The sequence below is a fragment of the Bombina bombina genome, chromosome 11, assembly GCF_027579735.1.
Source record: "Bombina bombina isolate aBomBom1 chromosome 11, aBomBom1.pri, whole genome shotgun sequence".
NCBI lineage: Eukaryota > Metazoa > Chordata > Amphibia > Anura > Bombinatoridae > Bombina > Bombina bombina.
Genome location: NC_069509.1, coordinates 134,482,376 through 134,554,464, shown reverse-complemented (window position 1 = coordinate 134,554,464; position 72,089 = coordinate 134,482,376). Strand labels below are relative to the sequence as shown.

The 72,089-nt window shown below is 35.7% G+C and overlaps 1 protein-coding gene across 2 annotated transcripts; it reads right to left on the bottom strand.

Annotated features, from left to right (window-relative positions):
* Positions 1-30,286: 30,286 nt before the first annotated feature.
* Positions 30,287-51,033, bottom strand: SCNN1G (sodium channel epithelial 1 subunit gamma). 2 transcript variants are annotated; one of them, XM_053694824.1, is made up of 13 exons: positions 50,817-51,033; positions 48,889-49,218; positions 44,919-45,213; positions 42,868-43,061; positions 39,818-39,921; positions 39,542-39,705; positions 37,685-37,783; positions 37,444-37,561; positions 36,210-36,288; positions 35,056-35,113; positions 34,835-34,896; positions 32,563-32,638; positions 30,287-31,160 (listed from the first exon to the last, which is right to left on the bottom strand). In XM_053694824.1, the coding sequence occupies exons 2-13, from the start codon at positions 49,209-49,211 to the stop codon at positions 30,768-30,770; spliced, it is 1,965 nt and encodes a 654-aa protein (XP_053550799.1). In that variant the 5' UTR covers positions 49,212-49,218; positions 50,817-51,033; the 3' UTR covers positions 30,287-30,767. The 2 variants fall into 2 exon arrangements, with proteins under 2 accessions (XP_053550799.1, XP_053550800.1); XM_053694825.1 differs by lacking the exon at positions 50,817-51,033 and adding an exon at positions 50,061-50,124.
* Positions 51,034-72,089: the final 21,056 nt, after the last annotated feature.

The window sequence follows — 72,089 nt, the reverse complement described above, 5'->3', positions numbered from 1 at the left end:
TAAATTCATAAGAATATGGTTGATACAATAAGAAACTCTGCTCCATTTTATACACAGTTAAAAAGTATTGTTTGGAGTTTAAGCTGGGAAGATAGTAATGTGAAGATGCACCTTGTTCAGGTCACGCAACAACATTTTCTCCTAAAGAAACCACAGAGAAAAGTCAACAGTGGTTTCACATGGCACAGTACAGTCAATTTTAATGGCTGTTTTAGACATGAGAAAAATTGTCACCATGATTTGGTATCTCCAATGTTGACTACATATCAGAAGAGACAATGATTCACAAGAACTGACAACAATTCAAAGGAGTCCTTATGATTTATATAGGGAATTTGTCACTATGAATGAGTCATGGATTTACTACTTCCATCCTGAGCACAATCCAAAAAGTGGAATCACTACTGATCTCCACCCTTTTGGATATTTTGTATCAAAGTAAATACTTCCAAGATTATGGCACCCATGTGTTGGGATGCAGAGAGAATTGGGATGACTTATGTCCTGCAGTGTGGAAAAACCATAACAGGTGATTACTCCACCAACTTGATTAGAAAAATGTGCAAAGCAATTAAAGGAAAGATACATGGCTAACTGAGTCAGGCATTCTTAAAGTCCCCCACAGTGTTTGTCATTTCTACCTCTTATGGAAGTTGATTGATTCAGGGAATAAACTTGCACAAGAGGTAGTAATGACAAACACTGTGGGGGACTTTAAGAATGCCTGGGACAACCATAAGGCTATCCTACAAACTAGATAAGTTTATACTTTTAGGAAATATTGGGCAGACTTGTTGGGCCTATGGCTCTTCTCTGCCGTCAATAATCTATGTTTCTATAGAAATAGAAAGTGATGTTCCACAAAGACAATGATCCAAGGAGTCCTCTGTTGTCACGGCTGCCATTACTGAAGTTGAAATAGAATTGCTGGGTCACCACGCATTTTCAGCAGACCTTGCCCTTGTTCCCTGTTCCCAGATTTAATGGATTGTTTTTTTGCAAGTGATGATGAAGTGATGGTGGCTGTTCATGAGTTTAATGAACAGTCAAGAACAAGCTGTTTTGGAGACATAAAACATTGCAAAAGTGTGTTTTGGGATGAAGGAGATTATGTTGAGAAAAAAATATTTTGTAGGTCTTTCAGTAGATATGTGCAGCTTCGAAAAATTTGGTTCGGTTTGGATCGATTCGGACCGATTCGAATTTCGGTTCGGATCGATTCGAATTCGGAAGAAATCAAATGAATTTGTTTCGGGTTCATTCGGATTCTTTCAGATTCGTGGGAAATTCGGTTCGATTCGGTTCGAATCGATTCGGAATTTCGGTCAGTGTTAAGTGGGATGTGCTGTGTATTACACTAGTATACTGTACAATACTAGTGTAATACACGGCCATCCGAATCCATCCGAATCTACCGAATAAATTCGAATTGATTCGGATTTATTCGGTAGATTCGGCACTACAGCAATTCGGAAATTCAAATCAATCTGAATCTCCAAATTCGACAAATTCATCCAAATTTCGATTCGGACCGAATCGAATCGCACATGTCTATCTTTCAGTGACAGGATTAGAATTTACTGATCTACCCTGAGAAATCATTAAGTAAGGGCATTTTTGAATTATTCTCTGCTAATTTTGTGATGACACTATTCACTGTATCATCTACCTTTTATATAAACCACTTACTTTTAGTTTTATTTATTAAATTTACTGTTGCATAAAGTCTAACAATTTTTTTTTAAGTTTATGTTTAACTTTTTTGGGTTCTTGACGGAATCCCTTATTGTATTTAAATGTTTCTACTAAATACTTAATGTTGTACCTGAACACATCAAAGTATATAAATCTTACTTAAATCTTACTTAAAGGGACAGTCTACTCCAGAAATGTTATTGTTTAAAAAGATAGATAATCCCTTTATTACCCATTCCCCTGTTTTGCAGAACCAACAAAGTTATAGAAATATACTTTTTACCTCTGTGATTACCTTGTATCTAAGACTCTGCAGACTGCCCCCTTATTTCATTTCTTCTAACAGACTTGCATTTAGCCAATCAGTGCCCTCTCATTCGTAACTCCAAGGGCATAGTCACAATGTTATCTGTATGCCACACATGAACTAATGCCCTCTAGCTGTGAAAAAACTGTTAAATGCATTTAAATAAGGGCGGCCTTTAAGGCCTTAGCAATTAGCATTTGAACCTACCTAGGTTTGGCTTTCTATAAAGAATACCAAGAGAACAAAGCAAATTTGATGATAAAAATGAATTGGAAAGTTGTTTAAAATTGCATGCCCTATCTGAATCATGAAAGTTTAGTTTTGACTAGACTGTCCCTTTAATCCAGATGAGACATCAGAATCCCAATTTCATTCATATATTTTTATAGCATATAAATTCTTTTTGTTTTAAGGGACACTAAACACTATATACATTTCATGCACCTCTCTCTAATTACGGGTGCTGCCATTTTGGAACTTAGGTGACTCTGCAGGTATCTGAAGGAGAGGTGCTGAACATGTGCAAACACATCAGCACTGGAATGAAGTGAAAAATAGATTTCAATATGGTAATGCCCACGAAAAGATCATCAATACTATGCTTATAACATGTATGTAATGCCCCTTTAAGGAGTGGGTTATTCATTCTCAGGAATGAGAACAACAAATTATATGCTGGTGAAAATGAATCCATACCTGCACTCATGGGGCTCCATTTATCATAGGTCAAGTGGACATGATTCACAACCACAAATCATGTCCGCCGTACCTCAATGCAATGTGCAATGTCGCCCCCTGCTGCCTGGAGGCCAATCGGATCGGACTGGGATTATTTCAATCCACCACCTGAAACGCTGGGGCACCAAGCTGCTTTTGCAAATTGATAAATGGGACCCATGGTATTTTGACTTTGTTTGTAATCAATTTCCTCTTTATTTCTATATTACAAATAACAGGATAGTACGCCCAATGATTACTGACATTTTGTTTTGCTGATTAGCATATCCTACCTGCAGATACAAATCCATCATAATTTATTTGCCTTCAAAACATCTGATTAATAAGACATTTAAAAATCTAATTCTAACTAGGATCTAACTAGAATTTGCCTGAACAGTAACAAAAAAAAGTTTTCCAATGTCCCAAGACAGAAAGAAAGAGAATAAGGACAGATGAAGCCCCATTCATTGCAGTACTGGAGAAAAGATCATCAGGTGCAACCTCGCCTAGTGCCTGCAGTGATAGGGAGTGAGAGATTATTATACACCGCTGCCAAATTACCTACAGGGCTGGGGAGAGAGGAATCATAAGGTGCAGCTGCACAGATTGTGTGCAGTATTCCTGGGAATTATTTTCAAGCATCTTCATCATTTTTATGGAAGGGAAGGAGAGCAATGCATTCAGTCATAGCAAACGTTTGCAGTTCTGGGGAGATTTAAAGAGACCATAGACTTCGACCACACCATGTGCAGGCAATGCTGTTGAAAGAGATAGATCATCATATGCAGACACAATGCCTTCAAGGAAGAGAGAAAGTTCTAGGTGCAGAGTGAGATGCTCTGTTGTCTATACACAGTGTGCACTGTGTATTGCTCTGTTCTGTATGCAGACTGTGGAGCAAGTGAGTAAGATTAAATGTCTGGGTAAAAGGGGGCAACCCTTACTCCAACTGACCAAAGTCTGTTATCTATGCTTCTTTTAGTTAAAGGGATAGTATACTTGAAAATGTTTATTGTTTAAAAAGATAGATAATGCCTTTACCCGTTCCCCAGTTCTGCATCCAACACTGTTATATTAATACACGTTTACCTCTGTAATTACCTTGTATCTAAGCCTCTGCAGACTGCCCCCTTATTTTAGTTCTTTTGACAGACTAAGGTTTTAGCCAATCAGCACTGACTCCTAAATAATTCCACAGGGTTTGAGCACAATGTTATCTATATGACACACAAGAACTAGCACTGTCTAACTTTGAAAAACTGTCAAAATGGACTGAGATAAGAGGCGATCTTCAACGGCTTAGAAATCAGTTTATGGCCTTACCTAGGATAAGCTTTTATCAAAGAATACCAAAAGAACAAACCAAAATTGAATGCCCTATTAGACTCATGGACGTTTGATTTTGACTGTCCCTTTAATGTAACCTTTTTTGGTAGGCAAAAAAAAGTTTACATGCCATAGGGAGAGGATCCTGTGAATGAGATCATGTGTTTCATAGTACCAGAATCCTCAAAAGATTAAGTTTCAGATTAAAGGGACAGTCAAGTTAAAAAAAAAAAAAAAACTTCAATAATTTAAATAGGGCATGTAATTTTAAACAACTTTCCAATTTACTTTTATTACCAATTTTACTTTGTTCTCTTGGTATTCTTAGTTGAAAGCTAAACCTAGGAGATTCATATGCTAATTTCTTAGACCTTGAAGACCGCCTCTAATCTGAAAGTATTTTTACAGTTTTTCACCACTAGAGGGTGTTAGTTCATGTGTTTCACGTAGATAACATTGAGCTCAGGCACGTGAAGCTCCTAGGAGTCAGCACTGATTGGCTAAATATCCAAGTCTGTCAAAAAACTGAAATAAGGGGGCAGTTTGCAGAGGCTTAGATATAAGTTAATCACAGAGGTAAAAAGTATAATATTATAACTGTGTTGGTTATGCAAAACTGGGGAATGGGTAATAAAGGGATTATCTACCTTTTTAAACAACAAACATTCTGGTGTTTACTGTCCCTTTAATAAAAAAACAGTTTATAATCTTCATTCCATAAATAAAGATAGCTCTAAAAATATATTAGTCCATGATTTTTAAATCTATGATGCTTTTTAAACCACATTTATTTTATTTATATATATATATATATATATATATATATATAAAATCAGCAGTGCAGGACTATGTAAACATATCTATGAATTCCTGGCATCCTGACATATGTATAATAATACAACAGTTTAAAAGGCTGTCTTTAAAGCATTATTTATCTTTTTGAGAATATAAGGGCCTCGGTTGTTTAAATTATATAAAAATAGGGTCTTTTCTACTTGAAAATGGGGAGCCAATGAAATCGGTCATTTTCATTTCATTATAATTTTAACCCTCCTCCAGTCTTGTGCATTTCCTCATACCAGAATATTTTATGGTTAGAGCTATACAGGGACATTAAACACTAAATGAATGCTAGATAGAATGATGCATTCAAAGAAAAGATTAGTCTGAGCATAACATGTAGCTGTGTTTTATCTAACTGGTATGTAGATATGTGCATGGCGAAAAAATTCGGTTCGGTTCAGTTCGGATCAATTCGGAATTTTTCGAATTTCGGTTGGGACCGATTCGAATTCGGAGAAATTTGAATTGATTCGGTTCGGATTCATTCGGATTCGAAGAAATTCAGCTGGATTTGGTTCAATTCGGAAATTCGGAATTTCGGTAAGTGTTAGGTGGGATTAGACTAGTATTAGGTGTAACCCATAGCAGAGTGATATAACCTAATATACTATACAATACTAGTGTAATCCATGGCCATCCGAATAAATCCGAACTAATTCGGATTTATTCGGTAGATTCGGCAGTATTTTAATTCGGAAATTCGGATCGATCCGAATCCCGAATTTTACGAATTCGGCCGAATTTCGGAATCGATCAGAAACGAATCGCACAGTGTTTGAGAACCGGCATAGAATGGTTTTAAGCGAGATGAGGGGTTTATAAAAATGGTGACTGGGTGTTTTGAATACACATAATTACAAGGGAATAGCAAAAAGATCACTGGTGCATTTGGTGGGTGTGTTTTGGTGAACAGTATATTTAAACTTATTGATATGTAATAATGTATTAGTTCAGTCCCGAAACGTCACTGTTTGGAATAAATATATGCTTTTGATGTTGGCTGAAGTCCAGAGACATACATGTATACACATATAAACACATATATAAGCACATTAACATACATATATACACATATAAACCCTTAAATACTGATGTATTCATATATAGACATGTATATAAGTGCATTGGAACCCTTTGCAGTCAAGTACAGGGAGTGCAGAATTATTAGGCAAGTTGTATTTTTGAGGATTAATTTTATTATTTAACAACATCCATGTTCTCAATGAACCCAAAAAACTCATTAATATCAAAGCTGAATATTTTTGGAAGTAGTTTTTAGTTTGTTTTTAGTTTTAGCTATTTTAGGGGGCTATCTGTGTGTGCAGGTGACTATTACTGTGCATAATTATTAGGCAACTTAACAAAAAACAAATATATACCCATTTCAATTATTTATTTTTACCAGTGAAACCAATATAACATCTCAACATTCACAAATATACATTTCTGACATTCAAAAACAAAACAAAAACAAATCAGTGACCAATATAGCCACCTTTCTTTGCAAGGACACTCAAAAGCCTGCCATCCATGGATTCTGTCAGTGTTTTGATCTGTTCACCATCAACATTGCGTGCAGCAGCAACCACAGCCTCCCAGACACTGTTCAGAGAGGTGTACTGTTTTCCCTCCTTGTAAATCTAACATTTGATGATGGACCACAGGTTCTCAATGGGGTTCAGATCAGGTGAACAAGGAGGCCATGTCATTAGATTTTCTTCTTTTATACCCTTTCTTGCCAGCCACGCTGTGGAGTACTTGGACGCGTGTGATGGAGCATTGTCCTGCATGAAAATCATGTTTTTCTTGAAGGATGCAGACTTCTTCCTGTACCACTGCTTGAAGAAGGTGTCTTCCAGAAACTGGCAGTAGGACTGGGAGTTGAGCTTGACTCCATCCTCAACCCGAAAAGGTCCCACAAGCTCATCTTTGATGATACCAGCCCAAACCAGTACTCCACCTCCACCTTGCTGGCGTCTGAGTCGGACTGGAGCTCTCTGCCCTTTACCAATCCAGCCACGGGCCCATCCATCTGGCCCATCAAGACTCACTCTCATTTCATCAGTCCATAAAACCTTAGAAAAATCAGTCTTGAGATATTTCTTGGCCCAGTCTTGACGTTTCAGCTTGTGTGTCTTGTTCAGTGGTGGTCGTCTTTTAGCCTTTCTTACCTTGGCCATGTCTCTGAGTATTGCACACCTTGTGCTTTTGGGCACTCCAGTGATGTTGCAGCTCTGAAATATGGCCAAACTGGTGGCAAGTGGCATCTTGGCAGCTGCACGCTTGACTTTCTCAGTTCATGGGCAGTTATTTTGCGCCTTGGTTTTTCCACACGCTTCTTGCGACCCTGTTGACTATTTTGAATGAAACGCTTGCTTGTTCGATGATCACGCTTCAGAAGCTTTGCAATTTTAAGAGTGCTGCATCCCTCTGCAAGATATCTCACTATTTTTGACTTTTCTGAGCCTGTCAAGATCTTCTTTTGACCCATTTTGCCAAAGGAAAGGAAGTTGCCTAATAATTATGCACACCTGATATAGGGTGTTGATGTCATTAGACCACACCCCTTCTCATTACAGAGATGCACATCACCTAATATGCTTAATTGGTAGTAGGCTTTCAAGCCTATACAGCTTGGAGTAAGACAACATGCATAAAGAGGATGATGTGGTCAAAATACTAATTTGCCTAATAATTCTGCACTCCCTGTAGATGAAAACATATAAAAACATATTTATCCAAAATTTATATTTAATAGTGTTTGTGTATTTACTGTAAATATTTCACATTCCAATGTTCTTCACATAGGGCAATATGTTCTAATTATTTATATATATATATATATATATACCTATATATAATCAAATATATATGTAGGTATATCTCTAAAGAAGGACTTGCACTCACACCTCTATAGTCATCTGCCAGGGTGTCAGGAAATAAAAAGTATAATACATAAAATGAACAATCTGCACTCACTGAACTTTTAATAGTAACAAATATTTATTCTTGGTGACATTGCAGAGCAAACATGCGCCTTCCTCATACCCGGCCACTAATGAGACGTACCTTACTTTGAAGCATTTTGATTGGTTACAAGAAATATATATATATGTGTGTGTGTCAGGTTTTCACCTGCAGCATACAACCCAAATCAAATTGTGTATGTAATATTGGATTTATTCATCACATTTTGGCAGGTACTACCAGGGTATAACTGTGCCCTAAACGTTTTTCTTAATATAATTGCAGCTACAGCCTTTGAGAGTATAGAGTTTTTACTCGAAGGATGAGCTGCAATGCGCTTCACAGTTATATAGTATATACCCTTTGATGATAGTACTGCCTGATACATTGTATGGATGAATTAATTGAATTTGACATTTATCTGTATTTGCCTAGGGTTAATGTCTGCAGTGTTTATTAAGTTTTTCGTGATTTTAAGTTTCAACACATTGTGGCTGTATTTTAATGAGAATACAGATAATTTTTTCGAGCTTAAAGTAGCATTAACCAGCCACTTGTAATGGCTGGTTATTTAACGTGTGCACGTAAACAGGCAGATTTGCCCGTTTACGGGCGCACATAAAATTAAAGGTCCACTTGTAATCTAGCCCATAGTGTTTAGTTTTTCCTTTTTCTCCCTTATTAGTTATTCGGATGATTCCTCCAGTATCAAAAGTGGGATAAATTTGGTATATTTTTAAATTGGTGATTCATAGTCCACCTTCCCTTGCTATAATATGTAATACCGATGACCAGTGAATTAATAAAAAAAATGGTATTTCTCTTTACAGTTGCTAACTTGTGCTGATATTATTTCAAGTTTATCTTTAACCTTCTAAAACATGTAAACATTTAATAGATACATCTAGCAGAGTTTGCTCTTTCATTAATTACTTGTTCATTTCATGTGTCTGAGTTCCTGTCAAGTTTGTCATCCTCTTGTTTAATTTAAACTAATTTCTTGAATTTTAAAGTGATGTTAAATACAAACGCTAGAATTTTCCATCACTAAAAATCAAGGGGAGTTTCATTGATCAAACATGTACTAAAGGGTGCTAAACTCACCTTTCTAAATTCAGCGGCTCCGGCCACCCACGGCACAGAGATCTCCTTCTATGAGGTGACTTGGCACCTCTGAACCAATAGCGGTGCGTGTCAACTGACAGGTTTCTGTATTGACGCTATTGGTTCAGAGGTGCAAGCAGCACCTCATTGGTAGAAAATCATTGTGCCGTGGACGGCTGGAGACGCTGAATTTAGCGCTGTGCAACGGCACAGAAAGTTTGAGTTTAGGACCCTTTTTACAAGGTTGATGAATGAAACTCCCCTTAACTTTTAGTGATGGTAAATCCTAGTGTTTGTTAAACGCTTGGATTTGCCAACACTTTAAAGTGACACTATACTGTACTGAAAAATTGTCTTGACATGAAAGCCAAACTTAAATTTTCATGATTTAGATAGATGATGCAATTTTAAAAGATTTTTAATTTTACTTCTGTTAACAAATTTACTTCATTCTATTTGGTATCCTTTGTTAAAAAGCATACCTAGGTAGGACCTGAAGAAGCAATGCGCTACATGCAGCTAGCTGCTGATGGAGGCTACACACATATATATCTTGTCATTCACTAAATTGATGTGTTCAGCTAGGTCCTAGTAGTGCATTGCTGCTCTGGAGCTGATTTTAGCTGTGTGTTTAACCAATTTGCAGGGGTTAAATATATTGTTGAATGCAAGCAATAGTGCAATAATAAACTGTTCTAAAATGTTAGTGCTTTTTATTTTTCACATTTATGTCCCTTTAATGTGTTTACAATGACTTTTTATATCTGCTGCAATGTATTAAATATATAGACAATTTGCCCTTTATATTTATTTTTGTATTTGAAATATCAGTTTTGCTTATTCAACCCAAGTGCTTTTTCAAATAGGTTAAGCCTGCATGACAAGCAGACTTAATTATCTTACCTCCTTCTGTCTATACCTTATCTTATTTCTATAAATCAATGCCAATACTTTGGTACTAAAATGTATATTTTCAATTGCTAGAATAAACCTAAAGGTGCAAGTTCCAATAAGTTTCATACTATACAGCTGGATGACAAGCTATTGGGAAAAACATTTAAAGAGACAATGTTCTCAGGCAAGTAGCTAAGAAGAATCTAATGCATTCCAAGCACTGGAAGCAGCCTTCCATTGGGAGGTTGATTTCTGCTGCTGCCTCATGTTTGTGCACGTTTTCTACAGAGAATAAGGCAGCATTCATATTTTAGTATAAGTAACAGTTCCAGCAGATGAAAGCAATTACTAAAATGACAAAAACAGCTAAAGTATCTATTTGTAAACAGGTAAAAGGGATCACAGGACTATACATTAAAGGGGAGGGAAAAAAACACATAGTCAATTTGTTATATCTCTCTATAGGCTAAAGCCAATACATAGGTACTGACATTTACATTTTTTATTTTTTAATAAACCTACAGGTGTCATTTCTAATAATATACAGGTGGTATAACAAGTTAATGGAAAAATATTAAATGGACAATGTAGTCAGATAATAGCTGAGTTCATTGCATTCCAAGCCCTGGAAACAACCTTCCATTGGGGTCCCTTTAAAGGGACAGTCTACTCCAGAATTGTTATTGTTTAAAAAGATAGATAATTTCTTTGTTACCCATTCCCCTTATAATATAGTTATATGCAAGCAATAGTGCAAAAATAAATGCGCTAACTTATTACATTTGTTGCCCTTTTGTATCCCTTTAAAGATCACTGTGATTACAACCACTAATTATTTATTTTTACTTATGTGTTTGATGGGACAATAAAGGGAAAACTTTCATGATTCAGATACCTGACTCATGAAAGAAAGAAATTGGGTTAATTTCCCTTTAAAGTTACACTGATTAGTGAGAACAGCGGCACAAAATAACAGAGAATGATGACATACAGCCATAATTTTTGGGTGTTGTCTAGTTTTTAATTGTTCTTGTTCTTAAATAATAATTTCAAAATGAAACATTAAAGCTGTTTATGTGTAAATCCCTCTGTATAAAATTTCTTCATCCTAAACTGAAACAGAATAATCAGCATGTATTGTAAACATGAAATAAAGCAATACATTATTTATGGCACTCAGCTGCCAATCATTCAGCCAGCCTCTCCCAGTGTAACGAGAGTTGTTTCTTTTTATTAAGAGGGTGTATTATATTATACGCTAATTTTCTGCTTTTGCTGTATTTATAGCTTTTCTAATTATTGTTTTGTCTAACATACAAGGTTCATATTACCCAGTAAATAGAAAAAAAGAGGAGGAGCACAGAAAAGATTAACAGCTAGATAAGATACGCCCAATATTTTCAAGGAAAAGTCAAAATTAAACTTTGCATGATTCAGATAGTGCAGGTCATTTTAAAATTCACTTTTATTTCCAAATGTGCTTGTTGATAAAGAATACACACATATCCTACACTAGTGGGAGCTAGCTGCTGATTGGTGCCTGCACACATTTGTCTCTTGTGATTGGCTAACAAGATGTGTTCAGCTTGCTGCCAGTAGTGCAATGCTGTTCCTTCAGCAAAGGATAACAATAGAATGAAGCAAACATGAAAGCCAAAATAACATTTTCATGAAACAGAGAGAACATGCACTTTTAGGAGACTTTAAAATGTAAGTATGTGATCAAATTAACTTTGTTCTTTTGATAGCCTTTGTTGAAAAACATATGTAGGTAGGTAGGAGTAGTAATGCAGTACTGTGAGATAGCTGCTGATTGGTAAAAAAAACACATATGCCTCTTGTTGTTGACTCACCAGTAGTGCATTGCTGCTGTGGAGCTGACCTATGCATAGAACATAGAAGTCAATTACAATCATTTAGTTCATCAAATTATTTATTTATTTTTTTACAAATTCACCATTAACAACTATGGAGCTTTTTATAGATAAATACATTGATACGTTTTTCTAAAGGATTGTGATCAATCCCATCTATGTAAACAACAGTGCAATAATATTAAAGGGACATTAAACACTAAATACATGGTAGATAGAATGACGCATTCAAAGAAAAGATTAGTCTATGACTAACATGTAGATGTATTTTTTAAAGTTTCATTAGTTGTTTAAAAAGTGACAAAATAAGTGTAAAGTTTTAGTGTCTATAAAACACTGGGAGCTGCCATGTTGTAACTTGTGTTACCTTCTCTGCTGTGGCCAATTAGGGACAGTTATAAATAGGTCACTAGAGTGTGTAGCCAATGGTTGTGCTGGATTTAACAGTGTTCTGCACTTCCATTTCTAACAGGAACTGAAAAGCTCACAATTTCAGAATGGAATTACAGGCAAAGAGGACAAAATAAATAATGAAAGTATATTGCAGAGCTGTTTTATATATACAATTTATCATTTTATATTACCATGTCAAAGTGTTTAATGTCCCTTTAATATGCTTATATACAGAGAGAGAAGCACTCCATAAAGTACAAATAATGGCTCATTAGCTTGTTCTTTGGCAGGTCACCACCTGGGAACAGCCTCTTTTAGTCCACATGTGCCTTTCACAGAGGAGAACTTTCATGAAGTATATCAGTCTGATCTTGCATATAAAGAATGGTCCAGCTCTGAAATACCAGACAATCCTTCTCTTAACAAGGGGCAACCCCAGACAATTGTTTCAGCCTTCTGTTGGCCAGGCCTCAGTGAGGTGCTATAGGGTAGTGATGAAATTACCTTGAACCAGAAGTGCAGAAAATCAGCAGCTCTCAAGTCAGATGCTTTATAGAATAATCCACAGACAAGCCAAGGGTCAAAAACAGAACAATGAATAGTCCAAAACCAGGTATCAAATCAGAGGGATAAATCAGGTATGTAGGTGAGGGAACAGTTCTGAGATTCATAAACCAGGTTAGTTCCAAGAATGCGTTTCTTTACAGAATGGTCAAACAAGTAGCATGGTCCAGAAATGTTGCCATGGTCAAGATCAGGGTAACAGGCCAGTAACATGAACAATTCGATCTTTCAAATAACCATTTACTAAATGGGAGGCTGAAATTGCATTTAAACACCTCCCTATCAGGTTTGGCGCCAAAGGCAAGGCCAGAGGTAATTTACAATCAAAGGACATAAAAGGAGCGCTAACTAGCGCACAATACCTTCAATGAAAGTCCAAAGAAAGCATTCAAGTAGCTTGCTGCACGAATGCGGAAGCATTTAGAGCAGCTTCTGCATCAACACGCTTCTCGCATTTAGCACACCTGATCCTCCTGGAGGTTTGAGTAGCACCTCTTAACCATCCGGACATCCCCACATGCAATGCAACATTCTCTTAGTAAGTATAGTGCAACGCCGGCCGCACTACCGATCTCTACAGGTGCAGCCATATCCCTCTAGGCACACTGGACAAAAATGTCTGACTTCCCCATCGCTTGATAATAACACACTACTAGACATGTGTATGGCGAAAAAATTCGGTTTGGATCGATTCAGATTTTTTCGAAATTCGGAGCGATTCGAATTCGGAAAAATTTGAATCAATTAGGTTTGGATTTGTTTCAGATTCATTCGGATTCGAATAAATTTGGTTCGGATTTGTTTCGGATTCATTCAGATTCGAATGAATTCGGCTGGATTCGGTTCGGAAATTCGGAATTTCGGTAAGTGTTAGGTGGGATTAGACTAGTATTATGTACTGTATATTAGGTGTAACCCATAGCAGAGTGATATAACCTAATATACTGTACAATACTAGTGTAATCCATGGCCATCCAAATTTACCGAATAAATCCGAACTAATTCGGATTTATTCGGTAAATTCGGCAGTATTTTAATTCGGAAATTCGGTTAAATCCGAATCGCCGAATTTGCCGAATTTCCGAATCGATCCGAAACGAATTGCACATATCTACACACTACAGCATTTTCTTTTTGCTGTTTTATTTCTCTTTCAAACTATATCCACACATTTGAAGCCATGCAAGTATTATCATGATTAATTAAAAAAAAAGAAAAAATGCAACACTATACACAACCCATAATTGTTATGAATGGAGATGCATTGCACTCTAATAGGAATATAGTAATAGCTTGTAGATTTGTGTAAAAAAGCATATGAAAGCTTGTATCTTTGCTTGTAAACAAATGGGAGTTTGTATGTGACATTTATTCAGATTTGTTATTAATTAGTTATTACAAAATAAGTCAAATTGTTTCTTTTATGCTTAAAGGGACAGTCTACACCAGAATTTTTATTGTTTTAAAAGATAGATAATCCCTTTATTACCCATTCCCCCGTTTTGCATAACCAACACAGTTATAATAATATACTTTTAACCTCTGTGATTATCTTGTATCTAAGCCTCTGCAAACTGCCCCTTTTTTCAGTTCTTTTGACAGACTTATAGTTTACCCAATCACTGCCTGCTCCCAGATAACTTCACGTGCACAAGCACAGTGTTATCTATATGAAATACGTGAACTAACACCCTCTAGTGGTGAAAAACTGTTCAAATGCATTCTGAAAAGAGGTGGCCTTCAAGGTCTAAGAAATTAGCATATGAACCTCCTAGATTAAGCTTTCAACTAAGAATACCAAGAGAACAAAGCAAAATTGGTGATAAAAGTAAATTGGAAAATTGTTTAAAATTACATGCTCTATCTGAATCATGAAAGTTTATTTTGGCATAGACTGTCCCTTTACGTTATTTGTAATTGTTACTGTGTGTTCAGATAAAGAATCAGGGCTATAAAACAAATTTCGATTTTTGTTGGTGTCACTGCATTGGCTGATTTTACCATATCGGTTACATCAGAGTTCACCAACAAGCAGATGGTAAATTTTGTAGTAGAATTAGGAGCGGATTTGTGCAGCTGGTGAAGGTGAAAAATGCAAAGCTTGTATTGCTTCCTGCAACAATATAACTTCCTGGCAAAGTGTATCTGACAACATAGTGATTGTTATTTAAAGGGACACTAAACCCCAATTTTTTTCTTTAATGATTCAGATAGAGCATGCGATTTTAAGCAACTTTCTAATTTACTCCTATTTTCAATTTTTCTTCGTTCTCTTGCTATCTTTATTTAAAAAGCAGGAATATAAAGCTTAGGAGCCGGGGCTTTGCTTGCTTATTGGTTTGCTAAATGTAGCCACCAATAAGCAAGCGCTATCCAGGGTGCTGAACCTAAAATGGTCTGGCTCCTAAGCTTTACATTCATGCTTTATAAATAAAGATAGCAAGAGAACGAAGAAAAAATGATAATAGGAGTCATTTAGAAGGTTGCTTGCATTATTATTATATTATCATTTATTTGTATAGCGCCGTCAAATTCTGTAGCGCTAGGTACAATGATAGGGGTATACAATGACAAGGATTTGTGATAAAATACAAAACTAAACAAATCTAGTACAGGAGGAAGAGGGCCCTGCTCCGGAGAGCTCACAGTCTACAGGTTTAGGGTGCAAGGACATAAGGTTGGGGTAGCTTGTCACATCGGTTGTAGTTGCAGCAGTGAGTCAGGCAGTTTATGTACAGTATTTGTTTGGTTTGGATGAGGGATAGAGGAGAGATGATAAGCCTCTCTGAATAGGTTGGTTTTCAAGGAGCGTCTGAAGCTATACAAGGTTGGAGACAGTCTTATGGAGCGGGGTAGAGAGTTCCAGAGGACAGGAGCAGCACGTGCGAAGTCTTGGAGGCAGGAGTGGGACATAAAGATAACAGGAGTGGAGAGATGTAGGTCAGAGGTTGATCGAAGAGGATGGGATGGGGAATATTTCACAATGAGAGAGGAAATATAGTTGGAAGTTAGAATGTTGAGTTATTTGTAAGTTAGGGTTAATACTTTAAATTGTATTCTGGAGTGTATGGGGAGCCAGTGTAGAGTGTTTTGGAAGGCCATTTAGGAGTAGATTGCAATAATCAATGCGTGACAAAATGAGTGAATGATAAATTATTTTTGTAGTTTTTTGAGTAAGGAAGGGACGAAATCTGGAAATGTGTGAACGGCAGGCTTTGGTAAGTACTTGTATATGTGGGTTAAATGTGAGTTCTGAGAGTTCTGAGTCTAGTGTGACCCCAAGACAGCAGACCTGGGTGTAACAATCAACTCACTTGTAATTGTAACAACCAAGATATCATGTAAAATTGAGGATGTGTTACAAGAGTTGAGGATGACAGTACACTATATGCTTTTAGTGAACTGTATAACACTTGTTGTTAATTTTGCCGGACAGCTAGCTCCCAGTAACTGGAGTGTCTATTTGTGGGAGTTGACTTTGGCAGGTATTCGTAGCAATGGATATACAGAGATATACAGTAGTGCAGAGGTTAATTATATATCAGGATGCAGTTAGTAGAAAGAGACCAGGGTTAAATGCAAGCAGCTTCAGTCTACAAACAGTAATGCAGAGGTTAATTGTATTCCAGGATGCAGTTAGTAGAGAGAGTTCACGGTTAAATGCAAGCAGCTTCACTATACAAATCTTACACTTGTAGTATGTTTAAGAGTACTTCAGAAGAGAGTTGCACAGTGTGTTTATGAAAGTTTATACAGCACCTGTCCAGAAGTCGCTGAATGAGATTTCCCCTTTAAGCAAACTGCAGCTGCTGTGAGTGCGATGAGTGCAGCACAGAGATCCGGTCCCAATGAGCTTGGTGAGCAGTGTGAACGCTGTGGTCCCTGCGTTTCCTGTTTGCTGAGTGGCGTGTCACGCCAGGTTGTTAGGAATACTCACAAGCAGACCCTGGATGGGGGAGGTGTGAGTGAAGTCCTGCTGCAGATATGTAATGTCAGCACCGGCTGAAGTAGAGGTATGCTGATAGAAAAGGAAATAAATACACAGTTTAAATCCTGTTATGCTGTAGAAAAGGTAAGGACTGGAACTGTAGCTATTACACTTCAATAAACCAGCAAAGGACCATGGGAGGAAGCAGGTTTATATTGGGTTCAGGTAGGAAGTTAACAAGATGTAAAGGTGGTATATAGTATTTGCTTGACACATTTAAGGTGGAATAGGAGGATCATGACACTGGGATGAGGTGTTGAGAATAGAGTCTACAACCATCAGAGAAATGTCAGGTTTTGGATGTCTCAAAGAGGGGAGAATAAGAAGCCGCTCAGTTTTGGACAGATTGAGTTGGAGGTAGTGTGAAGACATCCAAAAGTAAATTGCAGAGAGGCAGCTGGAAATCTGGTTGAGTAAAGAGGGAGATATATCAGGAGAGAAAAGATAGATTTGGGTATCATCAGCATATAGGTAGTACTGGAATCCAAAGGAGGCTATATGTTTTCCAAGGGAGGATGTATAGAGAGAGAAAAGCAAGGGGCCCAAGACAGAGCCTTGTGGTACTCCAACTGAGAGAGGCATAGGATCACAAGATATGATGTTAAAGGAACTGAAAACGAGCGGTTTGAGAGATATAAGGCAAACCAGGAGAGGGCTGTGTCTCGGATGCCAAATTAATGTAGTATTTTTAGGAGGAGAGGATGGCCAACTGTGTCAAAAGCAGCGGATAGGTCAAGAAGAATTAGTAAGGAGTAGTGGCCTTTTGCTTTAGATGATAACAGGTCATTTGTTACCTTAGCAAGAGCAGTTTAGGTTGAAAATCAGATTGTAGTGGATCAAGAACGGAGTTAGTTGTGAGAAATTGAGTAAGCCGATTATAGACCAGTCATCCAATAATTTTGAACCAAAGAGAAGTAAGGATGCCGGTCGATAGTTAAAAGGCATGGAGGGGTCAAGCGAGGGCTTTTTTTAGGATTGGTAAGATTGATACATGCTTGAATGTTTCCGGAAATGTGCCAGCAGTAAAAGATTGATTAAAGAGATAATTTAGGATAAGGGTTAGTAAAGCAGAGAGAGAGGGAAGAAGTTGTGAAAGAATAGGGTCAAGTAGGCAGGTTGTGAGATGAGCCAAGGATAGGAGTACAGAGACTTCTTCCTCTGTTACGGGAGGGAAGTAGCATAGAGTTTAGTTAATAGAAGGGGTGGGTAGGATTGCTGGGTTTGAGGGGTGTGAGGTGCAGATATCTTTTCTAATGGTGTCAATTTTATTTTTGAAGTGATCAGCAATAATCTGAGCAGTGAAGTTGGTAGTGGGTGGGGGTGCAGGTGGACATAGAAGGGAGTTAAAGGTTGAGAACAGCTTTCTGGGGTTGGGTGTGTGAGATGACACAAGGGAGGAGAAATAGATTTGTTTGGCCAGGCTGAGCGCAGAGTTGTAGGACTTAAGGATGAATTTATAATGCTGGAAATCAGCAAGGGTGCGTGATTTCCTCCACTGCCGTTCAGCAGCCCATGAACATCGCTGAAGATATCTGGTCTGTTTGGTGTGTCACGGTTGCCGTAGAGTGATTGATGTACGGTGAACAGTGGAGGGTGCAGCTTTGTCAAGTGTTGATTTTAGTGCCGAATTATACTGTAAAGCCACGAGGTTTGGGCAAGAAAGGGATGAAAAATCGGAGAGCAGAGGATTCAGTTGAGTGGAAAAGTCTGTGAGATCCAAGTCATTTAAATTCCTGTAAGGTAGCAGTTTATTGAGGGCTTGCAAAGATGTAGCAGGTAGAGTAAGAGAGAAAATGAGTAGATAGTGGTCAGAGATAGGAAAGGGGAAGTTAAGGAAGTTGGAAACGGCACAGAGATTAGTGAAGACCAGGTCTATGGAGTTGCCTTCACAGTGGATTGGAGATGTTGTCCACTGGGACAGGCCAAAAGAGGTGGTAAGGGATAGAAGTTTAGAGGCAGCAGGCATGTTAGGATTATCAACTGGTATGTTGAAGTCCCCTAGCATGAGAGAAGGGACATTAGAGGAGAGAAAATGTGGAAGCCAGGCTTCAAAATGGTCCAGAAATTTTGATGCTGGGCCAGGGGGCTGATAGATAACTGCAACACGAAGAGCTAGAGGGGAGAAGAGATGAATAGCATGAACTTCAAAAGATGAGAAGGAAAGAGAGGGGGGTGAAGGAATGCAGTGAAAGTTACTGTGTGGAGACAGGAGAATTCCTACTCCTCCTTCTTGTTTGTCTCCTGGCCTGGGAGTGTGACTGAAGTGCAGGCCACCATAGGACAGAGAGGCTACAGCAGTTGTCTTAGAGGAGGAAAACCAAGTTTCAGTGAGGGCTAACAGGTTAAGTAAACGTGAAATAAATAGGTTGTGAATAGATGTAAGCTTATTGCATACAGAGCGTGCATTCCAAAGGGCACAAGGGAATTGGGGTGTACTAACAGAGGTGCAGTTAAAGTGCCAGTAAACATCAGAAATCAAATTGCATATCTGTATGTTACTATGTTTGCACATGATGTCTCAGGCTAAATTTATTTCCTAAATGCTATTACATTAAATGATTAGTAGTTTGAAATAGTTTCTGTATTGGCCTCTTGCAATCCATGTGTGATAGCCCCCCATAGCTTTACAACTCCTGGCTTCTAATTCCCAGCCCCTCAGAAAGCTGTACCGCCCTTGTCCCCTTCCTGTTGAGCGCGCTCCAGTGCATTGCTGTACCTTCTATTTTTAAAATAGAGTATTATTTTGTATTAGGGGCTTGTACTTTCTCTGCTCGGCACACAGCTACAGAAGTAAACAGTGAATCACATTGGCATGCACAGCGAGATTCACTGTTTACATTCTGTGTGTGTGTGTGCTGATGATGATGGAGTAAAGTGCGCATGCGCAAGAAATCTGACAGGCAGGTGCCTGTTTAGAGATACAGCAGTGCGCCTTCATAAATTAGAATAGCGCGATTGGTATCCTTGTTATTGGCTTCATCACCCCTGGAAGAGAAGAAGGAAAAAAAGACAATGAACCTGGGAGCTGCCAGGGGAAACAAGCAGAGCTGTGTTTTAGAGGTACATTTGGGGGTCTTACTTTGAAGATACAGCAGTCATGTTTACACTGCTGTGATTTATTCGGAACACTATTTAATAATTTATATTAAAAAAAATCCATGTTTACTGTCCCTTTAATGAGGTTTAGAGGGTTACATGGGCAAGGTGTATAAGGTGTCATTTGGGGTAGTGAGCTGAGGGAAGCAGAGGGTGGACCTGGGTTAGGTGAGACATCCCCAGCTGCAAGAAGAAGAAATATGGTGAGCGAAAGGAGATGAGAATGTGTCTTATGTGAGTGTTTAAGTTTAGGATCAGTAAAGCATGGGTGGCTGAGTGATGTGAGATAGGAATAGAGTTCATGTGTGTTGTAGAGGGGGGGGGGTAGAAGAGAAGGAGAAATATGAATTGTCTGAGTGCTGTTTGTGAAAGGAAGAGCTGTGACTTTATGCATGCTCTATCTGAATAATGAAAGAAAAAACTTGGGTTTATTGTCCCTTTAAATCCATTTTTTTTTCTTTCATTATTAATAAGGAGCATACGATTTTTAAGATCTTTCCAATGTACTTATATTATCAGATTTACTTTGTTTCTTTGGTATCCTTGTTTGAATGTGCAGCAATGCATACTGGGATCTAGCTGAACACATCTGGTGAACCAATTACAAGAGGCATTTATGTGCGGTACCAATCAGCAGCTAGCTCGCATAATGCATTGCTGCTCCTGGACATACTTAGATATGCCTTGGATGTCAAGAGAATGAGGCAAATTAGATAATAAAAGTAAACTGGAAAGTTGTTAAAATCACATTCTGAATCCTGAAAGAAAAGGTTTATGTTTCATGTCCCTTTAAGCAGCTTCTTCTTATTTGTTCTAGCGTGTGCCCATATTCCAAGTATATTCTCCAATACATTTGATTTTAAATAGGGCTGTACATCACAAATGATTAATACAAAAGAAAAAAATATTCCACTCCTACTCACATTTTATAGCCTCAAACAAATGAGGTACAGTACAACTCCGAAAATCCGGACTGCTTGGGGATTTGCCTGGTCCGTATTTTCGGATTTTCCGGATTCTCGGACATTGCTGATAAAATACCTGTAAATAAACAAGATGTGCTAATGTTTTTTTTATTATAAATAAATACTGTACAGATCACCTTGTTTATTAAAATAAAGTACTGCACCTGCATATGTACATTCCTTTCCGTTACAGGTATTTCTTTGGCACATGCTGAACTGCTTGTTCACGGACTGCTAGCATCTGCTGCGCCCGGTGAACCGATTGTGGATGGTGCTTCTGCTTTGCCCAGTGATTTCAGAGTTTTTCTCCTCTGCTTCTGTTTAGAACCCTTATCCACTTTAGGAACCATTGGTACAGTACACTACTGTACAATATAGTACAGTATATAGGTATAACAGTACTGTGCAGTGTAAAGATGGTAAATACCTGCACAGGTACCGGTCATGTATGGCAAACTGTAGTGCGCATTTGTGGAGCTCAGATTTCTCACTGCCCTCGTGTGCCGTCGCTTGTTGCAGCTCTGAATGCCAATTTGCACATGCGCAGTGACAAACCAACACCCGGAAGTTGTAATCACTCCAGTCTTCTTGAAAAAGCCCCAGGAAGGGGAGAAACGCGTTGAAGTTGTTAACTACCATTCACCTTTGAGACACTTTAGATCTCACCCCTTATTTTTGTAATATAAGAGGATTACTGCCACTTCTCTTATTGCCGCCACTTCTCTTTTTGAAAGAGTTTGCCCGCAGCTGTAAGCCAGGAAGGAGGAATTCTGACATACAGATTCCGGAAAGACCAACCCAGCTTTCACTGAAAGCAGAGAGTACGCGGATACCGGCAAAGACAGCTGATACGGCTACACGCTACCTGACGACTGACACAGCGTCACGTGATCTGCCGTGCAGATACAGAAGACGCCAGCAAAAGCCCAAGCTGGTTACCAGTTACACCGCTCCTGTACTTTGAAGAGGCGGGTATAGGATACAGACTGAGTACTGGACAGAAATCTTAAGGACCGATCAACTACACTACAGACAGCCGCCCTCTCTACCCCAAATAACGAAATACAAGGTACCACTCTCAAATGTGTCAAGTTTGATCCAATACTCAATGAGCAAGATCAACTACATTTGAGAGCATAGAGCAATAAGATCAAGCTTCATCAGATATTAATGGTGGTAAACTACACCTACATGACTTAGAGAAAAGACTGAGCGCATTGATCATCTGCTCTTAACTGGCTTTTTTCATTATCCATAATTTACTAACATTTTTAGATATACACTTGTTCCAACTATATACTGGACGTCCAGATTTTATTATTTGAGTGTTATATTTACACACACCTCTGAATGTTTTATTTATATGATCTTAGGATCTTTACTTCTCTTCGTTTTTACATCTGTACTTTTTGCTTATAATTTAGAACTAGGGAATTGCTCTGCTTGACATTGTACCTCTCTACTGTAATCTGCTTGTTTGAGCTAGTCTTTAGAGTTAGGTTCTACTGCCCTGCATACCCTTTCCCACTTATTCTATATTGTATATGTGCTTGACATTTTAGAAATTTTGCTTTATTCTTAATTAAATTTTTAATAAATATTCTTGATATTTTTACAAGAGTGCTGTGTCATATATAGCAGACTTACTAAGATACTTAGAGACCCTTAATAGACTTATACTGTTTATCTTACTTATATATATATATATTTTTCATCATTTGAATTTACATAAATTAAGATCTGTCCTAGCTGTAAGCGCCAATACTTCCACCTCTCTGTAGCCACGAACCCAAGGGACTTTTTGAGAGGGTCCCTTCTTGTATTTGGCTTTAGGTTATAACTAGCGCTGATTCTTCCTCCACTCCAATACTATTGCCTATATGCCATACGTTCTTTTGCCTATATATACCATATATACTAATGACTATATATACCATGTACTGTTACCTAGATATACCATTAATACTGATGGCTATATATACCAGGTCCTAATATATTGCCTAGATATCATATATAATATTGCCTACATAAACCATATTTACTATTGCCTATATATAGCATATGTACGATTGCCTATATATACTGTGTAGTGTGTATATACTAATGACAACCTCCTACCCTTCTAGATTGTAAGGTCCCACAGGAATAGGGCCTTCAATTCCTCCTGTATGTGTTTGTAAATGTTGTCCTGCCTCTTACAAGTTTTATTTAAATGAATTGTATCCATGGACAGCGCTGCGGAATATGTTGGTGCTTCATAAATAAAGTATAATAATAATAATAATATATACCATGTTCTATTGCCTATATATAGAATATGCACTAATGACTATATATACCATGTACTATTGCCTAGATATACCATATACACCAGGTACTATTGTATTGCCTAGATATCATATGTAAAATTGCCTATATATACCATAGTACTATTGCCTATATATGCGATATGTAATATTGCCTATATATACCATATGTACTATTGCCTATATACTGTATACCATATGTAATATTGCCTATATATACCATAGTACTATTGCCTATATATACCAAATGTAATATTGCCTATATATACCATATGTACTATTGCCTAGATATACCATATGTAATATTGCCTATATATACCATAGTACTATTGTCTACATATACCATATGTAATATTGCCTATATACCATATGTACTATTGCCTATATACTGTATACCATATGTAATATTGCCTATATATACCATAGTACTATTGCCTATATATACCATATGTACTATTGCCTAGATATACCATATGTAATATTGCCTAGATATACCATAGTACTATTGTCTACATATACCATATGTATTATTGCCTATATATACCATAGCACTATTGCCTATATACTGTATACCATATGTACCATTGCCTATATATACCATATGTACTATTGCCTATATATACCATAGCACTATTGCCTAGATATACCATATGTAATATTGCCTATATATGCCAGTACTCTTGCCTATATATACCATATGTACCATTGCCTATATGTTTCATAAGTACCATTGCCTAAGTTTACCATAAGTAACATTGTCTATATATAGCATATTACATACATGTAATTATAATTTATACAGCTATTTTCATACTTTATAAAAATTACTTATTTTAATTGATGTATTTTGTTGTTTTATGCTGATCTAAAATTAATACTTGTGATAATACACGACTAAAGCTAATTTTTCACATATAAAAAAAAAACATATTTTAAGATTGGTTTGGATACAATATACCAGACCTCCTTACTCTCCCAGATGTTGCTGGATTGTCAAGTGTTGGGAGGTACGCCTGCTTTCCTGAGTGCAGCACTCCCTGACGAATATCCTGGTTTCTGGGGACTGCTCTTACCCGCTCACATGGTACACCCCAGCTCCACCCATGACACTCCTGTGACCAGGCCCCCATCACGGCCTCACCCAGGAAATGCTGATGGACTACTCCATACAAGTCTCCTCACTTCCCTGCTCGTCCTGTATACTTTAGAAATGCCTAGAGCAGCACTGCACTGGAATGAGTGAAACTCACTGCATAAAACAAATATTTTGAAGAAAACATTGTGGCAATGGGAAGCCCCTAAAGATGTGCATAGGCGAAAAAATTGGTTTGGCTGAATTTTTCGGAACCAATATATGGGGAAATTAGTTTCCTTAAATATTTGTTGCCCTTGCTATTCGGTATTCATTTCATTTTAAACAAATGTAAACGTTCCAAAGCTGCAGCTTTATACTTATCTTTAGCGCACTGGAGAGAGGCACTATCCTATTCCTCTTGTTCACAGAGCCGCAGCTGCGCTATTAGGAGGCTTTGCAAGGCGGATCCCAGGGCCTGAGCTAAAGGACCTTTATTTAACCATTTAAAGGAAATAAATGGAGACAAATTTCATCAGTATTTATTCATCTTCTTTAAATTTTCGGATGCATTAATTTGGATATTTATTTTGTGGAAACTAAACGAATATCCCTGTTTTGTTAACGAATTATCATTCATTACGAATCAAATGCGTAGCCCTACCTATTTGAATAAACTTACCCAGAATCCTCTGCCCAGTGGAAACAGAGTTTCATATGGGAGGATATGCATATGTCCACTGTTCTTTACTAAAGGGTTTTATCCCAATTTCTTTACTCACCATAACTTATTTACGAATCTTATATCAACAATAAAAATAATAATTTGTGATTTTAAGATTCTTTTTGTAAGTTTTTTCTTACCACTTCCCTAATTTGTTGAATCTATTTTACAAAGCATTGCAAAGTTGTGTCATAAAAACAGTTTAAATTGCATTAGTATATTGTGCAATAGATACTGCCCATGACAAGTCTCATTCAAAAGTGCACAAGTATAATATAGAAATCCACAGTCCCAAATATGTTAGATACACACACCTTTTGATAAAGTTTCTGGTTTTGCTGCTGCTTATTACATGATAAGAGTTAGCCCCTGATTATTTTGTTAAAATGATTCAACACCTTTTTTTTAGGAATGCAGTTTGTGGATCCCAGTCCTCCTCCCCACGACAGTATCCAATACAGGCAGTGACATTGCCTGTATCGGATCTGCCTTCATATAGTAACGGGGCATGATCAATACTCCCTTACCATATGAAGTAAGATGTCTTCTGTCCCCCCTGTTGCGGCTCCTGCTGTCAAAGCTGACAGCGGTGCCGCAACTTGCGCCAGAGTGTTGGACGTAACCATTTAAAAACAAGACAAAACTGGGTATCATAACATTTTCAAGGATATTCATAAACCTTAATGGAAGTTAAATCTACTCTGATACATCAAAAGTAAGGCATGACAGATAATGAATCCAATATTGATGTTGGGTGCCTAATATATTTCAATAACCTTAACCAAAAATATTGTTATAACGTCTGCAGTTAAAAATATCATTCCATTTTAAAGGGACAGTCTACACCAGAATTGTTATTGTTTTAAAATATAGATAATCCCTTTATTACCCATTCCCTAGTTTTGCGCAACCACCACAGTTATAGTAATATACTTTTTGCCTCTGTGATTACCTTGTATCTAAGCCTCTGCAAACTGCCCCAATATTTCAGTTCATTTGACAAACTTGCATTTTGGCCAATCAGTGATTGCTCCCTGGAACTTCACGTGCATGAGCACAGTCTTATCTATATGAAACACATGAACTAATACCCTCTAGTGGTGAAAAACTGTCAAAATGCCTTGCGCTAATAGGTGGCCTTCATGGGCTTAGAAATTAGCATATCCTAGATTTAGCTTTCAACTAAGAATACCAAGAGCACAAAGCAAAATTGGTGATAAAAGTAAATTGGAAAATTGTTTAAAATTACATTCCCTATCTGCATCATGAAAGTTTATTTTGGACTAGACTGTCCCTTTAACTATTTTTTATAATTAACATGTTTAAACCTCCAAACACTTCATTGAAGTCATTAATGGACATTTAATTGATTGTATTTAATCTGTTTACAAGTTTCAGAGCTTAAAATTCTGCTTTGAACTTTAATTTTAGCCTTTTTGCTATAAAGAAAAACATGGGGTTTATTAACATGTACTATAACCACGCACAAGAACTTTAACAGTAAAAACAAAGGTGCAAACAGGAAAATGCCTTTTGAAACAGTCAAAATTTTGTTTTCAACAGATCCAAGATGATAAATTTGACAAACTACTAAATATGTGCTTTCTGATTGGATGGAATAGCAATGCCAAATTGTCCCAATACAAAATAGTGGGGGTGTTCACATGTGCCGGATTAAGAAGCATTAATAAGTGTTAGATACATTGGTTATAAAGGAACTAACAAATAGATATGAATGGGTTAAAGTTTGAAAATCCCATCCCACAACAATCGCAGCACTAAGAAATGGAAAACTCATTGGCCATGGCAGGCGTGCGGCCTGCTGAGCACAGGATGCAGTTGACAGGTGAGTTGAAGGAGGACCTTAGGGTTTGGTTGCAATTCTTGCAGGAGTTTAACGGGATGACGATTATTCAGCACGAATTCTTGGCTGGGGATGATCTTCATTTATTCACTGATTTGTCTGGGCACATGGTTTTAGGGCTTACTTATATGGTAAGTTTTTTTAACTTGTCCTTTTAATTCAGTGTGACAGGATCAATTTTAAATGTTGTAATATAGTGGCATACACCTTAGGCCATATACATTAAAGCACTGTTATGCTTTCAAAGTGTTTCACTATGATTTCGGGCTTTTTCCAGATCTTGCAGTGCTGTCAGAGTAAGACGCCAAAAACGGGCGGTGTGCACCAGGGCCGTCTACACTTGAAACACAAGTGGTCTGGACTGGAGATCTAAGGAAATTGCTACAAAGCCGCATCGGCTTTCTGACTGGATATGTCCTGTGTGTATCGGATAATTTCTTGCTATGATTGATTAGATTCAGCTACTTGCAGCTTAATCTAAGGTAAAACTTTAAGATGACCAAGGTGTAGACTGTTTCTTTAATGTTCTTTAGTTATAGTCTATCAGGGAAAAGGTTAGACTTAATGAGTGGTCTGCCATCCAGTGTTCAGCGCAATACCTATTCCCAGCTGTTTGTAGATCGCATTTATAAGAGCCGACTACAACAGTGCAACTCTCGGCAGGGCCCTCTACCCATTTGATCCCTATAAATGTTATCTTGTATACTGCCTATGTTTATAGCGCTGTGGAATCTTTTGGCGCTCTACAAATACCTGATAATAATAATACCTAGTACTGTATATTTTTGGAGTATTTTATGGTCAGACCAGCGTGTGGAGGTTCATTTCTAGTTCGTTCACATTGACGGATTGACGTTATCGCTTTTCAATTTGTGGCGGTTTATAGACGGGCTCTGGGTTTGCTGGGGTTGTCGAGGAAAGCGTTTTTTTCACACACTTTCTGGATAAGGGCAGTGACAGAGGCGTATTGTAGGGGCGGGGGAGGAGGTTATTAAGCAGATTGAAAGATGGAGTTCTGTTAGGCGGGGCTCGGCCATAGGCCTTTCTTTGGCAAGTGTTTGCCTATTTTTGTTTCAATATTTGATGGTGGTACCTCCTGCTAGGGAAGTGTGGAAGAGGTTTGGGCCTGTGGTTGTGTTTGTCAGAGTTTGCCAACACGTAGTTATTGGTGGTTTATTTATTTGTATTTTGCAATTTTTTATAAAAAGTTGGGCTGCGGCCTTTTCAGCACAATTTCCTTACTTTATATGTGTAATTTATTGAAGCATGAATGTACTCTAGGGGATCAATACCAGAAGAAGTGTAGCTAGAAAAGAGAGCTCTAGTTTTTATAGCAATGTAAAAATAAAAGCTTAGGTCTAAGTGTTTTGTCTTTGTTTAAGGAGCTATGCATTAACATAATTTATTTCTTTAGTATGGTAGGTGAGTTTAGCATTTTGTAATGCATTACTACTTTATTTACTGTAAATGGAGGAGTAAATCCTGTCTATACTGCAAAATCACCATTGCAGTTCCTTATGCTATAATTTCTTCTGAAGCCAACTATGGACAGATATCTGGCATGGTTAGGCTTTGGAAGCTGTAGTGTGCACTTCCACTTCTCAAAACTGGAAAACCCCCATTTTAAATTACAGAAAAGGGGTCAAAAGTGCTATATGGGGAGAGCGCTGATTGGGCAACAATTCTTCAAACTGTTAGTTTACAGAAAAATTGACGTTTGAAGTTAGGGTGGAGCGCAAGGTATTTTAGTTTTATATCTATATTAAAAAGCAAGTCATCCAGCGCATCTTCATTACAACTAATGAATTAAACTCCATCTAAAATATCACTAACATTCTGGATCTGTTTATAAAAAGGGGAGAGTTTACCTTCACTTTAAAGGGCCGATTTACCTTCAGGTTCGCCGGAAACAAAATTTAAGAAGCAGCGGTAGTACGATCGCTGCTTCTTCACTTATCCGCCACCTCTGAGGTGGCGGATAGCAATCATCTATGATTGACACCCCCTGCTAGCAGCCGATTGGCCGCGAATGTGCAGGGGGCGGCATTGCACAATCATTTCACACGAAATGTCGGCATTTATCGATGTGGGGCGGATCATATATGTCCGCCCGCACATTGATAAATCGGCCCCTAAGTGTTTGCCCCAAAATGTAATTTCTGTATCCACCACTGTTTGTGATATATAATAATGTATTCTGGCCCTTTTTTAGAATCAAGCCCTTTAATTACATACCTATACTATTCTATTGCTAACTTTATGTAATTGATGTAAATTCTATTAATACTCTTTTTTTCGTTTCTGCTATGAGCAGTAGTAATGAAAAGTATGGAAGATATGAGTCTGTGGTCAAGTAATACAATATAAATACAACTTTTGGTTTGCTTCAAATAACCTCCTTCAATCTATGTAGCTCTATTTTGCCTTAAAGGGGCACTAAAGTAAAAAATAAACTTAAATGATTCAGATAGAGCATTAATTTTTAATAGACTTTCCAATGTACATCCATTATTGAACTGTGCACAGTCTTTTTATACGCACACTTTCTGAGGCACCAGCTCCTACTGAGCAGTTGCAACAGTTAACAGTGTATACGTATATGAGTCTGTGATTGGCTGATGCCTGTAAAATGATACAGGGGTCCAGCAAATTGAAGTCAATTTTGAAATTTGTTAGAAACAAATCTACTACTGCTCAATTAAAATTTAGTGTAAGTGTTATTGCATAGTTTTTTTTATTATGCAGTTGTTGATTATACAAGTCTGCTGTATTTAATGGCCCTTTAATCCAATCTTATGCACATAGGGGTCAATTTATTAAAGTCTGGCGGACATGATACGCTGTCCGTATTCAGTATTGCACAAGCAGTTCTGTACGCAGCCTCAGAGGTGGCATATGAGTTAAGGAGCAGCGGTCTATAGACTCGTGTGGAAACAGGGTGAATTGGCCCAATTCGGCCAATAATAAATTGACTCCAAAGACTTTAAACCCTATTCAGTAAAGTCCAAAAAAATGAAATGGTTTGTTTAGCAGCATCCTAAATATGATGTTAGACACTCTAAAATGCTTAGTTATTTGTTAATTGCAATAATTTATCATATATAAAAATGTTTTTTTTTTATTACCTTGAGTTTGATGAGTCAAAATGCAATTGTATTACACATTGGAAAGAAGTAACCACCATTTAGCTATCATAACAGGATTGTTAAATAGTGGTGATGTATGTTTTAGACTGGGATAGGTGATAAATTCACTAAAAGACATACACTGAAAAATTCCTTTTTAAAATGTTTTATTAGAAAATGAGGTCCATTCATATTGAACATTTTAAATATTTGTGAACATATACAAATATATTTCTTACAATATATATATATATATATATATATATATATATATATATATATATAGGCTATTTACTATGTACATTAATTACAACATTATTTATAATATATACATTTATATTATGCATTCAAAGGAAACATTTTCATGCAGACCCTTTTGTAACGGCTAAAGACGATTCCAGTTTTCTGTTGTGTTCAGCGCAATTATTCCATAATTCAGAACATAATGGGCCACAAAGATCAATGTCCCAAAAGTAATCTTTATTAACTCTTCAGTTCCAGAAAATCTCTCCAGTAAGTAAAAGTATAATATAAAAATATCAGGCAGTTGTGTAGACGTACAACTTTTTCTGAACACTTCTAAACAGTTATAAACAACTGCAAAGTTATTTTAAGATCACTGGTCAAGTGCACGTGCTACAGTTTAAACAGTTGGCTCTTGTGATTTTTCACTCAAAACTGTTTTGATACATTGTAAAGGTAACAGGACCTTCAGCAGGTCATTAAGAACCTGCATTTAAGCACCACGTATACAGGATAAGAGAAGTACTGTCTCTTTTCCTTTAAGTTCTTAGAAACGTTTGTGAGGTCTGGAAGATTGCAGAGTCTATATGAGTTAGGATCCTTCAGGCTGGTATGCGTTTCTCATATCTGTTAAATTATTAACAGATATAAATAGCATCTTTGACTCTTCTAAGGACAGTTAAATTGAACTGGTAACCTACAAATATTCTGTGTCATCAGAGTCATTAGCTTCATGAACAAATGCCTCTTGTATTCGCAGAGAGTTGTACATAGGAGGTGGTGTCCTTGGAACTTCTAGGTGTTGGGCTTGTGGCAACTGAAGAGCAGTATTAAATGTTGGTGGATCTTCATCCCCAGTACAGATTGGGTTGTCATGGCCGGTCATAGTAGGTACAGGTATATCAGGGGTCTGTTGGGTTTGATCTTCCTTACGATTTTTCCACCATTTCTTAAATTTCTGCCAACGTTGACGTAGGACAACCCAGAAGGAATCAATTAAGAAGATCTCAAAGATCTCAAGGACACAAACCATGGAGCAGCTCAACCACAATCCCAACTGTCCACCAAAATTTGAGAGCAGAGTAACAATCTGTGAAAAAAGTGAGAGATGTAATACAATAAAAAGCAAAAAAATAAAAAGGCAAATGTAATAAGGGGGCTTTTCACAAATTGAATCAATGCTAGGCTTGCACTGGTGATTTGTAGCTTTTTCCTATTCAATATTGTTAGAAGATCACCAAACTACTGCTATTTGTGTGAAAATCTATGCTTAGTACAACCTAGGCAATCTTTAATATTTACAATATTTTACTTGTTTATGCTTAATCTGTTTAAAGGGTCAGGAAACCACATCCATTTCTTTCATGATTTAGATGATTTAGAACATACATTTGCGAACAACTTTCCAATTTACTTATATTATCAAATTTACTTCATTCTCTTGTTATTGTTTGCTGAAGGAACAGCATTGCACTACTGGCAGCTAGCTGAACACATCTAGTTAGCCAATCACAAAAGACAAATGTGTGCAAGCACCAATCAGCAGCTAGCTCCCGCTAGTGTAGGATATGAGCGTATTCATTTTCAACAAGGGATACTAAGAAAACTAAGTAAATTTGAAAATAGAAGTGAATTTAAAAGTGTCTTAAAATTACATGCTCTATCTGACTCATGCAAGTTTAATTTTGACTTTCCTATTCCTTTAAATATAATATATATTATATAAAGTAAGAAATTGGGTAATCCTAGCATTTCCCAGGTAAACCTGACATTACCCAAGCGGTTGTGGGTAAAGCCCGATGTAACATGAGAAATCTTCTCAGAGTGCATCAAGTCACCACATGAAACATATATACACATGTACAAACTCGCTTGTACAAACAATACTAGGCCATATAAGCTTGTGTTGTATATTATCTTCTACAGATTATTGAATATCTACCGGAGGTCAGTCTTCTGGGTGACTATTATTGATCCCAGATTGTTCCTTCTGCACCACTAGGGGTGCCACACCAAATCTGAGTGTACTCATCACACATATTATCTTCATTTCATCAAGTAATATTGGGCCATGTGGCGCATCTGTCTTTTTATGTTCTATATACGATGCACTGTAATTCATACATCTTCACTATCTTTTTTTGCCTCTGCCTTGGGGGTTCAAGGGTGGCGATGCCCCCCTTGTAAACTTCATTCCCCAAGGTTTACTTGGGCGGATGCCAGAGGATTGGCAGGGGCGCCTACCTTGACCCCCCCCCCCCCCCCCCAGACAGAGGCAAAAAAAATAGTGTAGATGGAGGAATTACACTACATACCTTTACCGACAGCCGCTTGGGTAATGTCATGTTTACACGGGTAATCCTAGGATTACCCAGATTTCTGACTTTATCCGTAACATATATATATATATATATATATATATATATATATATAGGGGTAAGCCGACGCACTAATGCTATATACAGATAAAAAAAAATCTCGCTTTTACTTACATTGTAGGTTGGGCTCTCAGATATTGATTTTATGTTCAAATCCTGGTAGTAAATATTCAGATTTGCCAAATCCTGTCTGTTAGAGAAACAACAAATGATTTCTACATTATTGAGACATTATAGCTGGTAAAACAGATTGAAAGTAACATTGAGATTAAAACGGTATAATACTTTGCTACACTTTTCCTAGTTTAGTTTATATAAGCTTTGAAAAGATGTATGGTAAACAAGCTTTAGAGATTAAAGCCATACGAAACACTCTGTTTCATTGTTGTAATAAAAAAAACACTAAGTATTATATTTAATAGAAATCATTGCAATATCTATTATTCATCATTTAAAAAAGATTTTACCTTTTATTTTTTTCAGTCTACATCAGAATTTGTATTGTTTAAAAAGATAGATAATCCCTTTCATTTTCCCTAGTTTTGCATAACCAACACAGTTATATAAATACACTTTTTACCTCTGTGATTACCTTGTATCTAAGCCTCTGCAAACTGCCCCCTTATTTCAGTTCTTTTGACAGACTTGCATTTTATCCAATCAATGCTGGCTCACCTGAACTCCACGTGCGTGAGCACAGAGCTATCTATATGACACACATGAACTAACACCTTCTAGTTGTGAAAAACTGTCAAAATGCCCATAGAGAAGAGGCAGCCTTCAAGGGCTTAGAAGTTAGCATATGAACCACCTAGGTTTAGCTTTCAACTAAAAATACCAAGAGAACAAAGCAAAATTGGTGACAAAAGTAAATTAGAAAAGTGTTTAAAACTATATTCTCTATCTGAATCATGAAGGTTTATTTTGGACTAGACTGTCCCTTTAACTTTGCTTGTTCAGTGTCCATTACTTCCTGTCACGGTTGCACAAGGGGGCTGTGGTCTCTACAGGAAGGCATATCTAGCTTTATGTCATAAAAACTTCTAGATCACTGGCCACATTTTGAGGATATTTGAGGATATCTGAACCTCTACACAGGTGAAATATTCAGCTGCTTAGTAAACATAGTTATTTTACCTGCTCTCATCCAAGGTAATCCTGAAAACCTGGCCTGTTAGGGAGGCCTGAGGACAGGTTGGAAAACCAGTGTTCTAGATTAACATGAGCTGGTTTACTATTCAGTGAATATTAGACAAACAAGAAGTCAGATCTGCCCATGCTCAGAAAAGGACATAATGCAACTTAAGTTAGCAATATGTCAGCTCTCTTATCTCCCTGAAGCCAGTGACTACACGGACAATTTCTAAGTGGTCATTTTGCAAGAAAACAAGCAATTTGTTTGCAGTTTTTTTTGTTTTTTACACAATCTGAGATAATGGGCGACCTGCAGTGGCTTAGAAACAGGCAATCTTAGAGGTTATAAAGTATATTAATAACAATGTTGGTTATGCAAAGCTGGGAAATGGGTAGTAAAGACGTTATCTATCTATCTCAGCAGACTGTTCCTTTAACATCTTATTTACTGGAATTTTTTCTCAATAGCCAAACGACACCCAACACTTGTTTATTTGGTAGAGCCCATTTGGTCTTGAATCTGAGAAAAACAAGGCTATCCACTGTCATATTGTTAAAGTGAAGGTAAACTTCAGACTAAAAGAATGTTGCAATAATCAGTCTGCAAGTAAAACCACATAAACATTTTTTAAAGTGTATATATATTTTATAATAAAAGATTTATAATCCTAACTGTTATTGTCTGTTCCTCCACCCCCCTTCATTTCCTCTTTTGGCTGGGCTATGATGTATAGAGCAGTCACATCCACTCTCTACATATGCTTTCTAAGGGCTTTAAAGGGGCTGGACTTCAAGATTGTCAAGTGACACACATGTTGATTGGCTGTTCACTGGAATTTTCATTTTAAAAAAAAAACTTTAATCCAAATGGGCCGGCATAACATTGTAATAGAAGCATTATTATATGAACTATTTTAACCCTTGCACAGATGGCTTAAAAACAAAAAAAGGTACACATATACTTTTTAATGGCAAATAATACATGTATGGCATTTGATTATTTAAAGTTTTACCATCACTTTAATATTAATGGCATGGTTTTACAGTTTGTATCTATGAAAGGTTATTAAGGAATCATATGGAGCAGGGTAAGCCTTGAGAAGCTCGCAGTGTGCATTTTCATTTCTGAGAATTAGAAAAGCCACAATTGTCAAAGCTTAATTACACGAGGAGGCATCTTGAAAGGAAAAGTTAACTTGTCATGTAAAATGCATTAACATTTAAAATAAAATATTTAAAAGTATGTACTTACTTGGTAAGGTTCTTGTTTAATTTGTCACCCAGTTCCCAAGTCAGAACACGTAACATCCATTCCTGAGGGGGAAAAGAATGTGAATTAAAATAAATACTGGTGGAATTTAAATAGATATTTAAATATAAATTAGATCAAAGAATATCTAAAAGGTTTGAAATCAACCTATGGAAAAATTGTGAAGATTGAAGAATTGATGATGTGAAAGGTACAAAACTTACCTCTGAGTTAATGGAAGGCCACTTGGCTTGGCTCCTAGTCAACTCCCATTCTTTAAAGCTAAAATGAAAAATAAAGAATAATTTAAAATAAAAGCCTGAGGTTATCAGTTATACTTTATTAAAGGGACAGTGTATTCCAGAATTTGTATTGTTAAAACAGATAGATAATCCCTTTATTACCCATTCCTCAGTTTTGCTTAACTATCACTGTTATATTAATACAATTTTACCTCTGTGATTACCTTGTATCTAAGCCTCTGCAGACTGCCCCATATCTCAGTTATTTTGACAGACTTGCATTTTAGCCAATCGGTGCTGACTCAAAAATAACTCGACGGGAGTGAGCACAATGTTATCCATACCGCACACATGAACTAGCGCTGTCTAGCTGTAAAAAATGTCAAAATGCACTGAGATAAGAGGTGGCCTTTAAGGGCTTAGAAATTAGCATATGAGCCTACCTAGGTTTAGCTTTCAACAAAGAATACCAATAGAACAAAGCAAATTTGAGGTTAAAAGAAAATTTGAAAAGTTGTTTAAAATTGCATGCCCTGTCTGAACCAAAAAGTTTCTGCAGATGCCCATAAATACAAGACATCTAATCAACCTAAGTTTGGGTATTACATTTTTTTAAAAGGTTAATGAAAGCTTGGAAAAGTCTCTCCCTAAAGAGTAAAGGGACATACAACTCATATAATTTTAAACAATTTTCCAATTTACTTCTATTATCTAATTAGCTGTATTCTCTTGGTATTCTTTATTGAAGAAACAACACTGCGCTACTGGGAGATAGCTGAACACATTGGGTGAACCGATAACATGACATATATATGTAGCCACCAATCAGTAGCTCCTCAGCCTACCTAGATATCCTTTTCAACTAATTATACCAAGAGAATAAAACAAATTAGATAATAGAAATAAATTGGAAAGTTGTTTAAAATCACATGCTTTAAATCATGAAAGAAAAAAATTGGGTTTTGTGTCCCTTTAAGATGAATGGTAAAATCAAATACACATAGAGACACAAATCTTCAAGTATCTAAAAGGCAAACTGATTTAATTATTTTCCTTAGGTTTAAAACAACATAATACAGTACAAAATATTTAGCCGTGAGTAGGCAAATGCAATATCTGTTCGCATTTTCTCTCACCTGCAAGATTCTCGACATGTGCTTTGGCATCCGAGCATCTCTTGAACAAATTTCTTATGCAGCTTAAAGTAGCAATAAACTATAAAAAAAATGGAGTGTAATTCAATATAAATATGCTAAAAGTTAATCAAGGCACCATATTCATCAAACATAACTGCACTTGAGTTAAAGGGGCATGAAACCTAATTTATTTTTCATGATTCAATAGAGGATATCGTTTTAAAATGTCAAATTACTTCTATTATATCATTTGCTTGTTCTCCTGGTATACTTTGTTGAAAAAGCATTCACAGGAGCAGCAGTGCACTACTGGGAGCTAGCTAAAGATATTGGGTGAGCAAATGACAAGAGGCATATTTGTGCACCAATCAGCAGCCAGTTCCCAGTAGCCCATAGTCTGAGCCTGCATAACTAAGTTTTTTTTAATAACAAATACCAAGGAAATTAAGGAAATGAGATAATAGATGTAAATTTTAAAGGTGTTTAAAATGTTATACTCTATCTGAATCATGAAAGCTTAAAGGGGCACTAAACCCACATTTTTTCTTTCATGATTCAGATAGAGAATACAATTTTAAACAACTTTCCAATTTACTTCTATTATCTAATTTGCTTAATTTGTTAGATATCCTTTGCTGAAGAAAGAGCAATGCACATGGGAGAGCCAATCATATGAGGCATCTATGTGCAGCAACCAATCAGCAGCAACTGAGCATATCTAGATATGCTTTTCAGCAAAGAATATCAAGGGAATAAAACAAATTAGATAATAGAAGTAAATTAGAAAGATGTTTAAAAGTGCATTCTCTTTCTAAATCATGAAAGAAAAAATTTGGGTTTAATGTTGACTTTACAGCCCCTTTAAGTGCTAAAATATAGCACATAAAGTCTTTTTTCACAGAACATTCTTAAAGGGACATTAAACACTTAATAAAGGCTAGATAGAATGATGCATTCAAAGAAAACATTAGTCTGAGAATTACATGTAGATGTATTTTTTAAAGTTTCATTAGCTGTTTAAATATTGACAAAATAACTGTAAAACATATATATATATATATATATATATATATATATATATATATATATATATATATATATATATAAAACAATGGGAGCTGCCATGTGTTTAATGTTCCTTTAAGCATATAAGTCTGTGTTTACGGTACAGTCTTCATTTAATTATCATTGTCATAGGCTTGATATTTAAAACATAGTAGAAAGCTACACTTACTCCAACTAGGATTATCTTTGTAGTTGCAGTATTTTGCACCATCAGGTAAGGGTTGGTCATAATGAGCACAGCCACATTCCTGAACCATCACCAACTGAAAACACGACTGTAGGCAAATCTATAAAATATGAGGCATTTTGTCAATTAAACTAAGATATGGAAACATATGGTATATGTAACAGAAAAAAAGATGGCAACATATATTAATTATAAGGATTGACATGCCATGATATTTGTTTACCTGGAGGGTATACTTCTTGTTGTATAGATTTGATACAGGGACATCGCTGCCATCTAAAGTGCAGTCACTGTACGGAGAGCTAAGCTTACTGGATTCAGTCTGAAATTTAAAAAAATAATAACATTTAGATTTGGAATACGTAGACATCTGGTATTATAATATTAGGGATATGAAACACAAATTCTAATTTAATTAACTTTCTAATTGACTCCTATTATTGTTCTTCATTCTCTTGGTATCTTTATTTGAAAAAAGCAGGAATGTAAGGTTCAGCACCCTGAGTAGCGCTTGCTCATTGGTGGCTACATTTAATCATGAAAGAAAAAAATTGGGTTTCATATCCCTTTAATTAAACAGTATTTGTCCAACCCTTCATATGAACTTTTTCAATCTATTCAAATTATTCATAAAATGCCCTTTCTTTCTATTACACAAACACTAGTGGCTATTACTTATTCCATATAAGCTAAATTATTATTAGTTAAAGTGATGGTAAACTTCAGACTATAAGAATGTTGCAATGAAAAATATATTAGTTTGCAAGTAAAACCACATTTTTTAAAAAAAATAAAGTGTATATATTTTAGAATAAAAGACTTTTAATCCTAATTGATATTGTCTGTTCCTCCGCCCCCCCCCCCCCCCTTCATTTCCTCTTTTGGCTTGGCTGTGATGTATAGAGCGGTCACATCCACTCTCTACATAGGCTTTCTAAGGGCTTTAAAGGGGCTGGGCTTTAAGATTGTCATATGACACACGTTGATTGGATGTTCACTGGACTTGTCATACAAAAAAAAAAAGAGTTCATCCAAGTGGGCCGGCATAACATCTCAATAGAAGCATTACTATTAATAGGGATGGGCAAATGTTTCGCAACATTCGAAAAATTTAATTAATTTTAACACATTTGTTCATGAATTTTGAATGTTTGTACAACATTCTAACATTCGTTTAATGTAATATTATTTCTAAAGCTTTCTTTAAATGTAATATTCAATTCGAATTTTCTAATAATTCGATTTGAATTCTGCAATATTCAAATTAAAAAAAATTGAATTTATATATCTGTAATAGTATTTCTAATGCTTTCTTTAAATGTAATATTCGAATTATGCAATATTCAAAATAGAAACATTTGAATTGATATATTTGTATGTATTATTTATCAATTTACTAAATTTCCTACCACATGAACAATTGAACTTCTGAATAGTATTTATTAAATTGAATGTTACATTCGAAATTTCGAATGTGGACATTCCATCTAATTATAAACATTTGAATTTGAAAGTGACATTCAAAAACTGTAAATAGCATTCAATCAATTATAGAATTTCTAAGAATATTCGTTCTTATCAACATTTGATTATGTAAATGGAATTTCTACAATAACATTCGTTCAAACATTCAAATTCAAATATAAACACATTCACCCATACCGAATTACTATATGCCCTTATTTAACCTTTTCACAGTTGGATTAAAAACAAAAAAGGTATACGTATACTTTTTTTAACCTTTTAACGCTGTTATGACGTTCTATTCCATCATAATTATACTGGGCTTTAGAGCCGTTATGACGGAATAGAATGTCATAGCCATCGGCTGTCCTGAAGCCTACTGAGCTTCCTGGATTTGATAGCGGTTTGGAGGGCATTCCTGGGGTTATAGGGACGCCCCCCAGACCCGATCCAATAATTGAAATCTCGCGATCGTGCAAAATTTGTCTACATCGGAACAGTTGTTCCGATGTAGACACTTTAACCCCGGCAGGAAAGGGTTAATGGCAAAGATTAGACCGTAGTGACATTTAGGAATCATTAAGCTCAATTGTTTTTTAATCATCCAAACACTTACCAGTTGCATTCCTATTGCAGTTTCAAGTGCTGTTTCAACTTCTGTCCCAACATCTTCAATAAATGGATATTCATCTTGGTCATGCACCAATATTTTAGCCCCTGCTGCTGTGATCAAGTAGGGATTATATTCATCCTCATCAATGTACAAGACCACTTTAAGTCCTATAGAGTTCAAGATTATGTATTATATTCATCATTAGATCTGTACTAATGTCTCACATATCCAAAGGGTTTTAAAGATAAAGGATAATTATATGGTGTAAAAAATGCTTACCATATTCCATTCCACCCAAAGAAGAAACAAGAAGATCTCCTTTTTCAATACTATTGAATGTGTAACAGTTCCCATACAGTGCATGATGGAAGAGGGTGAAGTTCCTGTAAATAATGATTACGTAAGGTTAGTTACTACAGTTCAAAAACCAAACACAGCATGGGATTTGGCCAACGTTAAAAAGTGCTGATATGGGAACCAAGCTAAGTAGTGACCGCAATTATTACATCTGTCCATGAAAGATATCACATAAGTCAGTTTCACCAAGGAAGAAAATGCTTTTCCTTATTTTCTGTTATAAACTGCATGGATATGTTATAGGAAATAGATAGATAGATAGATAGATAGATAGATAGATAGATAGATAGATGGATATATAGATAGATAGATGAAAAGGAATGAATCATCACCAATGCTTCACAACAACTTCATGCAGAGGTGTTGTGCATAAGCAGTTTGGAAAGGTATGCAGCCACTGCAAAAGTGCTGCAAAACACCTCTAATGTTTTGACACAAAAATATAACAAAGTTTGATGAAGTGGATGTCCGGGTAAAAAAACACTGCAAATCTGAAATGTGATATCTTGGTCTTAGGTTTGAAAACACTGAAATCAATCCACTTGCTACTACTGCTAGTAGTAGACAATGTGCTTGATTGCACACTTAAAGAACTCTTTAGTACATACAACACAAATCAACTTTTCGTATGCCCCTATTGAGTTAACTAATTTTAAGAATGAGTCATGGAACAATTACATTGGTTACTGCTAATTACATCCTCTATTGTGATGACTAGCACATTATTCTTTAATTAATTTACTTAAAGATTTAATTTATATTACTTGGCTTGCATCTCCGAAATACTCATATCCTGGCGGCAAATACACCAGTAACCCATCAGATATGTTAACAAAATGGCCGCCATTAATGAATTGGATAATACTGTGGTATTTTATTCTGTTCTGTTGTAATTCAAAGCATGTTTTGCAAATGCTCAAATTATGGCCTAAGTCCAAACATAGTAGTTTATAGATTATGTCAGTCTTAATAACAAATATAAATCAATTAGCACCCCTTTCATAAGCAGGTCTAAAGTTGACTTCATTGATCAGCAATTACCACTTCCAATATATTGCAAAAGCAACCTTTGCTCCAAAACTATTTAAAACAAATAAAAATTCCAGGAAACAAACTTAAAACAAGGCAACAGTCATGTTTTAATTGATGGTCAACATTACAAAACGAGGAGAAATCTACACATACCAAAGAAACTGCCTGGCATTATTTACTAAAACAATGTTGGCTTTTACATGAGAGGTATTTTTATGTGATGGGAATCAGACTAGAACAGACATCTCCACACCTTATCTAATTAGACAGAAACACAACAGGCACTTAATATTATTTCCTTGTCGGAGGAGATCTAGCAAGTGAAAAACTAACAATATAGGTTGAAAATATTTTTTAATGTTTTAATTATTTAAAGAAACAATTACAAGTGATCTTTTTTTATACCTATTGGGACAATCCTAATTTTAGACATTTTGTCATGTTAAAGGGACGAAAAAAAACCAAATTTTTCTTCCATGATTCAGATAGAACATAACATTTTAAACAAATTTCAAATTTACTTATATTATCAAATTTTCTTTGTTTTCTTTTTATCCTGTTTTGAAAAACAGGAAGGTAACTTCAGAAGTGTGCACGTGTCTACAGTACTATTTGGCAGCAGTTATACATTAGCAAGAGCACTAGATGTCAGCGCTATTTCCTGTCATGTAGTGCTCCAGAAATGTGCACACTACCTATCTAGATATCTCTTCAATATAGAATAACAAGAGAACAATGCAAATTTGATAATAGAAGTAAATTGGAAACTTTTTTTAAATTGCACTCTCTAGCTGAATCATAAAAGAAAACTTTGGGGTTTCATGTCCTTTTAACACAATTGATCTCTAGATAAAACCATGTTTTATACCAGACATCATTAAAACTTAGCCCTCCAGAGGTTTTTGGAACTACATTTCCCATGATGCTCAGCCAGCATATCAGCTGGCTGAGCATCATGGGAAATGTAATTCCGAAACCTCTGGCAGGCCAAGTTTGAGGATGCCTGCTTTATACTATATTGTCATGTAATACATTGCAAAGCACTTCTATAATGGTCCAGTGATCTAAAGCCTTTCACTCAAGCAAGATCTTCTAAGACAATTTGTCCATACTGTGATGTCACTCAAAGAATATTGGAAAGGCAAATTTTAGCTTGAGAGCTTTTTGTCTCTCTGTGCAGAATACTGGGTGTGAAATAGAGACATTTACATTGCAAGACAATTCTCAAAAAAGCCCCCGAACGATTTTGCATGATTACATGACAACAAAAATTTGATTATTAGGTCTTTAAGGGACATAATACTCATATGCTAAATCAGTTGAACCTGATGCAGTATAACTTTAAAAAGCTGACAGGAAAATATCACCTGAGCATCTCTATGTAAAAAAAGGAAGATATTTTACCTCACAATCTCCTCAGCTCAGAGTAAGTTCTGTGTAAAAAGTTATACTCAGCTGCAGCCCAGCTGCAGGTAAAAAAAAAGAAAAAAATATGAAGAAATGAACAGCAGCTAATTAGCTTCAGCAGTGCTGAGGTCATGAACTCTTTTACTGTGATCTCATGAGATTTCACTTAACTCTCATGAGATTTCATTGTAAACTTCCTTACACTGAATAGGGAAATAAGATGAGTGTGCACGAAAGCTCGCTCCTTTGGCTGTCCCGGGACAGACATAATGATTTGCTGCTTAGTAGTCCTATACAATGGGATGTGGCTACTGAGGAACTTTTGAGGTAAAATATCTTTCTTTTTTACATAGAGATGTTCAGGTGATATTTCCTAGTCAGCTTTTTACAGCTATACTGCATCACTTTCAAGTGTTTAAACATTTGGGTATTATGGCCCTTTAAGTCTTCTTGAGTTTAGAAAAACAAAACTATTCTTAGAACCTGACCTTAAACGGGATGAGTAAAGGAGTTAAAAGGCTTATGATACTAACCTGGAATCGCAGGAGAGGCCATCAAAAAAACAAGTGACCAGAAAATCATCAGCTGAGTATCCCATGGCAATCTTCTCTTCCATAGGAATTTGTGCCAATATATTCATGTAGTGCAAGCGATACCATTCCTGAATAGCATTTACACCCGAGCTGAAGGTAAACACAGTGCAGTCTGTTTTGTTATTGGGATCACACTGCGCAAAAGATAGGAAGGAAAGTATGAGAAATTATGTTTTAACCTTAATAAATTTATCTGTAAAAATATTATAGTAGGCTTAGAGGAAAGCGAAAATAACTATTCTTTTACATAAATGTATTGAACAATGTAATGAAATATTTTGGTTATTTAAAGGGATACTAAACCCCAATTTTTTTCTTTCATGGTTCAGATAGGGCATGAAATTTTAAGAAGCTTTCTAATTTACTCCTATTATAAAATGTTCTTAATTCTCTTGCTATCTTTATTTAAAAGACAGGAATGTAAAGCTTAGGAGCTGGCTCATTTTAGGTTCAGCACCCTGGATAGTGCTTGCTTATTGGTGGCTACATTTTGCCACCAATAAGCAAGCGTAACTCAGGTTCTGAACCAAAAATAGGCTGGCTCCTAAGCTTTACATTCCTGCTTTTTAAATAAAGATAGCAAGAGAGTGAAGAAAAATGTATTATAGGAGTAAATTAGAATGTGGCTTAAAATTGCATGTTCTATCTGAATCATGAAAGAAAAAAATTGAGTTTAGTATCCCTTTAAGAGACACTATAGATCGTTCAGTGAACCGCTGCTCCTTAATGTATCAGCTTAGCGGATACGATCGGGATGATTGACACCCCCTGCTAGCATCTGATTGGTCGCGAATGTGCAGGGGGCGGCATTGCACAAGCATTTCACCAGCTACAGCGGATCTTGTCCGCCCGACATTTGATAAATCTACCCCCTGCCTTTTCTTCACATGGTATATTCACTCAGAGAGCTACAGAGTAATGTACAGGGTCTACCTGTTTAATGTGAATAATTCTAATCAGTTGGCTAAAGGGCTTTAATGTGTTAGAATATGTGGTTTCTCTACATTTCACTTCTGCAAATCTTTTTGATGTTACAACAAGTATCTATACAATTTTAAAGGGACACATTACCCATATGATAACTCACTTGAAACTGATGCAGCATATCTGTAAAAAGCTGACTAGAAAATATTACATGAACATCTCTGTGTTAAAAAGGAAGATATTTTCCCTCAAATTTCTTTAGTTCACCAGAGTAAGTGTTCTGTGAGCAGTTATCCTCCAGCTATTTTGATTCCCTGTCATCTGCATGGTGGGAAAAAAACTGCCAACTATCATCATCAGTGTTAAGTTTACACTTTGCATTAATGTGCTCTTAACCCTTTGAGTGCTAAGCTCTTTCCCACCTGGGTGCTAAACCGATTTAAGGTTGTTTTTGTTTGGTGTTTTTACTTTTGTTTTTTTGGGGGGTCTGTAGCTGCTTAGATGCCTGAGATACAGGCTTCTAAGCAGAATGCCCCCTTTCCCTATACTTTGTATGACGTCATCACATCATTGCGCGTGACGTCACAGCGCAAAACGTGAAGCCCCGGCAATGCAGGCCCGATCGCCGGGGTAAGAGCGGGTGGGAGCCCCCATATCTTCCTCAAGGTGGGACAGTGCTAGTGACGGCTCTGAGCCGTCGTTAGCACCAGAGTGGGAAACTCTGCGACGGCTCAGAGCCGTCGTTAGCACTCAAGGTGTTAAAGGATTTTAGTAAACTTTTCTAAACTGAAGAGGGAAATAAATTGACTGTGCCTGTACATGCCAGATGCAAGCTCCCTTACAAGCCCTGGGGCAAGCATCCTGATTGGCTGCTTAAAATCCCCATACAATACGAAGTGGTAGCTGATGAAATTTCAAGGTATAATATCTTTTCTTTTTTTTTTTACGTAGAGATGTTCATGTGATATTTTCTAGTAATCTTTGTAAAGATATGCTGCCTCAGTTTGAAGTGATTCAGCATTTGAATCACATGTACATTTAAGGAAAGGTGGGTTTTCTAAGCTTACCAGTTTGAAACCAACAACATTTTCTTGGCGGAACGACACTGTATTTGAATTTCTGCTCATAACTTTAGCATTCATTCGGCTCCTTTTCCGGCTGGGTATAGCTGTTACATCCACTTGATCTCCTTTGACATTGTTCACTATGTACAGTGGTAACTTGTTGAAATACATTTCCTCTTTGGGTGGTTCAACATCCCGCCTTCTGCGAGACAGAGATTCTTCAAATCCATAGAGATCTTTCAAGGCTTGGCTTGTTTCCTCATCTAACGTTTTTAAATAACTTTTAATTTTGCTATATCTGCAAAACATAAAAATAAGAGCAGGTCAAAGTACACACTAAGGGGCGGATTAATCATCGGTCTGTCAGACATGATCCACTCAGCGCTTGATAATTCGGCCCCTAGCCCTTACGCATTGTATATCTGTATTGGTAACTGAAATATTGAGCGTTATATAAAGTATAGAAAGTGACATACCCATGAAATAAATAAATATTGGACTTATAATATGAAGTGCTGAATAATATACTAAGACAACAAAGAATTGGTCAATAAAAGTAAAATTATCATTCTTGATTCTCTTTTATTTCTGTTACTACATTTGCTTTGTTCTTTTGGTATCCTTTGTTGAAGAGTAAGCCTAGGTAGGCCCAGGAGTGGCAATGCACTACTGGGAGCTAGCTGAACACATCGAGTGAGTCAATGTCAAGAGGTATACATTGTAGCTACCAATCGCTAGCTAACTGTAATGGGACCTAGCTAACAACATCTGGCGAGCCAATGACATAAGGCATATTGGCACAGCCACCAATACCCAGATAGCTCCTAGTGGCACATTGCTGAGTCTACCTAGTTTTGAGCACAATCAGCCTCAGTAAAGAAGGAAACCTAGGTTATAATATGGCGGAACCCTTTGATTTATGAACAATTTTTTACATTTATTTAATATTTAAATAATAAATATGTAAGATGTCAACATATCCAGAGTATTGCAGTATGCACTGATACCTTTGTTTATTGGACTAACATGATATTTAAAAGACAAGCTTTCAAGAGTTTTCCATATTGTTTCAGAACTCAGAACGTGAGGAAAACTCTCGAAAGCTTGTCTTTAAAATATCATGTTAGTCCAATAAAAAAAGCTATCATTACATACTGCAATACTCTGTTATTTTGACATCTTGTCTACTGTATTAATACGGCTAAACCAATCTACAATATATATATATATATATATATATATATATATATATTTATATTTTATTATCTTAAATCATCTGCAAATGGAGCCAATGTGATCTTTTGATATTGTTTAGAAGTGAAATAGTTGGCTATGTTTCCATATTGTGAGTGTATTTGGGCTGAAGTTATCTTAAAATCAAGTTTATTTTCTACAGTACTATAGTACACAAAGGATAACATGTGAATTCTTAGAATAAAAACTATCTAGTTGATCAAAAGCCAATATAAATCATGTAACAAGTCATGGGTTAAGAACAAAGACAATAGATTTGTCTGGCTTTCTAGACAGGTGACTTGTTTGTTAGTGAATATAATGCTAGCGTACTCTGCACCATGTCAAAACTTTGCTTTTGCTTAAATAGTATAAACATTTTCTACAGGTCTTTTGCAAATACTGATAATGAATTTGAATTAATCTTCGCTTCGTGACCAAATGATAAAACAAAATGACAGCAATGTAAAATTACGCAAGATAAGATTATTATCTAATATCATGTGGGGGTTTGTTCCCTTTCTAACATAGGTTCAAAGCTATATGTTGCAATGGTTTTTGGCAGCCAATTTTTAAAACATAAAAACTATAGTCAAAATAAATTAGTCAAATTTGTGTGTATAATAATGATGTAACATTAAAGTCTTCTATTACACGTAAAGGAACATTAGACTATTTTTTAAATACATACATAGTTCTTTTCACTAATTAAGCACTGCATTTCAAAAGGTCTGTATATAAAAAAAAATGTTTGCAAGCATTTAAAATAGTTATTTGTATTGTTTGCTCTGAGCAACGCAGAAACTGTGAAAGGTGTTTTATTAAATTATATTTTTCTTATCTTCTTTGTTGTGGACAATTAGGAAAATATATAATGAACTCCTAAACTGATCCAGCAATCACTACTTAGCACGTTGGAGGGTTATTGAACTGAGGTCTGCATTATGCACATCGTCAACTCTATTAGCAGGTTTCAAACCACAAATTTTAGAGGCAAATTACAGGAAAAATAAATAAAAAAAAGTATATTTTTACTATGAATTAACAACACATTTTATGATAAATTTAATTTTGTGTTTAAAAGTCCAAATGAAACGTTCATTATTTAAATAGAGTACACATTTTTAAGATATTTCACAGTTCACTTATTCTATCAGACATTGTTCTCTTGGGTATCCTTTGCTGAAATGCATATCTAGGTTGGCTCAGAAGCAGCAATATACTACAGAGTGTTCTCTGACATAAATATATCCCAGGGGAAAAAAATGCTTGTTAATATTTCCTTTTTTTTTCTTTGCTGCTAGTCATGGTAAAAGGTAAATCTTAAAAAAGAAAACTTTTTTTCATAAATCATAAAATTGTACTGTGTCTGCAGGGCACATAAAACAGTCAACACAGCTTGTCTGCAGGTCATAATAAACTGTGAACAATGCAACTATTTATTTAACTATATCTGTAGGTTCCATGAATGAGGGAATATATCATAAAGTTGAAAGTACTTTGTACCTGCAACCAATACCCCAGAAAAAGACAGGGACTTCAGTTGTAAGCAGTTATTTTATCCACAACAAACCCAATAATAAATTACATCCAAGTTACTTTTTAAAGGCAACCATAGTAAGTGCTAACTAGCATTTACAGTTATTTTTGTGTCTTCAACATTAAAGGCATACTAAACCCAATTTTTTTGTCCCTTTAAATTGCTTTATTTTTTTATTATTTTAAAATGAAATATGAATTTCATATAGAGGTTGGTTAATTTAAACCAATTAAAACTCGAACCAGTTGAATTTTTTTAGAAAAAGACAACAAAATGAGTTTACCATATTTGTTTTAACTAAGGGGTATAGTGCCTAAAAGTCTTCTAAATTTTTGGCTATAATACTGCAACTTAATTTAATATATATCAAAGGTTTTATAGCTTAATTAATTATGTGAGTCATTTAACCAAAATGTATATTCTAGTGGTGAAATAAAAAAGCTATAAATTGTTCAGTAACACTCAAACTAATAAAGTTTTATTGATTAAAAGTTTATAAATTTGTAAATTGTAAATATATCACCAGCAAACAAATGAGTTGCACAATTTAAGGAATACATTATTTTAAAACATATGTTCTGATATTTGGGAAATTATCATAGTGGCTATTGTAATGTGAAATTTGTATTGAGTATGGAAATAAACATATATTTCTAAATTAACAAAGTTCACTGTTTTAGAGCATTAACAATGTTCAAGTTTGATAACGTTTTAGATTATGTGGGATAATTTTCATTTTTCATAAACTGGGTCATAATTAAAGGTTGGTATTTACATAACATTATTAAAAAATCCATTTAATGTTAAGATTTTCAAACAATTTAATGTGAAATGCTATTAATTTACCTAAATTAAGTTAAGGAGTCTTATTTTTCATAATGTTCAAGGACAAGAAAAATATATTTATGTACATAATCTTCAAAGTTATACCTTTTTCTCAAAAAAAGTAAAAATTTGTAATGTTTCTAACATTTATCAATTATGAACGTCAATACATGAAGGTATGAGTAAAATGGAATTTGACTAAGATTTACAAATATATCATTAATAGCTTTTAGATTCCATGTTGTGATGATAATATATAACTGGGTTTTTACTAATAAAATATAGTTGCTTGTGAATATTTCAAAGAACAAGTCAATCAAATACATTGGGAATTTTTTTCATTCATAGGTTTTGAGGTTTTGAAGAATTTCTTACCTATATGCATTCATGTTGCAGATAGTCACTGCTGGAAAAACTAGCTTCTGGAAGTTCACAGTGATAGAAACAGTCACACTGTTATAGGACATAATCAGAAGAGCACATTGCCAGAAGACCAGGGCTACTGCTGTAAGTGTCAAGCTAATCCAGATCCATCTTCGGAGACGACCCTTGGACACCACAATCCGCCTACATCCATGAGTGTTGGTGGTTAGACAGTACCATTGCATTAACTCATACAGTGTTGGTGCTTGGGGGCCCGTCACAGGAAGGGTCTTTTTCAATTTTTGAGTGAGCTTTTTCCCAGCTCCGTTGTACATGATGAATCTAGGCAAAAAAATAAAAAAATAAAACTTGTAAGGCTTAATTATCAATGATAGTCATATCATATGACTATTAAATTGACCAAACATAACTTAATATAACTCATAAGTAAATCAGTTAAGCAGTAAACATGACTAATAGTTTTAACTAAGATCAATTATAGCAAAACTCAGAGCATATGATTATGGGTGGAATATTTTTCACATTTGCATTTTGAACAGAATACTTCTGTAGCTGTAGGAAGATTTGAGAAACTCATGATAGTTCTGGATAAACTTAGGACATGTGTTCCTGTTTGTGAGGAACATGTAACTATAGGTGTTGTATTCCTGAAGGAAAGTTATAAACTAAAGTTTCATTATTAAATACCATAACAATAATTCAAATGATATATAATGCATGAAATTTAATTAATTACCCTAAATATCTATATATACAATCTGGGGAAATCATTTAAAAATACAGGTTTATTTATTTAGAAAATAAATGTTCAATGCATTATAATGTCTATAAAAAAAGCACGGATCAGGTGGATAGATTGCACAATATTATACATGTATTTATAGCAAACACACTTGCAATTCATTAAGCAAATTACAAATTTAAAATACACAATGCTGTTAAAGTAAATTAAGCATTTGAAAAGTGCTTTAAATTATTTGGAAAATTAAAAAAAAAAAATCTGCTACAGTATCCACCCATAATGTAGATGTTAAATTAATTATTATTCATTTTATTTTAATCGTTGGTTTGGTTTGCTTGTAATTGATTTGCAAATGTATTTCTAATACATATAAGAAGATTTGGTTTGAATGAATAAACTGCTGAAGCTCAGAATATCTCACCTTCTTCCTGAGACTGCTGGTGCACTACCTAAGTAAGTTCTCAGTGCCTCCTACACACAGTGTGATTACATTGCCACCTGTATACAGAGCAGATACATTGCCAAATATGAACGGAATGTGCCCCACTCACCCGCTCTGTCTGGTCTGAAGCAGTGAGGACCGTCCCAAACTAGAGAAGATACCTTGACAGGTAAAGCAGGTTTGACAATCTACTGATTATTTTTATTACCCTATACTGAGTTTGCAGCAGCAATTTACACCAGTAGCAAAACTGATGTTTTAACTTGTTTGTGAATGAAAGAGTACAGCATGGTAAATCCTAAATTATTTTTAAAGGTTATAATTATTTAATTCATAGATGACATCACAAAACACATCTGTTGCAATTAAATATCTTTTGGGGGAAGTATAACATTTTCCAATTTAACTATAATAATAATTATTATTATTTATATATCTATATATCTATATATATATATATATATATATATATTTATGCAAACATATAACTATATATATATATATATATATATATATATATATATATATATATATGCACAAACAAAAATTTTGCATTTGTATATATATATATATACACACACATAAATATTTAAAAAAAAAATAGAAAAATTAAATTTTTTTTTTATTTATTTATATATATATATATATATATATATATATATATATACACATATATAAATATATTTAAAAACAAAATTCAAAAAATAATATAGATAGATACAATAAATGTCTCACTTGTATATGGTCCAGTAATGCCAATGTTGTTTGTAGCTGTACTGGAGTGTGTGGCAAACAGTCTGAGATTGTGCAGATAAACTCCAAAATAAAAAGTGTCCCAGGCTTGGACTTGCTGTGATATTGGATCCTTGTTCTGTAGATCAGTGCTGGGAAATTTCCACTCTCCTGCTGAGGTGCTCTGCATCACTGAGCTACTTTCCTAGCTGCTACTAGGTGTAAGCACAGCCTACTGAATGAGTCCATTTCTGCCTACTGCTTCTGATTGCCTTAGGCAAATCTTCATTTTAAGTACCTTAGTCTAGAGACATTTAGTATAGTCTGCCTAGACCTAGAACACCACCTGTTGGCTGAAATGAAGTATTAACTAAAAAATGAATGTGTATTTATAGGTAACAATATCTTAAAACAGTAGCACCCTGTCTTTTATAGATGGAGAGCCGGTCACTTGGATACAGACCACATTACATTATACTCACACATGCTAAATATTTTGCACCAAATTAAAATTAGATTACAATCACATTTTTAGTTAAAGGTACATGATAGTGGATTTCTCAACATGCATGTATTGAAGTAATTTTAAATAACCTACCTTGTAATGGATATCATTTAGTTTTATCAGCACATTAAGGGTTGACACACCCAGCCCCCTAGAAACCTGTTTAAACAATGCATGCCTAAGAGCTCTCAAAACCAAGAAGGAAATATTTCCCTATTGGTACTTGGGTGCTTAAAAAAAATGCCCCCTTTTGTTGTGATTTACATCAACTCAGTACAGTTGATAATAGCATAATAAATTGTTTAAATACTTGTATATCTTTTTATTAAAATTGAAGGCACACAGTTACAATTTGGGTAAATAGATTTGAACCGCATTTCTCTTTGATTGCTTCCCACTCAAACTTTGACTGTTTGGGGGGGGGGGGGGTTCAGCAGACTAAGCATTTTTTAAAAATAACTTAAGTTTGCAGAAACATAATATTGGAAAACTCCACTATATGAAACACACAAAAAATATAATTTTGTTTAATTTTCTATGGATTGCATAGTAAATTGCATCATGGGAGTTATTACTTCCTTAAGATTTTAAACACAGACTTTATTATCCAACATTTACCATCAGTTCAGGTTCCTTATACCTATATTGTTCATCTTGCAATTTATGCATATGATTAGTAGATATAAAGGGCTACATTCAGGGACGGAACTACCATTGGTGCAGCAGGTGCCGTGGATCCCGAGCCCAAGTGCTGGGGTTCTCATAGCAGCCAGTCTATACAGAGGCGTGTGCTTATGATGTTTTTGTCTGTGTATAGAAACTCACATTATACAAGGCAACGTGTTCACTATTAGTAAATGCATATTTCATCATTATACAGCACCCTATATTATACTCATCATATTTATACAGAGTAGTGTACTTATCAGGGTATAATGCATATAGACTTACACCATTATACAGCAAGAATGTGCCAGACTTTCTGTGTGTTGTGTTGATAAATTTGTTTTGTAATTTTCCCTATGGGCTTTGAATCCAGGCTGTTCTGGTGTTAACTACCTTAGTTGCTGGGAGCTGTACGGCTGCTTATGAGTGCTGGTGAGTACCCAGGGCTGTGGGTTTTACAGTGACATGGGATGTGTACCCAGTCCAGTTTGAGAGTGCAGTTTATTTCTGTGGTTTGTAAGTGTCTGGGGAAATTACAAGGGCCTTTGTAAGAAATTCGCTAGGGAACAGGTGACAAAATTAAGACATACACAAAAGTAATAAATAAAAAGATTATATTGTGTACAGAAATACAGACATTAAAACACTGTTACACAAGTTGTGTAGAAGAAAAACAACATGGAAACATACAGAAAATGCAAGAAACTGTACCACTATACTAAAACCAATATATTTTGGGATCTCACTCTCTTATGGACCAGTGTTCCCAGACTTCCTGCTTGTGGGTCTCTGATCTTTAGGGACTACTATAGCTGTGTTCCCAACAACTGTGCTTTTTGCACTCCCTGTTACCACATCTTTGTACCACTGTTGCAACTTCCACCACAATGTCATCCCACTACCCACACCAGGGTATCAATTAGGGTGGGATTAATGCATGTTTTACCCAATGCCACATGGTATAGTATGTCATACTCTTTATCTAGCACTGTTCATAAAGGCAACCAGACACGCAGGAAGACTTTATCACGTGTTAATCTGTGGTGAATAAATGTGCATTGTGTAGCAGGCTTACCCATGTTGGGGTTACAAAGCGAATAACTTTATTGAGAAGTATAGGGAGTGAATGTGATAAACGGGAATTTTCTGTAGCTTCAGAAAATTGGTAGAACCACTACATGTAAATCCTGTAGCATGATTTAAGCGGAATCACTAATGTTGTGCATATTCACTTGTTTCTCAATGTCTCTGATCATATCACTTCCAAGTCTTGCCTTCTAGAATAAAAAAGACAACGAAAACGACCAAAGCAGAAACCCACTGTAACTATTTTAAGATTAAACAATGGCCCCAAAAAATTCTAAAATTGTACACTGTCCGCTTAAAGGGACAGTCAACACCAGACTTTTTGTTGTTTTAAAAGATAGATAATCCCTTAATTACCCATTCCCCAGTTTTGCATAACCAACACAGTTATAATAATACACGTTTTACCTCTGTAATTACCTTGTAACTAAGCCTCAGCAGACTGCCCCCTTATTTCAGTTTTTTTGACAGACTTGCATTTTAGCCAATCAGTTCTCACTCCATGGTAAATACACGTGCATGAGCTCAATGTTATCTATATGAAACAAATGAGCTAATGCCCTCTAGTGGTGAAAAACAAAGCAAAATTGTTGATAAAAGTAAATTGGAATGTTGTTTAAAATTACATGCCCTATTTGAATCATGGAAGTTTTGACTGTCCCTTTAAGCCAAAACATAAAATGTAATACATATAATAAATTGAAAAAAACAACAAATAAACAAAAAAAAAAAAAAAACTGCTATATACATATGAAAAATATCCAACTATAGCTGTTGAGCTTCTGTAGCTATATTGGTTTACAAAGACATATATATATATATATATATATATATATATATATATATATATATATATATATATATATATATTTATTTGTTTTTTTATTTCAAGAGCACCCACTTTGATAAACTTAAAGGGATACTAAACCCACCTTTTTTTCTTTCATCATTCATATAGAGCATGCCATTTTATTAATTCTATTATCAAGTTTTGTTAGTTTGCTTGCTATCTTTATTTGAAAAGCAACAATGTAAGCTTAGGAGCCAACCCATTTTTGGTTCAGCATCAGAGTTGCGCTTGCTGATTGGTGGCTAAATGTAGCCACCAATCAGCAAGCCCTATCCAGGGTGCTGAAACAAAAATGGGTTGTATCCTTAGTTTAGATTATAGCTTTTTCAAATAAAGATAGCAAGTGAACGAACAAAATTTGATAATAGGAGTAAATTAGAAAGTTGCTTAAAATTGCTGCTCTATCTGAATCATGAAAGAAGAAAAATTGGTTTAGTGTCCCTTTAAGCAATAAAAACAAAACCATACAGATTTAATGATGCTTTCCATAGTCTCCTATAATGCTGCATTTCAGTGTTATTAAAGCATCATGCACCCTGTGTAAAAATGTAACGTGTTGCCTTTGCAAAGGAGAAAAAAATTAGGAACAATAAAAAGTCAAAAAGAAGTCTTGAACAAGACATAATTGGAGTTTTCATTAAAAAAAATCAACTTTCTATTAAGTTCTACTCTGCTGCAACAGTCAACATAATACAAAATAAATAAATACAAGTAAAAAAAACAACTTCTAATTAAGAATTACACTGCAAAAATATTACACAGGCAGTGCAGACGTTTTGGAATATACAGTAAGTTAAAAAAAAATCGGAAGCAAAAATAATTTGGATTTGGGCTGCGGAGCTGACTGCTGAAGTAGGCCGGGCATGTGCTGTGAGAGCTCCAGACTCCAATATAGCTTCTATAGTCATATATATATATATTTATTACTTATTTAAGGAAACAGTCTAGTCAAAACTAAACTTTCAGGATTCAGGGCATGCAATTTTAAACAACTTTCCAATTTACTTTTATCATCAAATTTGCTTTGTTCAATTGTTATTCTTTGTTGAAAGCTAAACCTAAGTTGGCTCATATGCTAATTTCTAAATTGTTGAACCGCCTCTTATCTCAGTGCATTTTGACAGTTTTTCACAGTTAGACACTGCTAGTTCATGTGTGTCATATAGATAAACATTGTGCTCACTCCTGTGGAGTTATTTATGAGTCAGCCCTGATTGGCTAAAATGCAAGTCTGTCAAAAGAACTGAAATAAGGGTCAGTCTGCAGAGGCTTAGATACAAGCTAATCACAGAGGTAAAAAGTATAATAATATAACCGTATTGGTTATGCAAAACTAGGGAATGGGTAATAAAGGGATTAGCTATCTTTTTAAACAATACAATTCTGGAGTAGATTGTCCCTTTAAGATCTGCAATCAATATCCCTATATAGAACTTGTCTCACCGCTGCTTTTGAAGAAGTTTTAGAGCTTTTATTGTTCTCACTTTCCTGGCCTTTGCTCTTCATTAAGGCCAGAAGGCCTCCAGTTGTTTCCACTTTAATATGGATGCAACTATCATCTGCTAACACCGGCTGTCCCTGAGACCTAGGCTGCCACATGACCCTCCCCCCCAGATTACTGGGTGAAGCCGCTAGAGCCAAATTGCTACTCTTGACCACTCTACTATTTAATATGCAAGACGTCTCTTTAAAGCTATGCCTCCTGCTAACAGACTTTGATGTCACTTTGGGAGATACAGTAGATTTTTAAAACTCATTAAATATTCTTACAAAATTGTGTATTATAATGGTTTCTAGTCCAACAGTAGACAATACTAGGAAAAGAAACAGTTAATATACAAATTCTCCCCACTGGGTGGCAGCAAAGATAGATAGATAGATAGATAGATAGAAAGATAGATAGATAGATAGATAGATAGATACACATCCACAGTTGATATATAACAGTTTCTCAGAATATGATGTTTATGTTTTGTCATATCTACCAATAAGATAGCAAATGTTGCTTTCAACTTATTACAGAGGTTGCTTAGAATTTTTAACAGACACAGCACCCTAGACTTCCTAGAAGTCTCTACATAAGATGCCTTAAATTAGTTGATAGAGTGTAAAAGTAGTTCCTACCTAATGTCCAGAGTTTTTTTTTCCATTTACGATAGTTATATAGAAACTATATTTTATACCCTTATACAATTCCAAAGTGATAAGTGAGGTGCAATAGTGGCCTCTACTGGTGTCTGGGGAAACTATTTGTGCTATGTAAAATTTGGAAATTCTTTTCATAGCTTCATAAAAAGAAAAAAATTAGGTTACTGCATCAAATGTTTCACAGTCTGCGATTAAGATTACTCACTTAAAGGGATACTAAACCCAATTTTTTTTCTTAGAGCATGCAATTTTAAGCAACTTTCTAATTTACTCCTATTATCTGTTTTTCTTCATTCTCTTGATATATTTATTCGAAAAAGCAGGAATGTAAGCTAAGGAGCCGGCCCATTTTTGGTTCAGAACGTTGGATAGCGCTTGCTGATTGATGGATACATTTAGCCACCAATCAGCAAGCTGTACCCAGGTGCTGAACCAAAGATGGGCCAGCTCCTGCTTTTTCAAATAAAGACACCCAGAGAACGAAAAAAATGATAATAGAAGTAAATTAGAAAGATACTTAAAATTGCATGCTCTATCTAAATCATGAAAGAAAAAAATTGTGTTCAGTATCCCTTTAAGGTGGATATGTTCTTTTTTAAATAAATAGCATAGTATTTTGAGCAGGTAGCTCTAGAATTTTGTTTTATAATGGTCACTATGTTTTTTGCTTTATTATGTTGCACCAGATCTTTATATTTAGGTATAATCATTGCAGACATGATATGGACCTTTCTTTGGTTGTGCATGTTGTATTGATATTTTCTTTTATGCAATTATTTTATCATTTTGACATGCAAATGTAAAACTTTGTTTTTGTCCTTTTAACCTCAATAAAAATTGTAATAAAAAAATAATAATAATAATTTGGATTTTGTCTCAACTGACTGTAATTTAATCAATTTAGAGGCTTCTCCTTAAAAAAAAAAAAAAAAAAAATATAAAAATAGAAAAACAAAGGTCCTCTAATTTAATTTGAGAAAAATCCTGCAATAAAATTTTAATATTATTTTGGGGAAATTTTTCACATATCCATTTTTTCCAAATCCAGATCCTTTCTGAAAAAAAAACACAAAACTCAAATGTTGTTATTTACTTGATCTATTTTAAAAGAAGTTGATTAGTGATTCTGGCTCTCTTACCCTTTAATTTAGACATTTCTAATTTTGCTATAATTAAATTTCGATCATATTTTGAAAATTCTCTGAGCATTTCATTATGGGTCATAAGCAAAGAATTTCTATTTAGGGATGTCAGGGTGCCAGGAACCAGACTGAGACGAGAAGTGCAAAAATAATCACACCTTTATTAATAGCAAAAAATTATAAAAAGTCCACAAGACAAATAACAAGCCAGGAATCAAAACCAGAGTCCCATGTTCAGTTCAGACTGTATTTAGTTTGATAATATTGTGTGCAGTGCAGTACTCCCACCACAGAGGTCGCTGTGGTTTTCAATATACTCATTGCTTAAGGTATGTAAAGTTTTTTTTCTGAAAACCTATCTGTGATCTTAAGTTATGTTGAAGTTTAGCATTGTGTAGACATTGTCCAAGGCCTCCCTTAATCAGGGGCTTAAAGGGACATGAAACACGATTTTGTTTTTTCTTTTATGACTTAGAAACAGTATGCAATTTTAAACAACTTTCTAATTTACTTCTATTACCTAATTTGCATTATTCTCTTTATATCCTTTGCTGAAAAGCATATCTAGAAGGGCTCAGTAGCTGCTGATTGGTGGCTGCACATAGATGCTTCGTGTGATTGGCTCAGGCATGTGCATTGCTATTTGTTCAACATAGGATATCTAAAGAATGAAGCAAATTAGATAATAGAAGTAAGTTGGAATGTTGTGTAAAATTGTATTCTCTATCTGAATCATGAAAAAAAATTGTGGGTTTAGTGTCCCTTTAACAGTGTCTCTCTATCTTCATATGGAGATTTTTTCTATGTGCATCACGTGCATGGCATGTGGACGAGTAAAAACACCACTGTTGGCTAGTTGACATTCGGCTGGTTACTACTGTTTACCCAGGGACTACATGTTCCAAAATGCAGTGCTGTAAGAGGAGAGTTGTGGCTAAGGAGTTATATTGCACACCTCCTATCCTGCACGTCACCACCCAGTGTCTCAAAACATGAGTACCGTGCAGGCAGTTATGGTGAGCCGTGTAAATAGCACACAGCAAGTAGACAGATGCAGGTGTTATTGAGAGGAAGAGAGTAGAGAAAAGCAGGGAGCATGGTTAAGCCTGTTTGAGGGAGCTCCAGAGGATAATCCTGTCTGTAATGCTGATAATGACTCAAACAATTAAAAACAAAAACATCTGCCCTTCCTTTACTAATTACATTCTCTTTCTGCAATATCTCATTCATTTTCTTTTTCTTTCTACCCCTCCCTTCTCTTTTTTTATATTCACTATCTCTGTGTCTCTGATCTCTCTCTGCTCATCTCTATTCTATAAACATTCTGTCCTCCCTTCTGTTTCTTTATATTCACTATCTCTCTGTCTCTGATCTCTCTCTGCTCATCTCTATTCTATAAACATTCTGTCCTCCCTTCTGTTTCTTTATATTCACTATCTCTCTGTCTCTGATCTCTCTCTGCTCATCTCTATTCTATAAACATTCTGTCCTCCCTTCTCTTTTTTTATATTCACTATCTCTGTGTCTCTGATCTCTCTCTGCTCATCTCTATTCTATAAACATTCTGTCCTCCCTTCTGTTTCTTTATATTCACTATCTCTCTGTCTCTGATCTCTCTCTGCTCATCTCTATTCTATAAACATTCTGTCCTCCCTTCTGTTTCTTTATATTCACTATCTCTCTGTCTCTGATCTCTCTCTGCTCATCTCTATTCTATAAGTAGCAAAAAAGATTTGTTCCAGCCACCAATAGTTAAAAAACCTTTATTTCTTCATATGGGGTCTTTTGACAAACATACGTATGTTTGTCAAAAGACCCCATATGAAGAAATAAAGGTTTTTTAACTATTGGTGGCTGGAACAAATCTTTTTTGCTACTTGAAGTATTTGCAGGATAAGGCAGATCCTGGGTTCCGTGCCCCACAAGCCACATATCTGTTGGTGCTGTTTTCCACACTTTGCTTTGAACATCTCTATTCTATAAACATTCTGTCCTCCCTTCTGTTTCTTTATATTCACTATCTCTCTGTCTCTGATCTCTCTCTGCTCATCTCTATTCTATAAACATTATGTCCTCCCTTCTGTTTCTTTATATTCACTATCTCTCTGTCTCTGATCTCTCTCTGCTCATCTCTATTCTATAAACATTATGTCCTCCCTTCTGTTTCTTTATATTCACTATCTCTCTGTCTCTGATCTCTCTCTGCTCATCTCTATTCTATAAACATTATGTCCTTCCTTCTGTTTCTTTATATTCACTATCTCTCTGTCTCTGATCTCTCTCTGCTCATCTCTATTCTATAAACATTCTGTCCTCCCTTCTGTTTCTTTATATTCACTATCTCTCTGTCTCTGATCTCTCTCTGCTCATCTCTATCCTATAAACATTATGTCCTCCCTTCTGTTTCTTTATATTCACTATCTCTGTGTCTCTGATCTCTCTCTGCTCATCTCTATTCTATAAACATTATGTCCTCCCTTCTGTTTCTTTATATTCACTATCTCTCTGTCTCTGATCTCTCTCTGCTCATCTCTATTCTATAAACATTATGTCCTCCCTTCTGTTTCTTTATATTCACTATCTCTCTGTCTCTGATCTCTCTCTGCTCATCTCTATCCTATAAACATTATGTCCTCCCTTCTGTTTCTTTATATTCACTATCTCTGTGTCTCTGATCTCTCTCTGCTCATCTCTATTCTATAAACATTATGTCCTCCCTTCTGTTTCTTTATATTCACTATCTCTCTGTCTCTGATCTCTCTCTGCTCATCTCTATTCTATAAACATTATGTCCTCCCTTCTGTTTCTTTATATTCACTATCTCTCTGTCTCTGATCTCTCTCTGCTCATCTCTATTCTATAAACATTCTGTCCTCCCTTCTCTTTCTTTATATTCACTATCTCTGTGTCTCTGATCTCTCTCTGCTCATCTCTATCCTATAAACATTATGTCCTCCCTTCTGTTTCTTTATATTCACTATCTCTCTGTCTCTGATCTCTCTCTGCTCATCTCTATTCTATAAACATTCTGTCCTTCCTTCTATTTCTTATAGCTTTGCTTTCTTTTTTCTCTCCACTCTCTCCCCTGTCTTTTCTGTTTTTCTCCACTCTCTCACCTTTCAGCTCTTTAACCTCACTTCTGTCTCTCCACTCTCTCTCTGTGCCCTCAGTTTTCCTACTCTCTAACCTCTCTCTTTATCCCTTCTTTCTTTTCTCTCTCTCTCTCTCTCTCTCTCTCTTTACTCTTCTTCTCTCCTTCAGCAGCCTTCCTCTTCATATTCTCTTGTCTCTCCCTACTCTCTTCTTCTATCTTCTTTCTCTCTGTTCTCTCTCTCTGTCTCTCCACTCTCCACTGCTCTCCTCTTTCTGTCTTTGTTCTCTATCTTCCCATTCTCTTCTTCTTTCTCTTTCTCTCTCTCCTTTCTCCTCTCTATTTTCTGTCTCTCGTCTCCCTTTTTTATTTCCCTCTTTACGTTCTCTCCCCCCTATCATTCTCCCTTTCCTACTCCCTTTCTCTCATCTTCTCTCTTTTTCTTTACTCCTTTTTCTCTCTTTCCTATATTACCCTTTGCTTTCTCTTCTTTCTTTCCATTATCTCTCTCTTCTTTGCTCTCTATATCTTTCACTATTATTTTTCCTCTCTCTTCTTTTCCCAGTCTCCAATTGACCTCATCTATCGCTCCCTCCTTTCCTTACCCTTTCTATTCACTCTCCATTTTCTCTGTTTCTACCTTCTCGCTCTACTCTCTCTCTCCTCTTTCTCTCTAATCTTTCCTTCTTTATCCTTCACTTTCTCCACTCTCTCTTTTCTTTCATGTTCACTTTCTCCATTATCTCATCGTTTCTCCCTCCATCCTCCTCTCTCTCTCTTACCAGTTCACCATTCTCTTGACTTTATCTTCTTTTTCTCTTGACTCTGTCCTACTCTCTGAAGGGGCAGATCTGAAGTCTGATTTGGTCATGGAGTGGGTGCAGGATAAGGTGTGTGATCTCAGGTTTGATTTGGGTACTGGGGAGAAAAAAGGGAGCTTAGGGTTTGTCTGAGGTCTATTTTGGGTATGTCGCTGGCTTGGATGTTTCAGGGTCAGGGACCAGATTCAATTTGGGCATAATATTTACAGAGCACCTTTTTGTTTCAGGGGCCATTCTGATCTAAACTCTGATTTGAAGGGGTGGGAATAGCCTAGCACTCATAGTATTATTCTGGCATAGTTCTAAAGTCTTGCCTTTTAGAGCAGTATTTCCTTAATCTGAGAAATTGACCATGAGGTATATATTATTTTGTTGTTGGCTTTTATTTTTTTGTTTTTATGAGCAATTATATCTATAGCAGACTATCTAACTCTTTCCAAGTTATTGTAATGTCATCAATGTAGAATAAAGCACCAGGTAGGGATAAAGAAGATTAGAAAAAAAAAGGAGTATTAATAGGTAGTAGAAGATGAGATTATCTACCTATACAACCCCCTCCCCCCCTGCAACCTTTATATTTAGGCTTGTGGTCAAATTGTTGCACATTTAAATTTTATGGTCTACTGGAGACACTGATTCAGATTTATTTAGTTGATTTTTGCATTTTGCTTTATATCAATGGGCCTTATATGTGTGCCTTGCCTAAGGCCTTATTAACAGAAGAGCTGCGTCACTGTCAGGGGTAGCCATGAGATATAATACCAGGGAGGGTAGGAGATAAGGGGGGATGAAGCAAGGCATCTCAACAATGTTGCACAATCTGGAACATATGCAATTTCCCTATGTATATACTGAAGCTTTGCTAAGCAGGGGATTAAGACATCAGGCTCTTCATGTGCTGGAACTGGAATTCACAGAACAGCTATAACAGTGCAAAAAGAAAATACTGTAATTTGTGAGCACATTTATTATTGAATTGTTAATTAAAATGCCTCTAACTCTCCTCAGTAGGTTCCCTAGTGAACCCCAAAAAAAGTCTAGAAAATAGAAAAATAGAGGGGAGCGCCAAAAAGGCTTGAGGTGAGTGAATGAAAATATACACTCTTGATAAAGGCCTAGTTTTAGGCCGAAACGCGTTGACAGAATCAAAGTAAGCATATTACCTATATATAAACTTAACAATTGATATACTCTGCAAATTTGCCTTTCGTTCGTTTTTTTTCCCAGGTTTTTGAAATATTGTACTTTTATTTATCCATTTACAAAATCATGGTCATCTGAAAGGGACCTGGGTTTCACCTCACTTTACCATTTGATTTTTTTGAACACAAAAATTCACATTTGAACACTAAAATTTTTAATTATATTTTTTGATTTTTACATTGTTGTTTTTATTTTTTCACTTGGAACTCACACTGATACATTGGATTTTGGATAGACTTATTTTTAACACTCACCGATTGCACATTGGAGTGTTTATTTATCACCTATTCCAGGATTGACTTTCACCACCATCATAGATTACCAGGATATCCATTTAAGCAAATTTGTCTATTCTTTCATCATCAAGCAAATTTGTCTATTCTTTCATCATCAAGCAAATTTGTCTATTCTTTCATCATCAAGCAAATTTGTCTATTCTTTCAATAACTGTATATCATTATTTTTACATTTTTATGCTATCACTGTGTTATTGTCGTATGCACTAAGATGCACTGTCTTTATTGTTTTTAGGTAGCATGGATCCATGTATTTTATTGTATTAGAGATTATGTGTATAACATGTACTGATTAAAGTGTATTTCTTTCATGTAATTAGCAAGAGTCCATGAGCTAGTGACGTATGGGATATACATTCCTACCAGGAGGGGCAAAGTTTCCCAAACCTCAAAATGCCTATAAATACACCCCTCACCACACCCACAAATCAGTTTTATAAACTTTGCCTCCTATGGAGGTGGTGAAGTAAGTTTGTGCTAGATTCTACGTTGATATGCGCTCCGCAGCAGGTTGGAGCCCGGTTTTCCTCTCAGCGTGCAGTGAATGTCAGAGGGATGTGAGGAGAGTATTGCCTGTTTGAATTCAATGATCTCCTTCTACGGGGTCTTTTTCATAGGTTCTCTGTTATCGGTCGTAGAGATTCATCTCTTACCTCCCTTTTCAGATCGACGATATACTCTTATATATACCATTACCTCTGCTGATTTTCGTTTCAGTACTGGTTTGGCTTTCTACAAACATGTAGATGAGTGTCCTGGGGTAAGTAAGTCTTATTTTCTGTGACACTCTAAGCTATGGTTGGGCACTTTTTTATTAAAGTTCTAAATATATGTATTCAAACATTTATTTGCCTTGACTCAAGATGTTCAACATTCCTTATTTTCAGACAGTCAGTTTCATATTTGGGATAATGCATTTGAATCAATCATTTTTCTTACCTTAAAAATTTGACTTTTTTTCCCTGTGGGCTGTTAGGCTCGCGGGGGCTGAAAATGCTTCATTTTATTGCGTGATTCTTGGCGCGGACTTCTTTGGCGCAAAAAATCTTTTCTGTTTCCGGCGTCATACGTGTCGCCGGAAGTTGCGTCATTTTTTTATGTTCTTTTGCTCCAAAAATGTCGGCGTTGAGGATGTGGCGTCATTTTTGGCGCCAAAAGCATTTAGGCGCCAAATAATGTGGGCGTCTTATTTGGCGCTATAAAAATATGGGCGTCGCTTTTGTCTCCACATTATTTAAGTCTCATTTCTCAATGCTTCTGGTTGCTAGAAGCTTGTTCCTTGGCATTTTTTTCCCATTCCTGAAACTGTCATTTAAGGAATTTGATCAATTTTGCTTTATATGTTGTTTTTTCTCTTAAATATTGCAAGATGTCTCACGTTGCATCTGAGTCAGAAGATACTACAGGAAAATCGCTGTCTAGTGCTGGACCTACCAAAGCTAAGTGTATCTGCTGTAAACTTTTGGTAGCTATTCCTCCGGCTGTTGTTTGTATTAATTGTCATGACAAACTTGTTAATGCAGATAATATTTCCTTTAGTAAAGTACCATTACCTGTTGCAGTTCCATCAACATCTAATGTTCAGAGTGTTCCTGATAACATAAGAGATTTTGTTTCTGAATCTATCAAGAAGGCTATGTCTGTTATTCCTCCTTCTAGTAAACATAAAAAATCTTTTAAAACTTCTCTTTTTGCAGATGAATTTTTAAATGAACATCATCATTCTGATTCTAATGACTCTTCTGGTTCAGAGGATTCTGTCTCAGAGGTTGATACTGATAAATCTTCATGGGGATCTCTGACGGCACAAGGAGTTTGGGAATCTCAGGATAAACTTTATTTTGGGTGTGGATTATTTTCAGCAGGAATTGGCTGTCTTTATTTTATCCCTCCCTCTCTAGTGACTCTTGCGTGGAAAGATCCACATCTTGGGTAATCATTATCCCATACGTCACTAGCTCATGGACTCTTGCTAATTACATGAAAGAAAACATAATTTATGTAAGAACTTACCTGATAAATTCATTTCTTTCATATTAACAAGAGTCCATGAGGCCCACCCTTTTTGTGGTGGTTATGATTTTTTTGTATAAAGCACAATTATTCCAATTCCTTATTTTTGATGCTTTCGCTGCTTTCTTATCACCCCACTTCTTGGCTATTCGTTAAACTGATTTGTGGGTGTGGTGAGGGGTGTATTTATAGGCATTTTGAGGTTTGGGAAACTTTGCCCCTCCTGGTAGGATTGTATATCCCATACGTCACTAGCTCATGGACTCTTGCTAATATGAAAGAAATGAATTTATCAGGTAAGTTCTTACATAAATTATGTTATTTTCATTCACTCACCTCAAGCCTCTTTGGCGCTCCCCTCAATTTTTGTATTATTGAATTGTTGTTTGCATATAACTATGGGCTAGATTACTAGTCACAAGCTAACTGTTGCGCGCTAGCGAAAAGGGGGTTATCACGCGTTTTTGTGCATGTCGGAAGTAGAGCATGTATTACAGGTTGAAATTAAAAGCGTTCACTTGAGCGCGATTTAATTTAATGTATGTTGGGATAGCTCTACTTCAGAGATCTGGTTAAATGTTACGCTCAACTAAAAAAACTTCACAAAACTCATCACAAATATATTTAACAGTACAGTTACACTCATAATAACACTATCTAATAAAATTATTGAAAAAAAGATTGCATTAAAAAAGATATGAGGTCTCAGGTGTTAGAAAAAACATATGCATGCAAAGGGCTTTAATAGACAAAACCAGCAGTGTACAAAGTATCTTAAAATAAGTCCAGAGATACACCCCTTGAGAAGGCGCTAGAGTATTGTTTATCTTATCTCCTCTGCTGTGACCAGTTAGAGACGAGCTCCTGCACTGATCAAGCAATCACTTTGGTTTACATATATGGTTTACATATATATACATTAACCACTTAACGACTACGGCGGGACCGTGCTAATAAACCCTTCCTCCCTCCTGCTGGCCACCGTAAATAGCATGGCGAGACCGCGCTATTAAAAATGCAATCCCCATACAACCCTGGTCCTTAAGGGTCTAATTATGTGTGTGTGTGTATGTGTGTATATATATATATATATATATATATATATATATATATATATTGATATTATATATATATTTAGATATATATACTGTATATATGTCTATATATAAATATATATATATGTGTGTGTTTATATGTATGTACATGTTTATTTATATGTGTATATATGTATTTACAGACATATATACACATATAAACACATGAATATATATATATATATATATATATATATATATATATATATATATATATATATATATATATATATATATATATATATGTGCATTTGAGCCCTTTGCAGTCAAGTAGCAGAAAACATGTAAAAGCATATTTATGCAATATTCATATTTAATAAAGTGTTTAACTATGTATTTACTGTAAATATTTCACATTTCAATGTTCTTCTCATAGGGGAAAATGTTCTATGTATTTTTAACCCCTTAATGACCACAGCACTTTTCCACTTTCTGTCCGTTTGGGACCAAGGCTATTTTTACATTTTTACGGTGTTTGTGTTTAGCTGTAATTTTCCTCTTACTCATTTACTGTACCCACACATATTATATACCGTTTCTCTCGCCATTAAATGGACTTTCTAAAGATACCATTATTTTCATCATATCTTATAATTTACTATAAAACTATTATAAAATATGAGGAAAAAATGGAAATAAAAAACACTTTTTCTAACTTTGACCCCCAAACTCTGTTACACATCTACAACCACCAAAAAACACCCATGCTAAATAGTTTCAAAATTTTGTCCTGAGTTTAGAAATACCCAATGTTTACATGTTCTTTGCTTTTTTTGCAAGTTATAGGGCCATAAATACAAGTAGCACTTTGCTATTTCCTAACCACTTTTTTTCAAAATTAGCGCTAGTTACATTGGAACACTAATATCTTTCAGGAATCCCTGAATATCCATTGACATGTACATATTTTTTTTAGAAGACATCCCAAAGTATTGATCTAGGCCCATTTTGGTATATTTCATGCCACCATTTCATCGCCAAATGCGATCAAATAAAAAAAAATTGTTCACTTTTTCACAAATTTTTTCACAAACTTTAGGTTTCTCACTGAAATTATTTACAAACAACTTATGCAATTATAGCATACATGGTTGTAAATACTTCTCTGGGATCCCCTTTGTTCATAAATAGCAGACATATATGGCTTTGGCTTTGCTTTTTGTTAATTAGAAGGCTGCTAAATGCCACTGCGCACCACACGTGTATTATGCCCAGCAGTGAAGGGGTTAATTGGGGAGCATGTAGGGAGCTTCTATGGTTAATTTTAGCTTCAGTGTAGTGTAGTAGACAACCCCAAGTATTGATCTAGGCCCATTTTGGTATATTTCATGCCACCATTTCACCGCCAAATGCCATCAAATTAAAAAAAAAACTTTAAATTTTTCACACTTTTAGGTTTCTCACTGAAATTATTTACAAACAGCTTGTGCAATTATGGCACAAATGGTTGTAAATGCTTCTCTGGGATCCCCTTTGTTCAGAAATAGCAGACATATATGACTTTGGCGTTGCTTTTTGGTAATTAGAAGGCTGCTAAATGCTGCTGCGCATCACACGTCTATTATGGCTAGCAGTGAAGGGGTTAATTAGGTAGTTTGTAGGGAGCTTGCAGGGTTAATTTTAGCTTTAGTGTAGAGATCAGCCTCCCACCTGACACATCAGACCCCCTGATCCCTCCCAAACAGCTCCCTTCCCTCCCCCACCCCACAATTGTCCCCGCCATCTTAAGTACTGGCAGAAAGTCTGCCAGTACTAAAATAAAAGTTTTTTTTTTTTTTAATAAATTTTAAAAATAGCATATTTACGTATGCTGCTGTGTAGGATCCCCCCTTAGCCCCCAACCTCCCTGATCCCCCCCCCCAAAAACAGCTCTCTAACCCTCCCCCTCTGCCTTATTGGGGGCCATCTTGGGTACTGTCTCTCTCTGCATCGGATAGCTATAAAAGGTTATTGCAGGATGCCTCCATATTGAGGCATCACTGCAATAACTGGAAAGCAGCTGGAAGCGAGCAGGATCGCTTCCAGCTGCTTTCCACACCGAGGACGTGCAGGGTTGCGTTAACTGCCTTTTTTTTGAGGACGTACCCTGCACGTCCTTGGTCGTTAAGGGGTTAATGACTGGTCATTTCAGACTAAAACTTCCCCCAAAAGACCAGAGCATTTTTAGCATTTTTGCCATCACTATATTTAAACAGAAATAGGATTCCCCCTTACCCCCCAACATCCCTGATCGCCCCCCAAACAGCTCTCTAAACATCTCCCCTCTACCTATTAGCTGCTGTCTACCAGTACCCAGTTTGCTATCATTTTAATTTATTTTTTATTAAAAAAACAAAAAAAACATTTTTTTCTGTAGTGTAGCTGCTCCCCTCATTAGCCTACCCGCTCTGCGTCGGTAACTCTGCCTATCCATTTCTGCACTGCCCCACTCGTGGGGCATGCAGAAATAGCGCCATCTCGCTAGGAGTTTAGAGGTTAAATAGATATTCCTATATATATATATATATATACATATATATATATATATATATATATATATATATATATATATATATATATATATATATATATATGTATATATCTATAATCTATACACATATATATAGATTGATTATTTTTTTCTGTTAATAGTAGGAATAATATAATAATATTAAAGGGACATTACATTTTTTCTTTCATGATTCAGATTGAGAATAAAGTTTTAAACAACATTTCAATTTACTTGTTGACTTAATTTGCTTAATTCTTTTGGTATCCTTTATTGAAGAAATAGTTATGCACATGGGTCAGCCAATCACACAAGGCCTATTAAGATATTATTATCAAATAAGAGCCTATTTAGATTTTATTTTCAACAAAGAATATCAAGAGAATGAAGCAAATTAGATAACAGAAGTAAAGTGGAAAATTTAGAATTGCATTCTCTTTCTAAATCATGAAAGAAAAAAGATTAGGTTTTATATCTTTAATGTGCTCTATTTTCTTATGGACATCCTGAAGAACAATGCTACCCCCTAGTGGTTAAAACGGGGAACTCTACCCACAAAAAGTATAAAATAAAAAAATATCTTAAAACCAGAAGAAAATAAATAGTTTTGGTGTAAAAGAAAATGTTTTATTTTTTGTTTCACATCTGAAATCCCTGATCTAAATAGCTGACAATTTACAGATGTAATTACTTATCATATGCCTCCTGACATCCTGAATCTCCTCTCACAATCCTTTTATTGATGATTAGGACATTATTAAATACTAAGAGCTATTTACAGTCAATTCAAAAAGTGTTGATATTCTTTATGAAATGCACAATAATAAAGTAAATAATACAAACGATGAGTAATAATTTGGGCTCAACTAACCATTAAGAGGAACCAAATAGAATCATTTTAACACAATTTCTCAAACATAAAACACATTTATTAGTATATTTTATTATATGAAACATGGATATTAAAAGTATTTGCAATCAGTGTTGATAATCAATATTTTGGGAAGCCTCACTCTGAGAGAATAACAGTACTGAGCCTTTTCATGTAAAGCAGGCATCCTCAAACTTGGCCCTCCAGGGGTTTTGGAACTACAGCCAGCTGGTATGCTGGCTGAGCATTATGGGAAATGTAGTTCCAAAACCTCTGGAGGGCCAAGGTTTAGGATGTCTGATTTAAAGGGACAGTCTATGCCAAAAAATGTATTGTTTTAAAAGATAGATAATCCCTTTATTACCCATTTCCCAGTTTTGCATAACCAACACAGTTATAATAATATACTTTTAACCTTTGTGATTATCTTGTATCTAAACCTCTGCAAACTGCCCCTTTATTTCAGTTCTTTTGACAGACTTGCAGTTTAGCCAATCAGTGCCTGCTCCCAGATAACTTCACGTGCATGAGCACAGTGTTATCTATATGAAATATGTGAACTAACACCCTCTAGTGGTGAAAAACTGTTAAAATGCATTCTGAAAAGAGGTGGCCTTCAAGGTCTAAGAAATTAGCATATGAACCTCCTAGGTTAAGCTTTCAACTAAGAATACCAAGAGAACAAAGCAAAATTGGTGATAAAAGTAAATTGGAAAATTGTTTAAAATTGCATGCTCTACCTGAATCATGAAAGTTTATTTTGGCCTAGACTATCCCTTTAAAGTCTGACTTGGAAAGAGAACACTTTTAGAGAGATCTTGGTTTACTCCTCTATGCAGCATATTCCAAGATCTTTTGATAGTCTTTGGTTTAAGTTTGTGGACTGCCCTATTTAAAGGGACATGGAACCCAACATTTTTTTTCATGATTTAGTTAGAACATACAATTTTAAACATACAATTTTAAACTTTCCAGTTTACTTTTATTATCAAATTTGTTTCATTCTCTTAGTATCATTTATTGAAGGAGCAGCAATGCACTACTGGTTTCTAACTGAACACATGGATGAGCCAATGACAACAGACATATATATATGCAGCCACCAATCAGCAGCTAGAACCTAGGTTCTTTGCAGCTCCTGGGCTTTCCTAGATAAACCTTTCAGCAAAGGATGACAATAGAAAGAAGCAAATTAAATAATGAAAGTAAATTGGAAAGGTGTTTAAAATTGTATGTTTTGTCTAAATCATGAATATCTAATTATAACTTTACTGTTCGTTTAATTCAGTGATGTGCAGAGAGGTCAGTGGCTGGTGAGACACTGGCTAGTATCAGAGCCAGATAAACACACATGAACCCGATAGAGGTTCAATTGTTGGATACTCAAAAGTCTGTAGAAACACTCAGGCACACACAAACAGAAACATTCAAAGGCACACACACACACACTCACATACACACAGAAATCCTCAGAGACATAGAAACGTACTCACTGACAGACACTCAGAAATACTCACACACACTCAAAAAAAAATTCAGACACACAGAAACACTCCTGAGACACACGCAAACTTTCAAAGACACAAAACTAACCCCAGACACTCACATATATATTAGAAGAAAGGGCAGCAGCACTCCGATTAAATATTTTAGTGAGTTATTTTCAAGCAGAGAAACATAGGCGACGTTTCGGGCTTAAATTCTATAATTATGTTTCTTTGTGTGTTATATGTGAATTTGTGTGTATATATTTTTTGTAAAAAAACAAACAAATAAATTCTAATATTATACTAACCAACAAAGAATTGTAATCATTAAAAAGTGTTACCTTTATGATGGCTTACAAAAGGGGAAAATTATTTTGTCATCTTTAGGTAGGAATATTTATGGAAAAACATCTCTAAAATGTAGTAATTTTTAGACAAAATGAGAAGCTAATTTAATGTTCATTGATATGGAAGAAAAAAGATTTTTTTAATCCCTATTTTGAATTAATTTTTTATTTATTTTTTATATTTATAAGATTTTTCAGTAGATGAATCTAATCATAAATATCCAATATTTATTAATTTTGTGTATCATTAAACTTCTTATTTGGATTCTTGAGTCCTACGAAAATCTTGATTGTTTCATTCGGCGACTTCTTGGTGGTTGACTTGTGACTTCATTGGTGTTTGCGGCCACCCCTCCTCCTGCGTCTCGTCTGGCTACCTGTGGGGAAAAAGATGGCTGGGACTGAGGTGTTGTTCCTGCCGAATTGCCTCTTGATGTATCACTTGCATTGGATCGCACAGAGCGGTCTCTTCCGCAACAATTCTGGCGTCTGATGTCACCTCTGTAACCTCGCATCTTGCGAGATTCCCATCTGTACACATGACCATTTAGATAGTCATCAGCTGTAAGGCAGCTGAACTCCCTGTAAAGGAGTTGAAGTATAATAGGATCTCAACTGCAGACGTACCAGTAATTTAGAATGTAAATGGTTAAATGTTGTTTGAGTCCTTTTGAGGTTAGTAGGACTATTCGGTTACAGGAGAGAAGTAGTAAATCCTGTAAAGAGTCTTTGAAGGTATTTAATTATCTGCTAGTTAAATTGTATAGATATGTAACAACCAGTAGCCAGTTAGTGAAAAGTCTGTTTGTTAATTAAGAAGTTGATTCAAACCTCAGGTGTCTATCTATCCCCCTCTTAGCTTGACACGAAGGCACAGTGAAGATTTTGCATATATTAGTATTTTACTCACAGTAACTTTGTGCAGGATTCAATTCAGTTCCTCTGTGAAAATGTGGGGAGAGCGAGTTCAAGCAGCCTGCTGCAGCGACGGCTGTGTGAAGGGCGGCGGTGACGTCACCGAATGAGGTGTGTGGCTGAGCACCAATCGGGTGCGAGGAAAAGCGGCAGCTTCGATGCGAACAAACAAACAGGCTAAAAAGTTATTCCTTTGTTTGGCGGAGCTCACCGCAAGATTGAATTGATTGCTGGTAGATTCATTCAGAGAGGT

Coding starts and splice junctions, on each gene's coding strand:
- SCNN1G (XM_053694824.1), bottom strand. CDS start 49,211: ATGTACAACGGAGCTGGGAAAAAGCTCACTCAAAAATTGAAAAAGACC. Junction 37,784..39,541: donor CTGCAATAGGAATGCAACTG/GTAAGTGTTTGG, acceptor TTTAAATTTCAG/ACTGAATCCAGTAAGCTTAG. Junction 34,897..35,055: donor GGCCTTCCATTAACTCAGAG/GTAAGTTTTGTA, acceptor TTTCCCCCTCAG/GAATGGATGTTACGTGTTCT.